The sequence below is a fragment of the Ovis aries genome, chromosome 3 (assembly GCF_016772045.2).
Source record: "Ovis aries strain OAR_USU_Benz2616 breed Rambouillet chromosome 3, ARS-UI_Ramb_v3.0, whole genome shotgun sequence".
Classification (NCBI taxonomy): Eukaryota; Metazoa; Chordata; class Mammalia; order Artiodactyla; family Bovidae; genus Ovis; species Ovis aries.
Window position 1 is genome coordinate 28,229,805 of NC_056056.1, and position 71,565 is coordinate 28,301,369.

Here is a 71,565-nt window from a genome sequence, read left to right on the forward strand (position 1 = left end):
ACTGTAAGATCTTTTACCTCTTCACAAGATAATGGTAAGAGAATAACTGAATATCGGTGATATGTCTCTAAGCATACTGCTATGTGAAATCTGAGAAGCAGCAGCATGTATCATGCACCTACCTATGTAATAATTCTATACAGCATTTCACTGGAAAAGTGTGAAAATATTATTTCTCTGTAAATTTACTTTTTCTACTACAAAAGCAACAACTTTAAAATAAAAATGTCTTCTATCTGTATTGCTAAATATAAAAATCACTATTTAAGTATTAGTTTCTAAATAATAGGGTTTGAAGAAACCTTTTTCCCGCCACATCAGAATTCAGGAGTGAGAGACATAGGAGTTAAGACTGATGGTAATCCAAATGGCTCCTTTATTTCTGAAAAGCAAAATCTAAACCTAGACCAAGACAGCGTCCTAACAACCACACTCCATAATTATCCTAACCCAGTCACAGGTAGCACTGGACAATCACAGTCCTCCTCCAGAAAGGAAGAGAGTCTATCACTGGTGGCCTCAGGAAGAAGCAAAGTGCTTTCTGTGAGGGGCAGGCTCCCAAAGAGAAAGAGGAAAGGGGCTGAGCCATACTTGATCAGTTCCTTCTTACAAACTCATCCAAAGGAAGAGTGAGAAGATGGAACAATAGGAGCAAGTCAGACTATTTTTATGCTTTCTTAAAAACAGCAAAAAATCTAGTGTGTAACAATCTAGTATGTAACATGTGTACCTGTTACAGGTACAATTATTATCTTAATCATACCTGTCAGTAAAATGGCCTCAAACTGTGAATGCAAGCTGAACAAAGCCATGAGGTACAACCATTCAGATATTTCAAGTATGTATCCACAAGTTTGAAAAACATGAAAAAATACAGAGTGTCTTCCTTGTCTTAGAAACCCAACAAATTCAAAGGTGGCTGAATTACAAAGTACAAAGAACTTGAGTCCAGGAAACAGAACCAACCTCCACTTAAAACTATGAAGACCCTATCAGTATCAATAAAAAGGAGGCAGTCTGGTCACAGAGAAGACTGGCTTTGGATGCCACACCTGGCCTTAATCTCTGAAAGTAATGACTTCTGTTAACTTGGATAGTACCTACACAGGAAGTAACTACATAGAAGATAAATTATCTTTCAACACCGGAAAGATTTATAAACAAGTATGGAAGGTTTGAGAGAAACAAAATCCTAATATTAGTATCTGTGTTAAGATTGCTTATTTGGCTTATTATATACTTGTAATGCCTAAAAAAATTGACCTATTAAAGTAACAACCTTGCATGACCAATTTAAATATGGCAGTATTTAGACTTTAAAAAGCTGAAATTTTATTAGTATCAAACATCTAAGAGAACTTTAGACTCAAAATAAGAAAATTATGTATTAAAATTAAAGTTTAAATTGTTTGAAGATATTTGTTAATTGCAAATGTAACTTGAAGAGTTACTGTGCAAATAACAAAAATGAACTTTAAAACCTGAAGAACCAGGATTCTGAAATATCACTTTAATTTGAAAAAAAAAAAAAAAAAAAGGCTTATTTCATACAAAACCCGCCCTCCGGTACACCAAAAGACGATTCTAAACAATTCAATGTCACCAGAAATTGGACTTTTGAAAGACATGCTTGAAATAAGGTAAATACCTGTAACGATATAAGGAGGACTGTGCAGATAAAGCAAACCATTTTTTTAAAAGCAGGGAATTAAAAAACTAAGAATAGACACTTAGCCAATTAAAACTATTTATGTTTGTGTTTTTAACCGGATTCCTAGCCAAAAATCCTTAAATCATCCTCCAGTGCTCGAGGTCACATGGTGAAAGAGTCACCTATTAAACACGAATCTAAGCAGTAAACAAGTCTTCTGAAATTCTTAGGTAACACCCTTTATTAAAATTTTCTTGATATACAATACCTTTCCAAGTGCTACATTTCTCTCAAACACTTAAAAGCTTTTTTCTAACACAGCTTCCCCCTCCCCACAAAAAAACCTCTGCCCCTAAGTCTGTCACCAATTTTTAAGCTAAAATCTCACAAAAGTACTAAGTCCAGATTTTAACACGGTTTTATTATACATGATTAACCCCGCAATTCCCATCCCATTTAAACGTTTAAATGTGTCAGAATGAAAAGCTAAGAAAAGTTGGCTTTCCCTAGCTGTGGTCTCAGAAGTTAACACTAACTTTTACACGTGTGTTTGGGCAAAAAAAATATTAACATGTTTCCCAAACTTGGCCCAGGTCAGATACAAAAGGATGACTACAATGTGTGAACTTATCATCTCTTCTTTGATTTTAATGTTTACACATTTTCCTGAGTCTCGAAATCGGTTACAGTTAACAAAAACACAACAATCCTCACCAATGGCACCTAACACAACGAACCCAAGCCGCCGTCTCTTTCGTCCCTACACCTGTCTACCGGAAGCTTTTCCTGGACACGCTCGGGACCTCAAGCATTCATCCCCACACTTGTTTTCATAAACCCGCTCCTTCCTCTTCGCCCACTTCCAACTCGCATGCTTCTCGGGATCCACCCGGCCTCTCTCCCCCCGCACGTTCCGAGCCTTTAAGGGCTGGGCAGGCGGACAGCTCGATCTCTAACCCCAAGCGCGCCAGGACCAAGAGCGAGCCGGGAGGGCCCCCCGCAAGCTCCGCGAGGCTCAGACGCCGGGAGGAAAGGAAGCGGGAAAGGCGTGAGCATCCCCCTACACACACACGCCGGGCGCACACCCCCTTCCGGCACCCCTCCTCCCCCTGCATTGTGCGAGCGGGCCGCAGGCCGCGGCCGTCCTGGGTTGCCCGCGGGCCCCGTCAGCCCTCCCGCCGGCGGGTTGCCCGCAACCGAGACCGCCACACAAAGCCCGGGGAACCGCCCTGCGGCGCCAGAGCACGGGGAGAGGGGTGCAAGCGCGACTGACTTACGGGGCTGCTGCGACCGCGCTGCCTCAGCCGGGGACACCGACCGTTGGGCACACGGCGGCGTCGCTCTTGGCCGTCCTCCCCCTCCTCCGCCTTCGGTGGCGGCAAGATCTTCTTTCTCCACCTACCTCCCTCCCCCCCACCCCACCTCCTCCTTCTCCTCCCCCTCCTCCTCCTCCGAACCACCGAAGTACCGAGGGTGAGACACAGAGACTCACAACAACATGGCTGCCACCGCCGCCTCCCCTCCCCTCCCCCCCGCCCACCGGGCGCGCGCAAAGCACTCCGGGAGAAAAGGGAAGGGAGGGCGGCGGTGGCCGGCGGGGGCGGGGGGGGAGTGCTCACCAAGGTGCCGCTCCTCTCAGTGGCTTCCGACGCTTCTCCCGCGCTCCAGGCGCCCGCCGACGGCAGCTCTGCGCTTGCGCACGCTCTCCGCGCTCGCGCGTTTCGGCTGTCCCTCCGGCGTCTGCGTCCCCGCCCTCACCTTGCGGGCTCGCGGCTGGTCCTGAGCTTGGCTGAGGCGCCGGGCGGGAGCGCGCGCCGGTCCTGGGCGCGCAGGCGTGGTGTTTTCGAACGCTGCTCTCGTGTCCGTCTTCCCGCGTGGGGCCTAGTCTTCCGAACTCGCTGGCCTTGCGCTTCCTGTCCCGTAGTTCATTGTTCTCCCCTCCACACCCCGGCTGCCTGTAAGGGTGTCAGCGCCCTCCCCACCACGCTGTAGTCCTCAGTTCGTCTTTCGGCGTGCCGGCACCCGCAAGACCCGGACCAGTAATCCAGGCCTTTAGGTTTCAGCCTTATCCTCACCCCGAAGGAAGACGGTGGGCGGGGACACAAGTGTGGAAAAGTGAGCCCCTTAAGTGGACTTATGTGGGGGGCTGCCCCCCACCACTGTAACCTCTGTGCTTCGCCCAGTAAACACAAAGGAAACTCGGATGTTCTGCTAGGCCAGGGATTCTCTCTCGCGGCTGCTTCCCACGTCTGGATTTCTGTAGCAGGCTCGTTTATTAGCTTTCCTGTGTTCAGCCTCAGCTGCTGTAAATATCAGGTGTGCTTGATATTTAAGTTGGTCATTGTACGTGTCACTGACAGTGATGCCTGACAGACATTTTAATCATCTGGAAGCTTATTAGAAATGCAGAGTCTTAGCCCCACTCCAGAAATTAGTGAATCAAAATCTGCGTTGTAACAAGATTCCCAGGCAATTCCTCTACACAATGAAGTTGAAGAAGCATTGGAGATCCAATCACAATTCCATCTCAATAGGAACTGTTTCTGCAATGGGTATGTCATCCATTTAAAGCCAGTGAGGCACAAACGTGCCAACCCAGAGCTTTGCGGGGAGGGCTCTGTAAGGAGCCATTCCCTCCTGAATGTAAAAAAGACAGCAAGAAAGCATGTTCCCTCAGTTCCTGCTGTCAGGCATCTTACGACCACAAAGGAACCCACACTGGGGTCAAGTAGCCTACTCAGAGTGTTCATTCTCCTCTTCTTGAGTAGCTAACAGATCCATCATTAATAGGACAGAGCAACTTTTTCAAACTACATGCTTCAATATTGGTCACTACTGAGTTCCCTACTATGAAAGATAGATCTGCACATTTTCAGTTCCTTCTACCCCTGTCCTGTACTTCCTAATTTTTTGCTTTTATGATTTTTCACTTTGTCGGGGTTTATAACATTGACATGCTATTTTAATCCGTGATTTCCATACTGATTTGTCTTAATTTCAGCATTTAAATATATTTTTCTTTAATTTTTTAAAGTATAGTTGATTTACAATATTGTGTTAGTTTCTGATGTATAGAAAATGACTCAGTTTTATATATATATATATGTTGTGGGGTTTTTTTTTCAGATTCATTTCCCTCATAGTATATTACAAGATACTGGGTATAGTTCCCTGTGCTATATAGTAGGATCCTGTTGTTATCTAGTTTATATAGTAGTATGTGTCTGCTAATCCCAAACTCATAATTTATTCTCCCCCCCCCCCCCGGCCCCCCCTTCCCTCTTTTGGTTACTGTAAGTTTGTTTCTATGTCTGTGAGTCTGTTTCTGCTTTGTAAATAAGTTCATTTGTATCTCTTTTTTTTTAGATTGTACATATGAGTGATAGCACATGATATTTGTCTTTCTCTGTCAGACTTACTTTAGTATGATAATCTGTAGGTCCATCCATGTTGCTGCAGATGGCATTATTTTGCCCTTTTTCACGGCTGAGTTATATTCCACTGTATGTATATACCACATCTTCTTTACCCATTCATTTGTCGATGGACACTTAGGCTGCTTCTATATCTTGGCTATTGTAAGTAGCGCTACTATGAGCATTGGGGTGCATGTATGTTTTTTAATTAGTGTTTTCTCTGGATATATATGCCCAGGAGCAGGATTGCTGGATCATATGCTAACTCTATTTTTAGTTTTTTGATGAATCTACATATTGTTCTCCTTAGTGGCCACACCAATTTACCTTCCCACCTACAGTCTAAGAGGGCTCCCTTGTTTCTACACCCTTTTCAGTTAAATGTATTTATTGTTTATTGCTTCTTCATTTCTGACTTCATTTTGATTTAGTAGTATGAATTTTGTCATGGATCAGCCTCTTGTTGCTGTTGTTGTTTAGTCTCCAAGTCATGTCTGACTCTTTTGCGACCCCATGGACTGTAGCCTGCCAGGCTCCTCTGTCCAAGGAATTTCCCAGGCAAGAATACTGGAGTGGGTTGCCATTTCCTTCTCCAGGGGATCTTCCAAACCCAGCGATCAAACCCATGTCTCCTGCATTGCAGGCAGGTTCTTTACCACTGAGCCACCTTGGAAGCCCTTATCAGCCTCTACTTGGGTTATAAACCACCCTCAAATATCTTTCCTATATCCCAGTTCTGTGGGTTAGTCGGATGGGCTGCATTCAACTGGGAGTTTCAGCTGATGTCTCCTGGACTCACTTATGTGATTGTGGTTGGCTAGTGACTGACCACAGAGAAGGCAATGGCACCCCACTCCAGTACTCCTTCCTGGAAAATCCCATGGACGGAGGAGCCTAGTAGGCTGCAGTCCATGGGGTCGCTAAGAGTCATATAAGACTGAGCAACTTCACTTTCACTTTTCACTTTCATGCACTGGAGAAGGAAATGGCAACCCACTCCAATGTTCTTGCCTGGAGAATCCCAGGGACGGGGAGCCTGGTGGGCTGCCGTCTATGGGGTCGCACAGAGTTGGACACAACTGAAGCAACTCAGCAGCAGCGGCTGACCAGGGAGCCTGGCCTCTGATCCGGCGGTCAGCCAAGGTCCTTTGTAGCCCCTCCCACAGGCTTGCTCAGACCTGTTCATCTCTCGGAGAGGGAGTTCGGAGGTGGCACTGTCCCCTGAGGCTTAGGCTTGGACCTTATATAGTGTCCCTTCCAAATCATTGGTCAAAGCAAATTATACGTCAGCATGGATTTAAAAGATAAAGAAACAGACTTTACCTTTTGATGAGAAAAGCTTCAAAGAATTTGTGTCCATTTGCAATCTTTCATGATAGTTTCCTATTCCCTAAGTTATTTCATGCTTGAAAATGTCTTCCTGTTTTATTTAAACTCAAGCAACAACTATTCTTGGGTCTTGCTGTTTTTCCCCTCAGGACTTTACAAACATGGCTTTTAGTGAAAAGTGGAAAACCTGAGGCCGATTTGATTTTAACCTACTTAAGAATTTTTTCTGTATTTTTGAACTTCAGTGTCTTAACAACAATGTGTCTCACTGTCAGTCAGTCTCTAACATATTTTCCTGATATTAAAACATAACCTTGATATTTGGAAGTTGCAGTTTTAAAATCATTTCAGGGAATTTTTTGTGTGTAGTAGCTCTGAATATTATTTCTGTGATCTTTGATGGATTCTCTGCTTCAGGGACAATGATTATTCATATTTGAAATATTTTGTACCACTACTATTGTAGAGCTAATGTAAAGATACTATTAAAAAAAATTTATGTGGTTGCAGGATCTTAGTTTCCCAACCAGAATTGAACATGGGCCCCCAGCAGTGAAAGCCCTGAATCTTAACCGCTGAACTGCCAGGGAATTCCCTAAAAAGAATTTTTGACAGACAAAAACTTTGTCCTCCACATGTGTCATCTCCTTACTAATTTCTTTAATATCTTTGTCTTTTTCTTGAGAATTCATTATATTTAAATCAAGTCTTTTCATCAAATTATTAATTCAGCTTTCAGTCAAATGGTACAATGGTGCAGTGTTGCAGTGTTGTTTTGGTTTCAGGGTTTCCTTAACCCTATGGTCTTCCTTTTCATCTCATTTTAGATTGTTATCCTCATCTATATTGAGTGTTCATCTATTGTATTTCAGCTCCAAACTTTGTGATGCTTAGGCTGGGATCCTGCAAACAGCACTTCTCTACCAGCTGGCTCCCGCAGGTAGACATTGCCAATTGTGGGCACTTGGAGAGAGATTAGAAGGTCAGTGAAAGAGGCTTCTTGCCCCTTCTAGTTCTCATGTTATTCCTGTCAGAATGATCTCAAAAGAGCACTTCAGCTCAACTATAGAAGTTGGTTCTAGTTTCTAACTCCTTTGCACACTCCTGGAACTGGCCAGTTTACCCTTCAAAGTTGTACACAGCAGCTGGTCAGGGCCCCGCTTCAGACAGAGGTCTAAGGCCCAGTTCCCGGGGCCTCTTTTATAAACTCCTGAGTAGGAGTAACTGGGGTGCACCCTCCAAGCAGGTCCAAGTCCCCTGGTATTTATAACTGTGTACTACCTCACTCACCCTTTCAGCTCTTGAATGCCAGTTTAACCAATTCCCTGTATTAAATTCTCTCTGTTAAAGTAATTAATGTGGTTTCTATTTTCCTGACTGGGCCTGAGTTGATACATCATCTGGAACTTATTTTCTTGAAGTCATGGTATTAAAATATAACATACACATTTACAGAAAATGTGGCTGTTTCTTTTCTAACACTCTTTTCTCATGCCTTCATTGTCAGTTTTTTTTCTGAATCTTATTTTTTGTTTTAATGGGTCTCTTCTTAGAAACTTTGCTGGCTCTTATTTTTAAAGCAGTTTTATTAAGCTACGACTCACAGGCCGTACAGTTTGCCTGTTTAACGTGTACAATTCAATAGGTCTACTTGCAATCATCAGCACAGTCAATTTTAGGATATTTACTTCACTTTAAAAATAAAACATACTCTTAGGCTACCACTCTACACACCCTCATACCTCCTAGCCCTAAGCAACCACTAACTCACTTTTTATCTGTGTATATAGTTTGCCTGTTCTGGACATTTTATATAAATGGATGTGGGGTGTTTTTGTGTGTGTGTGGCTGGCTTCTTTCACTGAGCATAATGTTTCAAGGTTCATCTATGCTGTGGCCTGTGTAAATACTTCATTCCTTTTTATGGCCAAATGATATTCCATTGTACAGATATACCACATTTATTTACCCATTCAGTTAATAGACATCTGGGTTGTTTCCACCTTTTATCAATACACCGCTGTGAACGTTCATGTACAAGTTTTTATTAAGTAATGCTTCTGTTCTTTGATTATGGTTACTCTCAGAAAAATTTGCTATCTTTTGTGTGATGTATTCCTCCCTGCCTTGCCCCCTTGTGGTACATTTGCTTAATAGAAAGACCACTTTTATTTTCTTGCTATTCACTCTCACCCTGGGCAGACCTGGCAGGCTCTCTGTTGCTTTGAGTGACTGCCAGTAAAATCTATGATACTGTTCTCACTCATCTGGGACTAATATGTCTTCCCTTCAAAACCGTAGTTTGAGTATTGGTACTTCCCTGGTGGCTCAGACAGTAAAAGCATCTGCCTACAGTTCAGGAGACCCAGGTTCAATCCCTGGATTGGGAAGAGCTCCTGGAGAAGGAAATGGCACCCCACTCCAGTATTCTTGCCTGGAAAATCCCATGGATGGAGGAGCCTGGTGGGCTGAAGTCCATGGGGTCGCTAAGAGTCAGACACAACTGAGTGACTTCCCTTTCCCTATAGTTTGAAGCCACTTTTCTATAGCCCCAGGAAACCATGATGGGCGAGGGAAAGAGCTTAGTCAGCACTAAAGTGATTTTTTTTTTTTTTTTTTTCTTGCTGCATGACCTAGATTCTGGTTACTCAGTAGAGAGTCTCTTGAATGTTCTCTGCCAAGGCCAGTGATACTGGGTGAAAGGTCTATTCCGCTCCCCTGGGCTTCAGCTTATTCTGTCAATTAAGAGTGTCCTGAAGATGGTGACCTATGGTGACAACCACTTTGCTTCCTGGCTTGCTCCATCATTGCAGCCTCATCTATTAGAGTCCTGTCTCACCACTAAAGTGGAGCAAGACCCTGACTAGCCTATGCACAGCTGAAATAAGCCACCTTCCCCTTCCAGGACAGAGCCCAATTTCTTAAGGAATTGTATAGTTGTAGAGGTGTGGGTTTGGGCTTCCCTGGTGGCTCAGTGGTAAAGAATCTGCGTGCCAATGTAGAAGACATATGTTGAATCCCTGTGTCGGGAAAATCCCCCAGAGAAGGAAATGGCAACCCACTCCAGTATCCGTGCCTGAAAAATTCCGTGGACAGAAGAGCCCAGCAGACTACAGTCCGTGGGGTCACAAAGAGTGGGACACAACTGAGTGACTAAGCATGAGCACACAAGCAAGAGGCGTAGTTTACAACGTTTTCTTATTTTTAAAATTATGAGGAGAAATTTTTCTTAGATGTTCTTTATGTGGTGAATTTCCATAGCATGGAATAATCCCTTGCTCTCAAAGGGAAGCCTCCAGTCTCAAGCATAGCATTTCTCCAAAGCTTTTATTTCCAATCTCAAAGTAGTTTCCGCAGTGGTATTCTAAGGGACGCATGGCTTGAATTCCACTCCTTGCTCTAAAGCCGGTACAAAATAAATAAAGACACTCCATGCTCCCCCCTCTCAACCCCCCAACTGCACCCCACCCCTCCCACTGCTGCTGTCGACTAAAACTTGACTGCCCATTGCTCTTCCATGACAGGCAATTAAACAGTGGAGATCTGGATTGTGGTATGTTTTGGGTTCTGTGAACACTTGTTCGAGCTTGGATAAGCTGTGGTGGCTATGGGTTTATTCGCTTGTGTTCTCTAAATGTTTATGCCTAAAGCCAAGGCTGTTGTGATCTCATGCATTCTGTTGCCCTTGAAGGAGAGGCCAACTGAATATTAGAAGGAGAGCCAGAGGCATATCCCTGAATATAAACATGCCTGGATAGGGTGGGGTTCTCCCAGCTTTTTATGGTTTTTCGGAGGGCAATCCTGGCCATTTGGGCATCGTGGAGAGCAACAGTCTTCTTGGCTTGAAATAAGAAGGGTAGATCCTAGAGACTGTGAAACCTATAACTTTATCCAGTGTCTCTGACCAAGACAAGGGCAGAACTGGAACAAGAAACCTTGTACTATCTCAGAGTTCCATAATTCCCAGAGTCTGACTTGCATTCCATTGGGGTGATTTCTGAGGCAGTGAGGTGAGTCAGGGAGTCAAACTATGCTCATAAATTCAAAAATAAATAACCATCTGTCCTTAGTGTCTATGAAAATCTACTAGAATCTTCTGCTTTGTAGACTGCCAGGGATGGAGATTTTGAAAGTAGATTGTATTTTCTCATTTTGTCATTAAACGAGAGATGCATTTCCATGAGAAAAAAAATATACAGAATATTACTGAGAACATTCTAGTAGTATACCAGGATCATTGTGAAATTGTGATTTATAATAAGAAATATATATTTGCTTGTAGGCTGCATTCCTGGCATAGAGCTCCTAAAACCCTTAGAATTTTCTACATGAAAAGAGAAATAAAGGTTTCTTTGGCTATTCATAACAAGTCTCTTTCAACCACACGTGAGTTTACATTTATGAAAGTGACTTTGGAAAACTTCTAAGGGTGGAGTTTGGCTGGTTGCCAGGGCAACTGACTGGGTAATCAAGATAAAAGATTGAAACTTTCAACCTCACCCCTTGATTTCCAGCAGAACTAGGAGAGACTGAAGATTGAATTCAATCACCAACTCCAATGATTTAAGCAATCTTGTCTACAAATGAAGCCTCCAAAAGCCCTAAACAACTGGAGTTTGGGGAAATTCCGGGTTGGTGAAGATGTTGGGGTGGCAGAGGATGGCACATGTGGAGAGGGTGTGGAAACTCTGCACCCCTTTCCCTGTGCCCCATCCTAGGCATCTCTGCCATCTGGCTTTCTGAGAAGTATTCCTTTACAAATAAACTGGTAATCTATTTATCAGTAATAACTAGTAAAACTAGTAAACTATTTTTCTGACTTTTGTGAGCCTCTCCAGCAAATTATCAAAGCCAAGGAGATCATTATGGAAACCTGGGAACCTCTGATTTGTAGCCAGTAGGTCAGAAGCCGGAGAAGGCAATGGCAACCCACTCCAGTACTCTTGCCTGGAAAATCCCATGGACGGAGGAGCCTGGAAGGCTGCAGTCCACGTGGACATGTTGGACACGACTGAGCGACTTCACTTTCACTTTTCACTTTCATGCATTGGAGAAGGAAATGGCAACCCACTCCAGTGTTCTTGCCTGGAGAATCCCAGGGACGGGGAGCCTGGTGGGCTGCTGTCTGTGGGTTCGCACAGAGTCGGACACGACTGAAGCGACTTAGGAGCAGCAGCAGCAGCAGGTCAGAAGCACACATGACAACCTGGACCTGCGATTGAAACCTGAAGTCGGGGAGGGTGGAGCAAGTCTTCTGGAACTGGCCCTTAACCTGCAAAGTCTGCCCTAACACTGGGTAGAGAGTGTCAGAATTGAATGAATTATGTTAATAGGACACCAGTTAACATCCAGAGAGAACTGGAGAATTGCTTGGTGTGAGAACTACACCCCTCGCCCCCTACACACATATTTGGTGACAAGAAGTGAAATATTAAGAGTAACAGAGGGAGAAAATAGTTTTTTTTCATTAGTTGGTACATAAAGGAAGGAAAGTTATGACCAACCTAGACAGCATATTAAAAAGCAGAGACATTACTTTGCCATTAAAGGTCCGTCTAGTCAAGGGTATGATTTTTCCAGTGGTCATGAATGGATGTGAGAGTTGGACTGTGAAGAAAGCTGAGCACCGAAGAATTGATGCTTTTGAACTGTGGTGCTGGAGGAGACTCTTGAGAGTCCCTTGGACTGCAAGGAGATCCAACCAGTCCATTCTAAAGGAGATCAGTCCTGAGTGTTCATTGGAAGGACTGATGCTAAAGCTGAAACTCCAGTACTTTGGCCACCTCATGGGAAGAGTTGACTCATTGGAAAAGACTCTGATGCTGGGAGGGATTGGGGGCAGGAGGAGAAGAGGACGACAGAGGATGAGATGGCTGGATGGCATCACCAACTCGATGGACATGAGTTTGAGTGAACTCCGGGAGTTGGTGATGGACAGGGAGGCCTGGTGTGCTGAGATTCACGGGGTCGCAAAGAGTCGGACATGACTGAGCAACTGAACCGAACTGAAAGGAAACAAAGGCTTCCCAGATGGCTCTAGTGATAAAGAACCTGCCTGTCAATGCAGGAGACATAAGAGATGCAGGTTCAATCCCTGGTTTGGGAAGATCCCCTGGCAGAGTGCATGGCAACCCACTTCAGTATTCTTGCCTGAAGAATCCCATGGACAGGAGCCTGGCAGGCTACGGTCCATAGGGTCATAAAGAGTTGGATATAACTGAAGTGAATTAGCACACACGCAGAGGAAACAAGAGTTTTTCCTATTCACTCACCTTCAGTGTTCATGGTCCCCTGTGTGCTGCCTGTGTCAAAGGGGCTTTAAGTTCCCCCTGCACCCACCCACATCGTTGATCCTCACAGAGAGGGCTGATCCTAGAGAGCTTATCCAATACCAAATTATCCTGTTGTATTGTCTTGCCTGGTCAATAAATACAGCCAACATTCAGCATTTCGTAGAACATATTAGAAAGAAACAAATTCTCCTTTGAAATACAGACATAAGCAAAAAGTAAGAATCCTTGGCCATGAATAATAACAAATGGTTTGAAGCAAGAAGTTAATGTCCCAGGGACTTTTCTGACAATCCAGAGGTTAAAGACTCCACCCTTCCATTGCACAGGGGGAGTGGAAGGTGGGGTGGGGAATGGGTTGGATCCCTGGTCCAGACACCAGACACTCCCTGGTCCAGGAACTAAGATCCCACATGCCATGCAGTGTGGGGGAAAAAAAAAAAAAAACACAGGCAAAACACTCTGGAGCAAACTACATCAGGGGGGACAATCTCAGTGTGGGCCCCAAAGTTGGACATGGAGGAATCCTGAGGGGAAGAAATTAATCTCTTGGCCACATTAGTTACACATTTTTACCAGCTTCCAAGCGAGGAGAAACTGAGGGCAAAGATCAGAACCTTCTGGCCAGTATTTATAATTCAATGTCCATGGGAATCTAGAGTAAATGGATTGTGGTTCTCATTCCGCAGGTTGTGCTCCTCATTTGCAACTAATCCTTTTAGTGTCTACACACAGTTCCACATAATCTCAAGATTTCTCTATGGATAATACAGAGCTGGGTGAATCTTATTGGACTGTTCAAGTCAAAGGCTAGTGCATACATTGGTTAAAATTAAGATGAGCAGATGCTCTTTCAGGCGCCCGCTTTAATGAGATTCTGAGTGTGCCTTGCGGTACATGCATGTCATGATACACACCCGTGTGCATGTGCTAGCCTGCGTCTGCGCCCGTATGCCCGCCAGCAGTGTCCTGTCTTCACTGTGCCGCTATTGCACTTACGTGCCCATCAACACCTTTGCAGGGTCACCACCTCCAGTGGGCTAAAATCGCTAAGTCGAGACCCTTGGCATGTCCTGATTTTCATTTCCTTCTCAGAGAAATACAAGATCCCAGGGTGCAAGGCAGTTCCTCGCGGCAGCTTCCCTCTTCCTCTTTGTTCAGATCAACAGTCTGAGTCATCCCTGGAGTCATCTTTATCTTTCTCTAATATCACACACGCAATCCATCAGAAAAATCCTGTTGGTTTGCCTTTGAAATATATTCAGTTCCACCCATTTTTTACTCTTTCCATCATGACCACTGACCATCATGGTCTGGGCTACCATCATCCCTCAGCTGGATTATTGCAAAACCTCATCTCCCTAACCTTACCCTTGCCCTACCCTAGTCTATTCTGCACCCAGCAGCAAATGTGTCCCTTTTATAACTCAAGCCGGATCATGTCTCTCCTCCACTCAGAACCCTTCAATAGCTGCCTGTGTCACTTGGAATAAATCCAAAATCTTTACCATGCCATTCGTAATCTGGCTCCCAGCTATGTCTCAGACCTACTCCTTTCACCCTCACTTAATCCACGCTGGATGCTGGGCTGGTCCTAAAACACACCAGACACTCTTGCTTCAGGGTCTTTGTGTTTTTAACTCCTCTGCCTGGACCATTTCTCCCCAGATACACTCATAGCTCACTTCCTCACTTTCTCCAGGTCTCTGTTCAAATTCACTTTTCTCTGGAAGATCTCTGAAGACACTTCCTTAGATCACACACACACACACACACACACACTTCCCACGCAGCCATTCTGTATCTCCTTACTGTGATTGATTTTTCTTCTTGGCATGCAGCACGGCACCGTCCCAAAAATTATTCATCATTGGTCTTCCCGCACGAGAATGTAAGCTCCATGAGGGTGGGGACTTTGTTGTCTTCAGAGCTGGACCCCAGATTCTGAGATAGTGCCTGACATGAAGGCTCATGAGCAAGGTGTGTGGAGTGAATGGATGAATTCATCGTAAGCAGTGTCTGCTCATGTTCACCTAAACGTCTCAGAGGAGAATGCTTTTATGGGGATTTCCTCCCAACCCTCTGAAGGGAAGCCATCAAGGAGGGTGCTGTCTGGCTCTACTTTTGACCTCACTGCAGCTGGCAGCTGTCCCATAAAGGGCATTTGAGATGAGGGAGGGCTTTGAGATGTTTATGCCACTCTTTAGGAGTGCAGGCGCTGTGAAACAGAGCCATCTAAACCTGTCTGACAGGAGTGACGCCAGGATTCTGCCCAGACTTGTCAAAATTCCGCCCACGCTAGAGAATCTTGGCGGCTTCCCAAGTCCCAATTCTGTCCATGCCAAGTGAGACTTGCAGAGAGGGCACTGTGATGGTCCCAGAGTTCTTGCAAAGGGCCAGGGACCGGGAACTGAGACAATGAGGGGACAAGACCTTGTCCCAACACACAAAGATAGAAGCTACAACCTAGTTTTGCCAGGAAATCAGCAGCAGCAGGCAAGTAGAGTCTAACTTTCAGAGTCACCCATTCACTGGGCAAATATTTCCTGAGTATGTGCTATGTGCCAAGCACGATTTTAGGCCTTAGAGCAGACGCCCCCAACCTCCAGGATCTAATGCCTGATGATCTGAGGTGGAGCTGATGTAATAATAGGGGCTTCCCTGGTGGCTCAGACAGTAAAAAATAAAATAAAATAAAATAAAATCTTCCTGCAATGCAGAAGACCAGGGTTCGATCTCTAGGTCAGGAAGATCCCCTGAGAAGGGATAGCCACTCACTCCAGTATTATTACTTGGAGAATTCCATGGACAAAGGAGCCTGGAGAGCTGTAGTCCATGCACTTGAATCATCCCCAAGCCATCCCTACCCCACCCCATCCGTGGAAAAGTTGTCTTCCATGAAACCGGTTCCTGGTGCCAACACGGTGGGGGACCATTGCCTTGGAGGATTGTTCTAGGAGCTGAAGATTCTGGGATATGGACCACAGGGAGGGACCCAAGTTGGCTCAAGAAAGTGCCCAGAACCCCTTCATGTTTCAGACCCCCTCAGTCTCCCTTTTCTCTGTGAGGGAAGCAGCTGAGGTATCATGGCTGCCTCCCCTCCTCCAGCAGGGATCGGCGCTGCCTGGGTCAACGAGGCTCTGCTGACCCAAGGAGGCACCACGCAGCCTCTGGAGATTCCTACCAGTGCTCCTCACCAGGAGGACCCCTCGGCCCCTCTCCCTAACTGCTGCTCACCCCCTGAATGCCGGAGGGTCGGCTCCATCACCTGCTGCCCTGTGTGTTGTACCCAGAGCTCCACCTGCTGACAGACTCTCCCCTCACTGCCCTGGAGCCTGGCCTGGGCATTGGCTTGTGGTTTGCTGGCTTCCCTCGTAGCTCAGTCGGTAAAGAGTCTGACTGCAATGCAGGAGACCTGGGTTTGATCCCTGGGTTGGAAAGATCCCTTGGAGAAGGAAATGGCAACCCACTCCAGTATCCTCGCCTGGGGGATTCTCATGGACAGAATCCCATGGCAGGCTACAGTCTATGGGGTCGCAAGAGTCGGGCATGACTGAGCGACTAAACACGCATGCATGTGCATGTGCATGGGGGGGGGGTGCAGACAATGGAACAAGATGTGTTTCTTCAGGGCAGGGGGTTTCAGGGTGCTGGTCATGGGTGAAGCCTTCTCCAGTCAATGGTGTCGGGAGTTTAGAACGGTGCCTAGCTGCTGACACCCAGAACTCAGGCCTGGAAGGCAGTGGGAGATCCGCAGAGTCTCCAGCAGGGTGTGACCACCTGAGGTATCACAGGCTGGCCTCACTCATTCACCCTCAGGCACGGGGCCTCAGAATCAGCCTGGACTTCTGTAGGACTTTGGGAGTGAGAGCACTTGTGTAATAACTGTCTTCTCCCTGGTAGCTGAGAGGAGGTGTAAACACTTGGGTGGATGTCTAAAACCGGATGGTGAGGCTAAGAACACGCCATGGCTGATGGGATCTGGTTTCCAGAATATGGCACTGCCTGCCGGGCCCATGCGACTCTTCCTGAGTTCTGGCAATGACTAGCCCAGTGAGTCTGAGGCTGTCCTCACAAGGAGAACTATGGCATTACTTTGGGTCATCTCTGGGGACGCTTCCAGCCCTGCTGTTCTCTGACTTCAGAGAGGAGAGAGGCATCTACTGGGCTTTTGGCCTTTTCCGTTTCTCTTTAAGAACACTCTGAGCTCTGGGCATAGCACTTTCCTTTTTTTAAAGCAATATTTATATATGATTCTTCAGCAAGAACCCAGATCCGTAGCAGGCCTGGCCAGAGGTTGGCATTTGCAGAATCTGGGCACTGGGGATGTGCCTGAACCTCAGTGCTCCAAGTGGGGGAAGCTAGTGAGTGATAGGAAGGGTAAACTACGGACAATAAGGCATTCCAGAGGGCCTCAAAATATCTGAAGGGAGGCTTACCCAAAGGGCTTCCACCTCAAAGAGAGGGAGGGAGGCAAGGGATAGAGGAAGATCTCATGATTGTTAAAAATTAGTTTGATTTTTTTTTTAATAACCTGTTATGGCAACCAGATGTTGCAGAAGTCTGAGCATTTGGGTGAAACAAGTAGGGTTGCTCCAGGGCTGGGGTGGTAAAGTATTTCTCAAAATCAAGAATGTTTGTACCTGGAACCTAGCTCCTCCAACACCTCAGGCAGCAGCTTTGGACATGGAGAACATTCTTGGGAGCTGTGGCCTTTGCATGAGGGGTGCTGGAACTGAGGCCAGGGAGTGGTACCCTCGCTGCATGTGTAGGTGGGGACAGGGTCCCTGGGGAATTCTACTCCACTGGGGAGTGTCTGTGGCACTTTACCTATTCACCAAGCTTCTTCGTTACACAAGACAGGGACTGTTCATCATTGCGCTCCAGTAATGCCCACTGGGGAGCACTTCCTCATTTCCTCCCCCCTCTCTGGACACCACTGTCTGGACCACAAGCAGCAGATGACTTCACTTAACTTGCCTACAGGTGACTCCAGAGCTCTGCAGACTCGACTTACACGAATTAAGGATTCTTTAACTAAAAATTGTATCTGAAATACTTTTTAAAATTATTATTATCTGAGACAATTGAAAATAACCATAATTCACCCAGTACACCAGCAGTCAATTATACAATAGTCACCAGTTCTGTAGAGCTGAGCTGTCTGCTGTGGTTGCCACTAGCCACATGGGCCTATTTAAATATTTTCATGAATGAAAGTTAAATAAAATTTAAAAATACAGATCCTCAGCTTCACCAGTCACATTTCAAGTGCTCATTAGCTACATGTTCCTAGTGTTGCTGTATTAGTGCGGACAGAGAACATTTCCACCATTGCAGAGAAAATTTATTACCACTCTGTTCTAGAATCCTCCAACCTCTGAAATGGCTGAAACCCTATCCAAGTGTGACTGATGAAAACATCCCTTTCCAGTCCTGTCCATTTCTTCCTCATCACTGATTCTGTAGCTTTCTCACCTGTGACCCTCATCCCATGCCGTCTGACCCGGAAGGAGTGCCTCCTAATATCTTTGCTGATTTGCCCTTACCAAGAACTCTGTCCTTCCATCTGCGATTGTTTGGAGTTTACATTTTAAGTTCAAAATCCTCTTCAATGAGCTCTTCACCAATGGCATTATAGAGAGTGAATCCTGGGAGCTTGTATGAAAACCTCTCCTTTCTGGAACTTGGCTGAGATGTCTTGGGAACCGGTGTGCTGAGTTTACACAAGTCTGAGTCAGTGAGGTGCCAGACACAGAGCCTAGAGCAGGAACCAGAGTCTTCAGAGTCACCTGCTTATCTCTGATTCAAATGCCCTTGGGCTGCTGTGGTCTGGTCATTCTCTTGCAGGTGGTTCAAATCATCTGCTTCTGATCAACCCAAGGCAGCTTCTACTGAAGTCCTGGGATGGGGAGGAGAAATCAAAGTGAGAGGGTGGCAGACAAGAGCCTGGGGGTGGGGCCCTGAGGCGGGATGGAAATTGGCCTGCAGTGCAGCGTTCCTGATCAGCTCTGGCAACTTCACGTCTCCGTGTTTGTGTTGGTCCCCACAGACAGCCATGGGGCCAGCCCCATGGTCTGAGCAGTCTGTGGTCTCCTGGTCATGCTGGGCGCTGTGTGCTGTGCTGAGCTAGGCACCCGGGTTCCCGAGTCCAGGGGCCAGAGGTGATGTCCATTTACACCTCCCCTATCCATGGCTCCACGTCTGCCTTTCTTGTCACCTACACGCTGGCACTGCCATGTGTGCACTTTGCTGAGCATGCACAGCCCTTTAACCCTGCCTGTGCCTCATAGCCCCAGGCCCCGGGCAGGACATACGATATTTGTCTGCCTCTTATCTGTGCTGAGGCCATTCTCATGCTGTTTGGGCTCAACACCCAGTGCTGAGCTGTCCCACCACAAGGAAGTCCTCCTCATCCACTTACGCTCCAACAAGGACCCTCACCTTACTCCACTCGGGCTGTGAGACCCTTTGCAAGCCAGCTGTTCCCCATGTGGCTCCTTCCTTAGGCTCCAGCCTCCTAGGACTAGTTACTTTTGGTCTTAGTTCAGGCTGCTATAACAAAGTGCTGAGAAATGCAATATTACCTGCCATATTGGTAAACAGGATATCACAGTCATCAGTGATTGTAACCCTCCAGTGTAAGCACCTATCAGGCGAAGAGCTGACTCAGTGGAAAAGACCCTGATACTGGGAAAGATTAAAGGCGGGAGGAGAAGGGGACAACAGAGGATGAGATGGTTGGATGGTATCACCCACTCAATGAACATGAGTTTGGGTAAACTCCAGGAGTTGGTGATGAACAGGGAGGCCTGGCGTGCTGCAGTCCATGGGGTCACAAAGAGTCGGACACGACTGAGTAACTGAACTGAACTGAATGTAAGCCAGTGAGCCCTGAGGACACTCAAGAAGGAACAGAATACTTGCTATCTAGCAGCCATCAACAAAGAAGGCAATGGCACGTCACTCTAGTACTCTTGCCTAGAAAATCCCATGGGAGGAGGAGCCTGGTAGGCTGCAGTCCATGGGGTCGCTGAGGGTCAGACATGACTGAGCGACTTCACTTTCACTTTTCACTTTCATGCATTGGAGAAGGAAATGGCAACCCACTCCAGTGTTCTTGCCTGGAGAATCCCAGGGATGGGGAGCCTGGTGGGCTGCGTCTATGGGGTCTCACAGAGTCGGACACGACTGAAGTGACTTAGCAGCAGCAGCAGCAGCAGCAGCCATAAGATTGCAGTCACTCTCTATGGTGAGCCCTGAGGAAGCTCAGGATGTGAAAACACAGGATAGAGGCCTCAGACAAGTGAAGTGCATATCAGAGGAATGATTTCAGTGAGCCCAGACTCTTGCATCTTTTTCCATACGTACAAAAGTGCTAATTTCCTTAACCTGGGATATCCCATTTTCTTTCATTAGCAATAATCTTTTGATGTTCAGACTACCTGCCCTTTGTTGCAAACCTTCTAAATAACCTAGGTCCCCCCTTCACCTCCTCAGAACAGTTTTCTCAGGGTTGCTTGAGATGCTACTTCCTGGGCTAAAGTCCTAAAAATTTCCACTGAATGCAATATAACTCTCAACTTCTAGGCTGTGAATTTTTTTTTTTTTTTTTGAAATCCACAGTGCCTTGGACTGGGTGGCATGTAAACAACAGACACGAGTTTCTCATAGTTCTGGAAACTGGATGTCTGAGATCAGAGTACCAGCAGAGTTGGTTCTGGTGCAGACTTTCTGCCAGATTGCAGACTGCCTGCTTCTCACTGTGTCATGGAAACACAGGGAGGGAGCTCTCTGGAGTCCCTTTTGTTTTCAAGGGCACTAACCCCATGCATGAAGGCATCACCCTCATGACCTAATCACCTCCCAAAGCTCCAACTCCTAATACCATCACATTGCGAGTGGGATTTCCACATATGAATTTGGGAGGACACATTCTGTCCACTGCACTCTTCCACTCACATGTCCTCCTTACTCAGCTGATGTTCCAATGCTGCTGCTACAGTAGCCTAGCCCACCACCCCCAACCACCTGTGCATGCCTGTTTTGCTCGGTGCCACCAAATGACTTCTGGGCTGAATTGATGGGAAGGGAAAGGGAAAAGAAAGAGGAAGAGGGATTGTTACTTTATTTTTAATATGTAATATGTCCCAGCACTTACTGACCACTTTGTGTCTACTTCCCCTGGTGCACAGTGTGTCAAGTTGCCTTTTATTTCAGGAACTTCTTGCACAATTTGTCCAGCTCTATGATATTGTTTTCCTTCTTTGGGGACTGTGCTTGTTGCATCTCCACTGTCTTCTCTGTGTATCAATGTCTTTAGGATTTATCTAGAAATTATTTCTTTGCATTTTCTATGCTTGTTTGATCTCTATTCTCAAGCACTTTTTCTGTATTTTTACCCCCACTCCCCTACTACTTCTTTACTTTTGTTTTGATTTCTGTGATTTTTTTTCTTGTACCTCTTTTCTGAGTTCTGCAAATGTGCAAGATTGTTTTCTCTTCTGACCATTTCTTCTCTGGGACTACATATTTATTTTATTCATTCTTCCTTATTGAGTCTATTTCTTTGTTAAGTCTTTGAAAGTAATGGCCACATGTTCAGTCAAAATTTTCACCTGTTTCTTGGCAAACAGGTGATTCCTTGTAGCTGGTAAGTTTAGCAGCAATTTCCTGTCTTTTTTTTTTTTTTTTTTGGTCCTTTGAATTAATACTGGCTGCCTTTGAACTTCCCTTGTTGACCTATTTGTTGGAGTTTGTTTCAAGGGACAAAGTTTATGTTTTTCTTATGTTAGTTGTTACCAGGTTGTTTAACTTTTCTCAAAGAAGTTTCTCTCCCGTCCTCATTTACTACCATGCATGCGTGCATGCTCAGTTGTTCCGACTCTATTCGACCTCATGGACTATAACCCGCCAGGCTCCTCTGTCCATGGAATTTTCCAGTCAGGAATACTGGAGTGGGTTGCCATTTCCTTCTCTAGGGGGTCTTTCCAACTCAGATTTTGAATCCATGTCTCCTGCTTTGGCAGACAGATTCCTTATCACTAGCACCACCTGGGAAGCCTGTAAGTATCACAGCTCTTGTATGTGAGGGATACCAGTTCATCACCTCAGGTTGAGCCTTTTACCTAAAGGAAGTCTTCATGCTGGGGTTTCTGGGATCTGTTACCCTGGGGCTGGTTTGCATTTCACTTCCATACTCTAGAGGCTTTCACAGTGTATTACCTTCATAGAGATTATGAAGTAAATTTAGCAGCTTTTGGTAGCATTTATGCATTTTTGAGTTGTGGATTTTATGTCTCTTAGTTTGGCTGAATATGAAATTTCATAATGGAAATAAACTTTTTTATGCTAAAAAATATTCCTGTTTCCCTTACTACTGCTCACACTACCTCTGACACCAAAGGTGAGGGATTTTCCACACCAAGCAATTCTCCAGTTTTTGGTGGACACCAACTGGGTGTCCTTTGATTTAATTCTGATGCTAACAGACTCCACAGGCTAAGGGCTCAGTTCCATAAGACTGCCTCCCATTCCAGCTATCATTTGGAAGTCCCAGATGGTCTGTCACAGTCTAATCAGGTGACAGAAAACACACAGCAATTTTATTAACAGTAACTAGAGATAAATAGAAAGACATAATTCATAATAAATAACTATAATTCATAATAAAATAAATAAAGTAAAAATAATTAGAAAGTAAATATGGAGGATTGTCAACTACATAAAATCACTGAAAGGACGAAAGGAGAATGGTATATGTGAAATACTAAGAAAAACATGTGTTGGTCTCAGCCTTTGGTCTTTGATCCCAGTTCCACAAAGTTCCTAAAACCCTTGTCATTCCCTGAGTGATAAAGATGTGAAGACCATCTTTTATGCTGTTATTTGCTCTCTGACCCCATTCTTGACACAGAGCTCTTAAAATCCTTGCAATTTCCTAAGTGATGGGGGTTGATAAGAGCCTCTTAGCAGAGTCCAGCCTTCCAAATCCCTTGGAATTTCCTGGGTGATGGGAGCATCTTTTGTTTTAATGCAGTGAACTCTGGGTGAGCTTCTGGGTGGGAACTGGTCACTAGAAAGACTAAGCATGATCAGAAGCTTGAAACTCAGCCCCAAACCTTATTCTCCAGGGAGGGGATAGGGACTAGAGACTGAGTGAACTATCCATCATGCCTAGGTGATAAAGCCTCCAAAACAATCCCTAAGGTACTGGCTTCAGGGAGCTCATGGGTTGGGACAGGGAGGTGTACCCCAACTCCATGGAGACAGAAGCTCTAGTACTGGGAACCCTTCCAGACCTTGCCTATGTACCTCTTCATCTGACTGTTCATCCACATCCTTTGTTATGTTCATAATTATAAACCGGTAAACTAGTGCTTCCCTGCTTTCTGTGACCTATAAAAGCAAATTGTCAGACTCGAGGAGGGGTTGTGAGAAGCCCCGGTTCACAGTATTAAACTCTAGCAAATGTTGGTTTAGTATGTTGAGACAGTATTTTTTTCTCACTTAATGAGTTAATATAGTAAATTAATTATAATAAGTTTTCTGAAATTTAGACATCTTTGTGTTGGTGAGATAAACCATTTTTTATCATGATAAACCAAAAAAAAAAAAAAGGCACATGTTGGATTCAATTCTCTAACGTTACTTTCAGAAAATTTCCGTCTGTGTTCACAGATGGGATTAACTTTAAAATTTTTCTTTCTTGACCTGTTCTCATCTGGTAGTGGTAAGATAAGATAATCTTACATCTCATCACATAATTTGGGCAATGTTTCCAGTTTTCCCTTTTCTCTGATACTTTGTATTAGAATGCTCTATGCTTTGAAATTTGACAGAATGTTCCTATAAAGTCACCTAGACCTTTTTTTTCTTATAATTTTTTAAACTTCCACTTTAATTTATTTAATGGTTTAGCATATAAGTCATCTATTTTCCCTAAATTTAAAATCTGTTGAAAAAGTAGTATGTAATGTCCTCTTAGTCTCTTTTTTAAAATTAACTTTAGTTTTTAAATGAAAAAAAATTTTTTGGCTCTGCTGTGCAGCTTGCGGGATCTTAGTTCCCTGACCAGGGATCAAACCTGTGCCCCTTGCACTGAAACCCTAGAGTTACCACTGGATCACCAGGGAAGTCCATGAATTAACTTTATTTTTATTTAATTGTTTAAAAAAGTCAAAATATTACAGATCTTGGTTCCACTCCTTCCCACTCCTCTCACTTCTGTCCCAGAGAGAATCACTTTTGACTCTGATAGCTATATCTTCTTTTTTCTATTTAGACTTCAGACATCTTTTTCCCATATATTTCTGTCTTTTAATTCTTCCAAATTTTCTTCACATTCTTTTATAGCATTTTTGCATTATCTTTAATCCATCTGGATTTTTTAAAAGTTACATATAGTAAAGTAAGTGTGAAGTCGCTCAGTCATGTCCAACTCTAGAATTCTTTAGGCCAGAATACTGGAGTAGGCACTTTTTCCCTTCTCCAGGGAATCTTCCCAACCCAGGGATCAAACCCAGGTCTCTCACATTGCAGGCGGATTCTTTACCAGCTGAGCCACAAGGGAAGCCCGGGAATACTAGAGTGGGTAGCCTATCCCTTTTCCAGGGGATCTTCCCGACCCAGGACTCAAACTGGGGTCTCCTGAAATTGCAGGCAGATTCTTTACCACCTGAGTTACCAGGAAAGCCCCACATATAGTAAAGGAACTAGCTTTTTTTCTCATTATGTCTAGCAAATTATAGCTGCTGCTGCTGCTAAGCCGCTTCAGTCGTGTCTGACTCTGTGAGACCCCATAGATGGCAGCCCACCAGGCTCCGCCATCCCTGGGATTCTCCAGGCAAGAGCACTAGAGTGGGTTGCCATTTCCTTCTCCAATGCATGAAAGTGAAAAGTCAAAGTGAAGTCTGTAGCCTACCATGTTTCTCCGCCCATGGGATTTTCCAGGCAAGAGTACTGGAAATTGTAGCAGGATGTTATATTGAAAAGTTCTCCCTTCCTCTAATATCCATTTCTGCAGGTCCGTGGAGCTGTGCTTCTCACAGCTTCTCCCAGCCAATTACTGAGTAAGCTGGGGTACTCAGGCCCATTCCTGGGAGAGAGAGGACTCTTGAAAGAGTGACTGTGGCCTGAGAAATACCCACTCAACTTTCTTTCTAACTGAACAGCAAGCTTCCTCCCAACTTTTCTTCCTTCCTTGACTTTCTCCTTCACTGCAGGTCAGACATATACCATGGATTGACATCTCTTCCCACCTTTTCTGACTTCCTCCTCATTTTCTTTCACTGAAATTTCTTCTGATGAGTTTTCTGTACATTTCATCTTGGTATCTGTTCCTTGGAGGACCTGCAGTAACACATTCATGCACATATTGGGACCAGAGTCATGTGGAGACAGGAGAACTCCAGGTATGTTTGGGGATCTGAGGGTGGAGGAACTTGTGTTTACTTCCATGGGGAAGGCTCATGAAAGCACATCAAGTCATAGAATCCTCCCATCGTGCAGACAGCACTTGATTCAGTGTAGAAATGTAGAAATGCCAGCATGACACATTTAGGCAAAATGCCTCAAGACATCTTCTCTGGTGCCCTGTGGCTCCAGAGTAGTGCTGGAGTATCAAAGCCTTCCCCATGCTTCTTACACTTGCAGCAATAGCAAGTGAGCTGTTAAGACAGAGCAGATCCCAACAAGGGCTGCGGAGGACCTGGACAAAGTGAATCCCCCCTGTCAATAGAGCATTTAGCAGCCAAGTGGCTCACTTGAAACTTAATAAGTAGCTGCATCTTACAACTCTTGTTTAGCAAGGTATGCTATAAACTCTCTATTGGTGACATTGTTTTTGGCAGCATTCTTAGTTGTAAGCAACAGAAACTGATTTATGCATAAAAAGACTTATTACTATGACATTAAGTAATAAAACAGTACTAACATTTATTCGTGGCAACTTTTATTAATTTTATTAACATTTATTAATAGCAACTCCAGTATTCTTGCCTGGAAAATCCTATGAACAGAGGAGCCTGGTGGGCTACAGTCCATGGGGTTGCAAAGAGTTGGACACCACTGAGTGACTTGAGCACATACACAGCATTTGTTAAGCATTTAAACTTTGCCAACTATCATTTGAAATTCTTTGCTTGTATGAAACCAATGTAATCCTTACCACAACCTTTATGACAACAACAATAGCTGTTGTCATAGTATCTATTACTATGTATTTTATGGTAATATATCCATTACCATAGTATTACCATTCTATGGTTAACCCCACATTGATAGTATGTGATTGATACTATGGTTGATACTGTGATACTACGGTTGATACCATGATACTACAGTTGATACTATGATACTACGGTTGATACTATTATACTAAAGTTAACTGCACATTATGATGGAAAAATTGCATAGAGAGGTTAGGGAACTTTCTTAAGGTCACACAGCCAATTAGTGATAAAGTTAGGGTTTAAACCCAGACAGTTGGACCACAGAGCTTCTCTGTTTCCCATCAAACTCTATAGAACGTGGTAGGAGTATTGTGTGTTAGGAAGGAAAGAAGACTGAAAAACTAGGCTTGGAGGCTATGAAGACAGGGACAATATTCCAAATCATTACACAGAAATTATGTGATGAAGATCCTGGGAGAAACCCTGAAGTTTGCATTGCCCACACCAGTGATACTGACACTGTCCCTAGAAATGTCACCACTAATAAACCAAATGGGTTTCCTACTTCTTTACGTCACAGTTCTCCGATTCAAAAGGTAAATGCATCTGTTTGGCAGAACCAAGATCATATGCCCACACCCAAGCTGGAAGGGAGTTTGGGGAATATTTTTTAGCTTCTATAGCAGGATATATGGACTTCCCAGGTGGCTCAGTGGTAAAGAATCTGCCTGCCAGTGTAGGAGAGAGGGGTTTGATCCCTGGGTCAGGGACGATCCCTTGAAAAAAGGAAATGGCAACCCACTCTAGTACTGTTGCCTGGGAAATCCCATTGACAGAGGAGTCTGGCAAGTTACAGTACATGGGGTCACAAAAGAGTCGGACATGACTTAGAGACGAATCAACAACAGTTCAGTTCAGTTCAGTCGCTCAGTCGTGTCCAACTCTTTGCGACCCCATGAATCGCAGCACACCAGGCCTCCCTGTCCATCACCATCTCCTGGAGTTCACTCAGGCTCATGTCCATCGAGTCCGTGATGCCATCCAGCCATCTCATCCTCGGTCGTCCCCCACCCCTCCTGCCCCCAATCCCTCCCAGCATCAGAGTCTTTTCCAATGAGTCAGCTCTTCGCATGAGGTGGCCAAAGTACTGGAGTTTCAGCTTTAGCATCATTCCTTCCAAAAGAAATCCCAGGGCTGATCTCCTTCAGAATGGACTGGTTGGATCTCCTTGCAGTCCAAGGGACTCTCAAGAGTCTTCTCCAACACCACAGTTCAAAAGCATCAATTCTTCGGTGCTCAGCCTTTTTCACAGTCCACCTCTCACATCCATCCATACATGACCACTGAAAAACCATAGCCTTGACTAGACGGACCTCAGTCGGCAAAGTAATGTCTCTGCTTTTGAATATACTATCTAGGTTGGTCATAACTTTTCTTCCAAGGAGTAAGTGTCTTTTAATTTCATGGCTGCAGTCACCATCTGCAGTGATTCTGGAGCCAAAAAAAATAAAGTCTGACACTGTTTCCACTGTTTCCCCATGTATTTCCCATGAAGTGATGGGACCAGATGCTATGATCTTCGTTTTCTGAATGTTGAGCTTTAAGCCAACTTTTTCACTCTCCTCTTTCACTTTCATCAAGAGGCTTTTTTGCTCCTCTTCACTTTCTGCCATAAGGGTGGTGTCATCTGCATATCTGAGGTGATTGATATTTCTCCCTGCAATCTTGATTCCAGCTTGTGTTTCTTCCAGTCCAGCATTTCTCATGATGTACTCTGCATATAAGTTAAATAAGCAGGGTGACAATATACAGCCTTGATGTACTCCTTTTCCTATTTGGAACCAGTCTGTTGTTCCATGTCCAGTTCTAACTGTTGCTTCCTGACCTGCATACAGATTCCTCAAGAGGCAGGTCAGGTGGTCTGGTATTCCCATCTCTTTCAGAATTTTCCACAGTTTATTGTGATCCACACAGTCAAAGGCTTTGGAATAGTCAATAAAGCAGAAATAGATGCTTTTCAACAGTGATTAATCAATGATTCTGTGGGTCAGCAATTTAGGCTGGGTTCAGTGGATAGTTCCATGAGCCTTCGCTGGGCTCACATAAGCTTCTATGGCTTTCCCTCCAGTTCTGGAGGCCAATAACTCCTTCTCACATTTCTAGCTGTTGGTTAGGAGAATAAGATGATTAGTTTTGTGTCTCTCACTGCCCCTCTCAATCACCTACTTCATTCGTGTGGTTGATGTCAGGGTTCCCAGGGGAGTGAGAGAGGGTGAGCTTCAACATGCAAGCACTTATTAAGCCCCTGCTGGTTTCAAGTTTGCTGTTATCACCCAAAGTGACATACAGCCAAACCCTAAGTTATTATGGGAGGGGATGGAGCGATGTGAGTTTGAGAACTGATTGTTAAATTTCCAGGAGTTTTTCACACTAGTTGTTAAACAGCTTGTAGCTTGAAATCGCCCACAGTAGGAACATTTATACCACAGAAATTGGCAAATGCTACCAACCAGGGCTTTTTTTTTTTTTTTCCAGAGAACCAATTTACCAGCATGTCACTAGGACTGTCTGAAGACATGGGCACATGGAAAGAAATTATTGCAGCTGTTTTTGAAACAATCTATCGTACTGAATGTATTTCTAAGCATCACCATTGTTAGAATTGCATATATATATATATATAAAGATAGGATTTATATATATATATAAATTTATATATATGTGTGTGTGAAGTCACTCAGTCATGTCTGACTCTTTATGACACTGTGGACTGTAGCCTACCAGGCTCCTCCCTCCATGGAATTCTCCAGGCAAGAGTACTCGAGTGGGTTGCCATTTCCTTCTCCAGGGGATCTTCCCGACCCAGGGATCGAACCCGGGTCTCCTGCATTCCAGGCAGATGCTTTAACCTCTGAGCCACCAGGGAAGCCCTTATATATATATATATCTTTATATATATATAAAGATAGGATTGTTTGAGTGTTGAGCGGCCAGTAGTTCACGTTATTGTGGTCATTTGCATAGTTTCATGTTTTCCAGTTACAGACCCTGCTTGAACCAGGCTAGGCCACTCTCATGATATAGTGACTTATCCAAAGGACAAGCATGTGAACCAAATTAATTCAGTCAGAATTATTCCCTGGCGCTTTTTCAAACTGAAGTCGAGGGAGGAAGGTCCCTCTCCTTTCTCTTACAAATTATGCTGCTATGAGCCAAGAGCTGCCAGCAGTCATAATGACATTTTTGTAGGTGACAGCCAGCCTGGGAGAGAAAAAGCTAACATATACAGATTTACGTGACAGAGAGACAGGAAAACAGTGGGAGAAAGAAAGTTAAGGGGAAGAGGAAAAGATGGGTCTATCCTGACCCTTCTTGCTGTTTGGTTGTGTCTAACGTTATATATATATATTTTGTTGTTGTTGTTTTGTTTTGGTTTTTGGCCTGTAGTATACTGAATTAACAGTTTCTGTCATTCACAACTAAACAGTCCTGACTAATACATGAGCAGCGATAGCTTGTTGAAGTGGCTGAGAAACTAAGAAAAGGAAGGGACCAGTATTGCTGTGCAAAGACAGAATCTGGGTCAGGGCATCTTGTCCATTCTTGGGGGGTAAATCATGCAAACATATCCATTGGTATTGACACTGGTAATATCATCTGAAGGGCGCCTCTGACACCTGTAACTCTCCTCTCTACCCACTATGTCAGTTTAAGGAATGGATGCAGATAATGAAAATGACTCCAAACAACTGAAATAGAAAGAGACTTATTACAGGGGAGTTAGGTGATTACAAAATTATTGGAAGGGCAGGAGGGGCAGACTGGGGGCTGAGCTTCTGGGTATGGCTCCCCTCACACCACAGAACTGGCCTGCTAAGGAAGTCATTGTTCCAGCTCCTGGCTTAAGGATATATCATCTTCACTGCAATTCACATAAAAAATTGAATGCGCTGTACTCTGTCTCTTTGCAACTACAAAGTTATACCAGCCAAGGAGATTTCTGCTTTAGTAACCACATGAAAAACAAATACCGGGGCTTCCTTGGTGGCTCAGTGGTAAAGTATCCACCTTTCAGTGCTGGAGACACAGGACTCGATCCCTGGTCTGGGAAGATTCCACGTGCCATGGAGCAGCTAAGCCCATGTACTACAACTATTGAGCCTGTGCTCTAGAACCCAGGAGCTGCAACTACTGAGCCCACGTGCCGCAACTGCTGAAGCCCGAGCGCCCTAGGACACTTGCTCTGCAACCAGGAAAGCCAGCCTGATGAGAAACCTGCACGTTGCAGCTGGAGAGTACCCCCCACTTGCCACAACTAGAAAAAAGCCCAAGCAGCAACAAAGACCCAGCATGGCCAAAAATAAATGAATGGATAAATAAAGTTATAAATAAGGTGGATATAAAAAAATATCCCCTTGACCATCCTTGCCAGCAGAAATGCCAGCAACCACAGAACCGTATATTCACTCCTCAATCTCACTCCTTAGAGGCAACAATAGTTAACATTTTCTTCTGTATCCCTCCATAAATTTTTCCAACGTACATAAACATACATGTAAACATATATGTTAGAATTGATTTAAAGGACCTTTGTTTGGATGTCTTTTCTAAGTAAAGAATATAACTGAGTTTTTTAAGCAGGTCACTCTGAGCCCTAATTTTAACGTGGAACCAGAAACTTTGGAAATAAAGATAAAATATTTAGGAAGAACATTAAGAATCAATTAAATAATGGAAGAGACACAAAACTCTTTGAAAATCACATCAAAATGAAGTGTTGTTTTAAAAGTTTGGATTGGTATATACACATCTTTTTCATTTAAAAGCAAAATGCTTCTATAATTTATGAAGGTGAAAATGTACATTAATTTTTAAAAGAGCAGAATTTTATAGTTTTGTCTAAATTCCACTTCAAAATGTACAGAGCAAAGAACAAATACATTATTCTTTCAAAAACACAGTGATGCTAAAGCTGAAACTCCAATACTTTGGCCACCTCATGCGAAGAGTTGACTCATTGGAAAAGACCCTGATGCTGGGAGGGATTGGAGGCAGGAGGAGAAGGGGATGACAGAGGATGAGATGGCTAGATGGCATCTCCGACCTGATGGACATGAGTTTGAGTAAACTCCAAGAATTGGTGATGGACAGGGAGGCCTGGCGTGCTGTGATTCACGGGATCACAAAGAGTTGGACATGACTGAGCGACTGAACTGAATTGAAATGAACTGAAAGAGCAAAAATTAAAACAATTTTTATATACCCGCCAAAGTTAGAAACGAAAACCCGCAAAAATATAGAAAGAAAAAGAATTCTGAATCTCAGAGTGAGTGACTTTTAAGGGCTTGATTTTACATATGAGATAGTAAGAGCAATCAGTGCCACAGGATCTGACTCTATAAAGTTCAGTGCTGTAAGAGAAAGAAAAGTCTAGATGATGAGAAAAGAAAAAATGGAGTCGTTTGTCAGAGAAGGGCACCGGCCTCATCCTCACTTCTCACTGGGCACAGGCATGTCCCGGGTCCTCACAGGGGCCTGGGGACTGTGTGAGGGGCAGACTGTGTGAGCCTGGGGGAACATGAGTTACTGCCTTTGTGCCCTGACCCTGCTCCAGGCGTCCATCTCTGTCTGTGATTCATGGATCCTGGTGCCGCTCACAACTGTTAATCATCGCAGCCCAGAGAGGGGCCTCTTGAGTGGGAGCCTCAGACACAGAGAGATTCCATCCCGTTACTACGGGCAACCAGGCAGGGCTAAAGTCTGTACCACCCGGCCTCCTCCTCCAACATGGGACCATGCTCCTGGCTGGCCTGCTCTGGGAGTGTGGTGGGGCCTATCTAGTCTAGAGAGGGAAAGGCTGTGAGACAGTTTGGCTCAGACAATGGGGACCCCTGAGTGAGGTACGTGGGCTGGAGTTAAAATGCATCTCTAGGGAGGAGGGTGGTGCTTTGGAAGATGAATCTGGCTCCCTGTGCTGGAAGGAACTGAGGGTGAGCGCTGTCTGTGGAGGGGACCTGGGCTGGTGGCAGAGGGTGTGAGGGATGTGGTGATACCTGGGGCATATGGCAAGGAAGACTGGCCTGCTTTTTTTGATTGTGGGTGGGGAGGAGGAGACATCAGCCAGGACTCAGGTTTGTGCCCAGAATGCATTTCCTGGAAAGGGGGTTCTGAGACAGATTCCAGTTCCACAGGTTGATTAGGTAGCTCTCTTGCCATCAGCACCCGGAGGAGGGAAGGAAAGGAAGCATGATGGGAAGATGGACAAGTGAGCCACAATGCAGCCTCAACAGCAAGCCCAGCTGACCATATGTGGATGACCCTGCAGAACTGCGCCAACCCCAGCAATGGGGCGGGGCTTTCGATTCCCACAGTGATGGTTCTTTGGATGTAGACCTCACTGGGAAAGGAGTGGGCATAGCTAAGATGGGTCCCTGCTGCTGACGATATCCCTGAGGCAGATGGACAGCTGAGGGCTTTCTGCCAGCGGCACTCCTAGCATTTGGGGATTAAACCTGTCCTTCCTGAGGGAGAGCTTGGTGGCCACGAGATGGGTACACCTCTTAGAAAAAATGGAGAATGATCAAGGAATCCTGGCAGGGCTGCTAGGAAAAGAGGGCCTGGGGAAGGTGATGAGTTCGGTTTCAGATGTGTTGAGTTTTGAGGTGTTTAAGGGACAGGTAGATGGAGAATCCAGTAGACAGCTGGGTGTATAGATCTGAAGTTCTGGAGGAATCTCAAGGACAGAAATACAGATTTAGCAGAAACATAAATGTGGAGTGGGAATCAGAGGGATCAATGGGGCAGTTGGAGGCATGGAGAGATGAAACCCAAGCTGATCCATCTGGCTGCTGCCCTTCAGAGGGGGCCTCTCAAGAGGAAACACCTGGACCAACCCAGCAGAAACCCCAGTGGGTTCAGGAATTCCCATCTTGGTTGGAGCTCTTGGAGCTGAGTGAGAGCCCTGGTTGCACTCAACCAGATAAGAGCTCTTGGTGGCTGGTGTACAAGTCAGGTGGGAACATGGACCATGTGGTGGGAAAGAGCGCTGCCCAGGGGCGGAGATGCCCACATGGAGACCTCTCCTCTTCAGCTTGCTCCATCTCCTGTGTCCTCCCCCACCCCAACCTCCTCTACCCTCCTTTGCTTGAGGGCTTTCTGTCTCCCTTTCCCTGTCCCTTCCCTCTCACAACTCTCTCCTTTCTATCTAGTTCTCTCTCCCTCCCTCCCTCTGGGCCCACTAGAGGGCAGCAACTCACAGTCCAGACCCAGTGTCCACCCTCCCAGCCTCTGCCAGTGCTCTGCCTCTGTCTAGGGGTGAGGTTGAGGGTAGGATAGATGGGGTGAGGTAGGAACGCCATGCTCAGTAGAGGGGGCAGGGACTACTCCTCCTTCACTGCTTTACTAAAGCAGAGAGACAGAGCAGCCCACTGAACGACCTTGGACAGATGGGCTGTTTCAGGCTCAGAGAAGAGCCAGGGCCTCCTCAAGATCTCTGAGTTGACAGTCCCTTTCCCATGCTCTCTCAAGGGCTCCAGAGCCTTAGAAATTGGAACTGGGCCTTATCCCCAGTGCTCATGTCCCAGGGCGTTTTTGAAAGGATTCTTCCAGGAAATACAGGCTCTCAGATTGTCCAGGGTGTCAAAAGCCCAGGCTGGACCCCAGGCTGCTCCATCCCACCCCACCTGGAAGCCTCACCTGGGCCTGATTGCCTGGGTGTGTGAGACCCCATGTTTGAGACCCTCAAAGTCTCCTTGTGGCCACAGATCAGAGGGGCTGCGTCTGAGCATGGTCTGGCCAAGAGAAACTAAGTTTTTCCAGATGAAGGGGAAAATATGGAATGCTATGGGGGGAGAGGGGGCGTCCTGGGAGGAAACCCCTGCAACAGAGCACTTACTTGGGGTCAGGCCCCAACTGCAACCCATGCCCCTCCCTCAACTCGCCTATACCATACTTATATTCATGCACACATCCATACATGCAGACATACATGCACACACACACGTACACATGCATGCATACACACATGTACACACACGTGCACACATAGGCCAGCTTCAAAGCTGTGACCACCCAGGGGCACCTCAGCTCCTCTGGGCTCTGAGAACAGCCCTCGTCAAGAGGAGTTTGAGGACCCGGGTCTGGGAGGCCAGGGCCTTTGGTAGCAAGTCACGGCCCCTGACCAGCATCCTGCAGATCCCTGGATCCTGGGGTCACTTTTTTCTGGGCTCAGCCACACCAATCTGCAGAACTAGTCCATTCCTCCTGCTTTAGCTGAGCTGACATGGCTGGCTCTGTAGCTCCTATTCCTTCCAAAAGAAGGTGGAAGCTCAGCAAGAGGCAAGGTCTAAGAAACACCACTTACAGAAGACATACCACTTCCCTGGCTGGAGCGTGAGAAGGCCAGCAATAGAGCTTCCGGTGGCTGGCCTTGGCATAACTGCGCACGTGGGCCAATGCAAGGCCAGCCCCTCTCATCCACGATTCCACAAGCCCGACTGCTTTCATTTCAGCAACAGCCATGATGTCCCTGATGGAGAGTTGGGCCCTGAGGTTTTGTGGGCATCTGGTTTCACCAAATTTCTCTCTCTCTTCATTTTTCAAAAATTTGTCTCATTTTGGTTTTTCTTTTTTCTTTAAATTTGCCAAAACAGAATAAGTGTTTGTTTCTCTAGTAGCTGGCCCACCCTTCATCAGACTCTGCCATCTTCCCCTTAAAGTAGCACAGAATAGGGGCCCCCTGGCCTGCTGAGATCCTGCTTGTTTGTCAGCGGTGAGGGTAGCACTTGCAGATCTTAAAGCAATGTCTTTGGTAACCTCGAACTTTCTGGATTTCCCAGGTGGCGCTAGTGGTAAACAATCCGCCTGCCAATGTAGAAGAAGCAAGAGATGTGGGTTTAACCCCTGGGTCGGGAAGATCCTCTGGAGTAGGGCATGGCAGCTCACTGCAATATTTTTGCCTGGAAAATCCCATGGAGGAGCCTGGTAGGAGCCTGGTAGGCTACGGTCCGTGGGGTTGCAAAGAGTCTAACACGACTGAACGACTGAGCACAAACGCACAAGCTTTCTGAATGTTCTCTAGCTCTCATTTCAAGAATAAGCTTGATATACTCACCACAGAGCTTCTCGCTCAAAGAAGAAAAGCTTCCATTCAGTCCATGGCTGCTGCTTCCACAAGGCTTCTAGCCAGAGGGACGAAGAAGGACAGGATGTTCCACCCAGACTGAAGGTGGAGAGCTGAGCTCTCTGGCCCAGAAGTATATAGGGAGGATAACAGAGAGATAAAAGAAACAAGAGGTTGGGTGTGTGTGTCTGGACTTCCTCTTCCTATCTCCATATCAGATGCGGGAGCTATATCAGTTCAGTTCAGTTCAGTCACTCAGTCGTGTCCAACTCTTTGCGACACCATGAATTGCAGCATGCCAGGCCTCCCTGTCCATCACCAACTCCCAGAGTTCACTCAGACCCATGTCCATCCAGTCAGCGATGCCATCCAGCCATCTCATCCTCTGTCGTCCCCTTCTCTCCTGCCCCCAATCCCTCCCAGCATCAGAGTCTTTTCCAATGAGTGAGCTCTTCCCATGAGGTGGCCAAAGTACTGGAGCTTCAGCTTTAGCATCATTCTTTCCAAAGAAATCCTAGGGCTGATCTCCTTCAGAATGGACTGGTTGGATCTCCTTGCAGTCCAAGGGACTCTCAAGAGTCTTCTCCAACACCACAGTTCAAAAGCATCAATTCTTCGGCACTCAGCTTTCTTCACAGTCCAACTCTCACATCCATACATGACCACTGAAAACCATAGCCTTGACTAGACGAACCTCAGTCAGCAAAGTAATGTCTCTGGTTTTGAATATACTATCTAGGTTGGTCATAACTTTTCTTCCAAGGAGTAAGCGTCTTTTGATTTCATGGTTGCAGTCACCATCTGCAGTGATTTTGGAGCACAAAAAAATAAAGTCTGACACTGTTTTTACTGTTTCCCCATTGATTTCCCATGAAGTGATGGGACCAGATGCCATGATCTTCGTTTTCTGAATGTTGAGCTTTAAGCCAACTTTTTCACTCTCCTCTTTCACTTTCATCAAGAGGCTCTTTAGTTTCTCTTCACTTTCTGCCATAAGAGTGGTGTCATGTGCATGTCTGAGGTTATTGACATTTCTCCCAGCAATCTTGAGTCCAGCTTGTGTTTCTTCCAGCCCAACATTTCTCATGATGAACTCTGCATGTAAGTTAAATAAGCAGGGTGACAATATATAGCCTTGACGTACTCCTTTTCCTATTTGGAACCAGTCTGTTGTTCCATGTCCAGTTCTAACTGTTGCTTCCTGACCTGCATACAGATTTCTCAAGAGGCAGGTCAGGTGGTCTGGTATTGCCATCTCTTTCAGAATTTTCCACAGTTTATTGTGATCCACACAGTCAAAGGCTTTGGCATAGCAATAAAGCAGAAATAGATATTTTTCTGGAACTCTCTTGCTTTTTCGATGATCCAGGAGATGTTGTCAATTTGATCTCTGGTTCCTCTGCCTTTTCTAAACCCAGCTTGAACATCTGGAAGTTCACGGTTCACATATTGCTGAAGCCTGGCTTGGAGAATTTTGAGCATTACTTTACCAGTGTGTGAGATGAGTGCAATTGTGCGGTAGTTTGAGCATTCTTTGGCATTGCCTTTCTTTGAGATTGGAATGAAAACTGACCTTTTCCAGTCCTGTGGCCACTGCTGAGTTTTCCAAATTTGCTGGCATATTGAGTGCAGCACTTTCACAGCATCATCTTTCAGGATTTGAAACAGCTCCACTGGAATTCCATCACCTCCACTAGCTTTGTTTGTAGTGATGCTTTCTAAGGCCCACTTGACTGCACATTCCAGGATGTCTGGCTCTAGGTGAGTGATCACACCATCATGATTATCTTGGTCGTGAAGATCTTTTTTGTACAGTTCTTCCGTGTATTCTTGCCACCTCTTCTTAATATCTTCTGCTTCTGTTAGGTCCATACCATTTCTGTCCTTTATCGAGCCCATCTTTGCATGAAATGTTCCCTTGGTATCTCTAATTTTCTTGAAGAGATCTCTAGTCTTTCCCATTCTGTTGTTTTCCTCTATTTCTTTGCATTGATCGCTGAAGAAGGCTTTCTTATCTCTTCTTGCTCTTCTTTGGAACTCTGCAATCAGATGCTTATATCTTTGCTTTTCTTCTTTGCCTTTTGCGTCTCTTCTTTTCACAGCTATTTGTAAGGCCTCCCCAGACAGCCATTTTGCTTTTTTGCATTTCTTTTCCGTGGGGATGATCTTGATCCCTGTCTCCTGTACAATGTCACGAACCTCATTCCATAGCTCATCAGGCACTCTATCTATCACATCTAGGCCCTTAAATCTATTTCTCACTTCCACTGTATAATCATAAGGGATTTGATTTAGGTCATACCTGAATGGTCTAGTGGTTTTCCCTACTTTCTTCAATTTAAGTCTGAATTTGGCAATAAGGAGTTCATGATCTGAGCCACAGTCAGCTCCTGGTCTTGTTTTTGTTGACTGTATAGAGCTTCTCCATCTTTGGCTGCAAAGAATATAATCAATCTGATTTCGGTGTTGACCATCTGGTGATGTCCATGTGTAGAGTCTTCTCTTGTGTTGTTGGAAGAGGGTGTTTGCTATGACCAGTGCATTTTCTTGGCAAAACTCTATTAGTCTTTGTCCTGCTTCATTCTGCATTCCAAGGCCAAATTTGCCTGTTACTCCAGGTGTTTTTGACTTCCTACTTTTGCATTCCAGTCCCCTATAATGAAAAGGACATCTTTTTTGGGTGTTAGTTCTAAAAGGTTTTGTAGGGCTTCATAAAACTGTTCAACTTCAGCTCCTTCAGCGTTACTGGTTGGGGCATAGACTTGGATAACTGTGATATTGAATGGTTTGTCTTAGAAACAGAGATCATTCTGTTCACATAGCACATAAAGCGAGGGCAGCTGCGATGGTGCACATAGCATGGCCGAGAGGAGCTACCCCACGTCCGAGGTCGGGGCAGTGGCCGGGAGGAGATACCGCACGTCCAAGGAGCGGTGGCTGCTCGGGCGCAGGAGGGCCTAACGGAGCTATTCCACGTTCAAGGTCAGGAGGGGCGGTGGTGAGGAGATACCCCTCGTCCAGGGTAAAGATCAGTGGCTGCGCTTTGCTGGAGCAAACGTGAAGAGATACCCCACGCCCAAGGTAAGAGAAACCCAAGTAAGATGGTAGGTGTTGCAAGAGGGCATCAGAGGGCAGATACACTGAAACCATACTCACAGAAAACTAGTCATTGTAACCACACTAGGATCACAGTCTTGTCTAACTCCATGAAACTAAGCCATGCCTGTGAGGCCACCCAAGACAGGTGGGTCATGGTGGAGAGGTCTGACAGAATGTGGTCCACTGGAGAAGGGAATGGCAAACCACTTCAGTGTTCTTGCCTTGAGAACGCCATGAACAGTATGAAAAGGCAAAATGATAGAATACTGAAAAAGGAACTCCCCAGGTCAGTAGGTACCCTATATGCTACTGGAGATCAGTGGAGAAATAACTCCAGAAAGAATGAAGGGATGGAGCCAAAGCGAAAATAATACCCAGCTGTGCATGTGACTGGTGATAGAAGCAAGGTCCGATGCTGTAAAGAGAAATATTACATAGGAACCTGGAATGTCAGGTCCATGAATCAAGGCAAATTGGAAGTGGTCAAACAAGAGATGGCAAGAGTGAACGTCAACATTCTAGGAATCAGTGAACTAAAATGGACTGGAATGGGTGAATTTAACTCAGATGACCATTATATCTATTACTGTGGGCAGGAATCCCTTAGAAGAAATGGAGTAGCCATCGTGGTCAACAAAAGAGTCTGGGAGCTATATAGGTACACAGATTAAAAGGAAAACTGAAAACAGAAGGGTTTTCTACCCTCCTCCTTGTTTGGAACTCTGGGAGGAGAAAGGTGTGCACAGTGACCTTGGCAAATGGGGACAGACTCTGCAAATGTCCACATGTATAGTTGTTAGGGGCAGAACCCGAGCTAGTGCTCTCCCAAATCCCCATATAGAATGGAAAAGATCTGGACGTTCTTGCATGCTCTGCAGCAGGATGCCCTTGGTCCTTGTGTGGGAAATCAGTAGGTTGCCACTGAGGGGAGGCAATGTGGTGTCACCAAAGTGGTGAGGGATGGCCAGGCTAAGCTTCAGGCCAGATGGAAGATGTGTTTGATAGATATGCTCCCGGAAGACTCCGTTGATTAAAATTTTAGTTTCCCTTAACGCTGGCTGGTTAACTCGTGCTGACATCTTCTACCAAGATGGCACCATGGCTGATCCAACCTGTCACACGGGCTGAGACCCAGAGAAAGAAAGTTCTGGTTTGTTTTTGAGAATAGTCATGGGAAAGCCACTGAAGACAATTCTTAAGGTATTTTTAAGTGAAAACAAAACAAAAGGTTAAACAACAGTGTGCAGAGGCAGGGAAGGGGGAGTTAGTGTTTAAGGGACAGAGATTTGGTCTGGGAAGATAAAAACATTCTGGAGATGGGTGATGGTAAGGGTTTCACAACAGTTTGAATGGACTTAACTAACACCACTGAGGGGCTTCCCAGGTGGAACTAGGGGTAAAGAGTACACCTGTCAAGGCAGGAGATATAAGAGATGTGGGTTTGATCCCTGGGTCAGGGAAGAACCTCTGGAGGAAGGCATGGCAACCCAATCCAGGATTCTTGCCTGGAGAATCCCATGAACAGAGGAGCCTGGCAGGCTATAGTCCATACGTCGCAAAAAGTTGGACAAAACTGAAGCAATTTAGCACATACACAGTGCCACTGAATTGTACACTTAAAATGCTTGAAACGGTAAATTTTATGTGAAGTATATTTGCCACAGTAAAAAAATAGTACATCCAGTATAATCTGGTATTTATAAATTAACAGAACATATATGCAGGGGATAAAGACTTCAGGAACGCATGTCCACACGTGACAGCATGCTGGGTACTGGAATTACAGGTGCTTTTTCTTTTCGTCCTTCCTTCCCTCTGAGCCCAAGGTGTTGTCTGTCCCAGGTTCTCAGACCCTCTTATCTTTATATAGGTTCTTCTCCGCCCTCCCTCCACCCACTGTGGAGTTTCTTGGTAAGTGAAGAACCAGCTCCCTCCATAAACACCCACCCTGGTCTTCCTTTTCTCTGATCAAGTAGAAGAGATAGAACGTCTTTAACATCTCACTTATCTGCTCCTTATGTTCCTTCTGGGAAGGCCCAAAGCACAAGCCATAGCTGGGCAAAGGAGTCAAGTTGAAGGTAGAATTGATGGACAAAGGGCTGAGCAGGCAGAGGGCTGAGGACTGGTTCCATAAGCCATGTCAGCCCAGGGTTTCTATATAGCCAGGGTCAGGTTTGGAAGAAAAAAGGGCATGGGGCTGACCATCTGGAGACTCAGGGACACAGGGGTCAGGATCCTTGATGTCAGGGAGCGAGAGAGGCATGTACTTATGCACAAGGACCTAGCAGGAGCCTTGTTTAAACTTCTCATCAGGTGTGGGCACTTCCAAGCTCACGGGAGGGGAGGAGGTTGAATCACCCTGCATAGATCAGGGACCACACAGATAAGCCTGTGCTGAGAGCCTGGGGTCTGTCCGGTCAGCAATGAGAAGGACCAGCCAAACCTCTTCTGGTCTGTTCCAGGTAGCATCTTTGGGGGCTCTGCCCAGGGGTACGTTCTACTGTCTCCTTACACTGAGCTTCTCAGGGCCGCTTCCCCAAGGCTGTGTAGTGCTGATAGCTCTTTCCAAGCTCCTTCCCACCTCATGCAGGCAACCCAAGTAGTATTAGTAAAATCCCAGAGAGCCCATGGACACCATCACTTGGTTCTCAGACTGATCCCTGAATTCAGAGCTTAGTGGGGAGGTTGTGCATTCACACAAGCTCTTATTCATACTTTGACTCATTCGCTTAGCTCTAGTCTATTTCTTTACTTGCTCACTCATTCATTCATTCTCTCATCAGCTCATTCATTCTCTCACCCCTCTAGGAAATGTTTCATGATCCCTCTTGCTGGGCTCAACTGTAAGAGATAGAGAAACAAATGAGACCTATTTCCATCTTCAAGAGCTCATCTGGTGAGTTCAGTTCAGTTCAGTCGCTCAGTTGTGTTTGACTGTTTGCAACCCTGTGGACTGCAGCATTCGAGGCCTCCCTGTCCATCACCAACTCCTGGAGTGTACTCAAACTCATGTCCATTGAGTCGGTGATGCCATCCAACCATCTCATCCTCTGTCGTCCCCTTCTCCTCCCACCTTCAATCTTTCCCAGCATCCGGGTCTGAAAGGAGAAGCTAAAAGAGGAGGCAAATACTTAGAAAATGAAACAGAAAGTGGTAAGTGCCGTAGGAGGTATACAGAAGCTACTGAAGTTCGAAAAGTGAAAGAAAGTGAAAGTGAAGTCTCTCAGTCATGTCTGACTCTTTGCGACCCCATGGACTCTAGCCTACCAGCCTCCTCCATCCATGGGATTTTCTAGGCAAGAATACTGGAATTCAGAAGAGGGAGAAATCTCTGGAAGGGCCATCTGACATGGCCACTTTGGTCTTGATCTGTTCTGTTGAGACCAGAGTTCACTAATGTGCATGGAGTCTGCAGTCACTCCACGCAGCACGGCTGGAGGCTCTGGATGGCTCCGGACCTGGACTCTGTATTGCCCTACTTGGCACTGTAGTGTCAGCACCAGTAAACAGGATGTTATTGGGTCAGCTCACCTCCAGGGCCCTGCCAAAATTGTACTTCCCATAGCTCATGAGGGGGTTAGGATAGTGCCTCCTAGAGGACAGGTTAATATTTAGTTCGTTTTAGATACAAAGTTTGCATTTATAAACACTCATGTATCCACAGCACTGCATTTTCTGGGTACTTGTGGGTACGTTATGCAGACAGGGCTGTCTGTAGTAATTGTGAGGTCTGACCGCAGGGGTTAATAGTCAGCTGCCTGTTGCTCTGGCTAAATGATGAGAAAATCACCACGGGAAAAGAATAAAAGCAAAATATACCAATACAGCATAACCCAAATAAAAGTACATCGGGTTGATCAGTTGGCATTGTCATGCCCTCCTAAGCTAAGGAAAAACACAGGGTGAACCTTGGAACACCGGGTCAGCGCAAGTTCAGAATGCTTCTTGTGTACACACCAAGGTGTTTTCCTAAGGCATATGCAGGTCTATGACCTCCAGCTCGGTGATACCCCTTGTACAAGAAAAGAACAAAGATAGTTTGAAGTAATCAATAGAATGGGAGACATGACTGGGGACACGGGAGGCTGACTTCATCGTAGCACGTACTTTCTGCTTGCCAAGACACTAAATAAAAGTGATGTGGCTCTGAGGAACAGGGCGCTAGATCCAAGAGGTCTTGAGTCCCCCAGGCCCATCTTTAAAACTTTCATTCTGTCCCTAGTCTCTTTTTCCCAAACTGTGCGTCAATTCCTACCTGCTGCGCTGGCTGCAGCATCTGACCACAGGGGGCAGGTCTGCTTTTCCACTCTCCCAGCAGAGTGGCTGATGGACAAGGAGGCTGACAGCAGCAAACAGCCGGGGTCGTAGTGGGTAACTGACGAGGAGAGCCACAGGAGAAGACTGGACCTCCGGCTACCTTGGCGTTGGAGAGACAGGGTAGATTTTCCTTAAAGCTAACAGAACTCAGGCTTTGGGACCCTGAACTTGCATATTCCCCTTCCAAAGCTCAGCAGCTAATTTTGTTTTTAATTAAAAAAAAATTTGAGATAAAATTCATAAATAAAATTTACCATTTTAACAGTTTAGTATAGTCATAATATTGTACAGTCATCAGTGCTATCTAACTCTAAAATATCCTCATTGTACCTCAAAGAAGCCCCATTCATATTAAAGCAGTTATTTCTCAGCCCCTGGCAACTAGTAATCCACTTCCTATATATTTACCTATTCTGGATGATTTATACAAATGCAGTTGCTGTGGCGTTTATGTCTGGCTCCTTTTGTGGCCCTTTGTGTCTGGCTTCTTTCACTAAGCATAATACTCTCAGGGTTTATCGATATACTAACATGTATTAGTATTTCATTCTTTCTTTGGCTGAATCATATTCTACTACATGGATATACCACACTTCATTTATCCATTCATCAGTTAATAGACATTTGAGTTGGTTTTTCTGTTTGGCTAAAAGGATAATCTGCTATAAAAATTCATATATAAGTTTTTGTGTGAATATAATTTTTTAATTCTATTGGTTATGTATCCAGAAATGGACTTTGTGGGTCATGTGGTAACTTAATCTTTAAATTTTTGAGGAACTTCAAACTGGTTTCCACAGAGGCTGTACCATTTTATATTCCTATGTGAGGAACGTGTGACGATTCAGTCGTATTGAGTGTGTGAATTTCTTGCATCCTCCTCAATATTTCTTATTTTTGTTTTTTTTAATTGCAGCCGTCCTAGTAGATGTGAGCAGGTGTCTCCTTGTGGCTTTGATTTGCATTTCTAATGACTAGTGATGATGGACATCTTTTATGTACTTGATGGCCATTTGAATGTCCTCTTTGAAGAAATGTATATTCACATCCTTCATCCATTTTTACAATGGGTTGTCTTTTGTTGTTGGATTGTAAGAGTTCTTTATGTATTTTGGATCTGGACTCTTATTGGATATACTGTTTGCAAATATTTTCTCTCTTTCTGTGGGTTGTCTTTTCACTTTCAAGATAGTGTCCTTTGATGCACAAATTTTGATCAAATCCTATTTATTTTTTTTTTTCTTTTGTAGCTTGTACTTTTGGTGGCATATTTAAGAAACCATTGCTTAATCCAAGTTCATGAAGATTTACAAGTATGTTCCCGTCTAAGAGTTTTATATTTTTAGCTCCTACATTTAGGTGTTTGATCCATTTTGGGTTATGTTTTTGATATGGTATGAAATGCAAGTCCAAATTTATTCTTTTTCATGTAGCTATCCAGTGCCCCAGCACCACTTGTGATTGTCTTTTGTGTGTGTGTGTGATTGTCTTTTAAATTAGGTAGGAAAAAGGAAGATGTAAAGACAAAAAAAATACATTAATTTTTTAAATATTTATCTGTGTTATTACTTTTACCAGTGTTCTTTATTTCTTCATGGGTATTTGCATTACTAGCTAGTGACCTTTCACTTTGGCCTGAAGGTCTACTTTTTTATGATTTCTCTCTCTTTATTGATATTCCGTTTCATGAGACATTAACTTGTAATTTCTTTTAATTATTTAGGCATGGTTTCCTTTAGCTCTTGACATGTACTCAAAATGTAACATCTGATGTACGTCTTTGTCTAGTAAGTCCAATATCTGAGCTTCCTCAGGGATAATTTTCATTGATGACTTGCCTTTGCTGCCTTCATCCATGGGCTGTATTTTCTTGTTTTTTTTTTTTTTTTTATGCCCCATTATTTGCTGTTGTTGAAAACTGGACATTTTAAATGCTATAATATGGCAAATCTGGAGATAAGATTGCCTTCCAAGGGTTTTTTGGTGCTGCTTGTAGAAGTTGCTCTTTGTTTAGTGACTTTTATGAACTATTTTGGAGAAGACAATGGCAACCCACTCCAGTACTCTTGCCTGGAAAATCGCATGGACAGAGGAGCCTGGTAGGCTACAGTCCATGGTGTCGCTAAGGGTCGGACACAACTGAGCGACTTCCCTTTGACTTTTCACTTTCATGCATTGGAGAAGGAAATGGCAACCCACTCCAGTGTTCTTGCCTGGAGAATCCCAGGGACGGGGGAGCCTGATGGGCTGCCGTCTATGGGGTCGCACAGAGTCGGACACATCTGAAGTGACATAGCAGCAGCATAGCAGCATGAACTATTTTATAATATCTATATGGTTGTGTGTGGCCCCTAAGTTCTCTGTTCTATTAGCTTAGTAGGCAGCCAGTGATCAGAAGGAGAGTTTCTTCAACGGCTGATACCAACAATATCTCTTAGTCTTTGCAGATGGACTCTGTGTATGTACTAGGGGCACACTAGTGGTTAGCCAGTTAGCTCACAAAGCTTCCTGTTCTGACCAGGATTCAGCTTTTTTTTTTTTTTTTCTTGTTTAAGCCCCAAATGCCTTACTATCTGGTCCTTTACAGAAAGAGCTGCTGATCCCTGATATCAGGCACTGACAGGCAAGATTAGAGCAGGACGGGGAGCGGAGTGGATGCCATGTATGGATGGAGGCTAGCAGGCTGGTTTTGAGCACAGGTGAGATTTCTAGTGATGTCTCAGATATACTTGAGGAGACATGGCAGGGGCCTTGAGATCAGGCATGATTGGGGGCAAGAGCAGGAAATGTGAGGTTCTTTTTTTTAAAGTATTTTTATGTATTTATTTGACTGTGCTGTGTCTTAGTTGGGCTTCCTTGGTAGCTCAGTGGGTAAAGAATCCACCTGGAATGCAGGACACCCCGGTTTGATTCCTGGGTCAGGAAGACCCGCTGGAGAAGGGATGGGCTACCCACTCCAGTACTCTTTGGCTTCTCTTGTGGCTCAGCTGGTAAAGAATCCACCTGCAATGTGGGAAACCTGGGTTCAATCCCTGGGTTGGGAAGATTCCCCTGGAGAAGGGAAAGGCTGCCCACTCCAGTATTCTGGCCTAGAGAATATGCAGCCCATGGGAACTTTGATCTTCATTACAGCATGTGGCATCTTTAGTTGTGGCATAGGGGATCCAGTTCCTTGAGCAGGGATCAAACCTGGGCCCCCTGCACTGGGAGCGTGGTATCTTAGCCACTGGACCATCAGGGAAGTCCCGAAATTGAGTTTTTGATAATATAACTCCATTCATCTCCCCTGGATGGTGGGATACAAGGGATTCTGGCTTATTCTCATGAGCACTTTTGTGGGAGGATCATCCTCATTTTAGTGATGGAAAGTTGAGTTAATGAAGATCTTGTTGAGAACACAGTGATGGAGAAGACAGCGCTCTGGTTCTCAGATGCTGAATTTCTTCTCGCTGCGTCTGTTCTGCTGAGCCTCAAATTGGGTCACATCAGCCACCACTTCCACCTGTGGTGGCAGCACAGGGATGCCGTCTGAGCTTGGCTCTGCTTCAGGGGCGGGGGTGGTCCCTGCTCATAGGCAGACCCTGACCTGGAGCTGAAGACCACGCTGTGTCAGATTCTGGAAAGACTGCAGAAATTGCTAACTGAAGCCCACAGAGCCCTGGAGTCTCCAGTTCTCCCATCTCAGAAAGACCCTGCAGTGGGCCCTTCCCCACTCTCCCTTCCACTTGTCTCCTTCCCATTCCTGGCTAGTCCCAGCCTCTTAGTCTGGCATTCAGGGCCTCCTCTCTTGACACATGAGGTGAGTCATTAAAAACAATATTTAGGGACTTCCCTCGTGGTCCCGTGGTTCAGAATCCATCTTCCAACGCAAAGGATGTGAGTTCAATTCCTCGTTGGGGGACTAAGATTCTGCATGCCTTGGGGCAACTAAGTCCTGGTGCAGCGACTAGAGAAACCTGTGGGCTGCAAAAAAGACGCAGTGCAGCCAAACACACACACACACATACACATACACACACACGCACACACACAACCCGATATTTATGTGCTCATAATGTTCTTCAGCTCACAAGTACCATATCGGTGTGGCAAAGAATTTAACCTTGCTCCAACAGAGGTCTGAACCTTACTTTCAGCTTCTGGCAAGGTAATCTCTAAGCCCTTGAATGTCATGCTTGATCAGAATTGCCTGGCAGTCTTGGGCCAACCAGATAGTATTAACGGTGTGATTTTGGATGGGATCTTTGGGTCATGAAATGTCACCTTGACCTCCTGAGGGGCTAGAAACTGAGGTCAGCCACAGGAGCAGCCAGCCATGTCTAAGTGATGGGACCCCAGTAAAGAGTGGACATGGAGAGCCTCCCTGGTTGGCAGTGTGATGTGTGTGTTGTCAACACTGATGGCAGGAGAATACCAATGTCCTGTTCCACTGGGTGAGGAGGGCTGGCAGCTCTGTGTTTGGACCCTCGGTTTCTGGGCTTTGTCCTCCTCTCCATGGCTGACTTTAATCTGTTACTTTTAGGTGTAATAAAATATAACTTGCATAAAAAAGTTTTTGGTGAATTCTGTGAGTCCTTCTAGCAAATTATTGAGTCCAAGGGTGTTCTTGGAAACCCTGAGAGCTGCCAGTGGTGTGAGAGGTGACCCTGACCTTGAGGACTATTCTCACCCTCTGCACTTGGCTGACCTTTACAATACCCACCAGCAGCAGTGCCTGGAGAAAGGCAAGTCTGAGTGTCTTGGTTACTCTTTAGCTATGACCAGAAAGGCAGCTGGTTTCCTTTCCCAAGCCTCCAGTACTCTCTTCTTTCCTAACTTCTCTCCATCAATTCTTCTATCTACTTTCTTTCTTATCTGCTTCTTTTTCCTCTTCTTTCTCTTCCTACTGAGTAAGGATGTTGGAGGACCTCCTTTTGAATCTTGGAGGGCCCCTTCTCCAGAGTTAATTCTGAAGAAGATGGCCCTATAGTTTTTGAAGACTGCTGCCCTTTGGGCTTCGGTATAGCTAGGGGAGGAAGCAGGATGGATACCCCAGGAATCGGTGACAGCAACGCCCTTTGCATCCGTCCTGAGTTTTATTGATTACACATGCACATGAGATCCAAGCAGTCCATATGGCTGGCTTGAGCCAGGCCAGTCTGTTCAGGTGACTGCAAGTACCCCTCTGCCCACTTTGGATGCCAGCAACTTGACCCCAAATACCACTGAGTTCCATTGACTCTGCATAACAATATCAGTGACATTCATAAGTCAAGATTTGAAAAATATAAGGGAAGATCAATTAAAAAGTTATATACCATATCTTGAAATGATCGTCCATATGTCAATAAAATTATGTTAAATTAAATATCAATCCATCTATCTATCTTTAGGAAACTAATGAAACTCTTAGCTGATGTGATGGCTAATACATAAGGAAATCTTACTACATGTCATTTGCTATTCTAGCTACTTTCAATGGGTTTTAAGTTATTTGGTACTTAGAGTAACCCTATATAGTGGGTATTGTAATCAGCTTACTGATGAATAGGGTGAGGTTCAGAGGCCTTGTCGCAGGTCACACAGCCGTGAGGAACTAGAGCTGGGATTTGAACGAAGGTGGTTCCACTCTAGACCCTGTATGCTTAACCACCTACTCCCTTCCTGCAGGGGGAACAAGTTCTCTCTCAAACTATTTGGATCCTCTTCTTTAAACATTTTCATTCTGCTTTAGAACACGACTCATATCATTTTTCTTGGAATCTGAATAAAGCTGGGATTATACTGAATCTGAATAAAGCTGATAAAAGTATTCCAGAAGTTTCTTAGGGTCCTAATGTGCAGTAACTCAGCAGTCATACTGTTGGCACGGAGCATTCAGCCAACTGTGATTCCACAGACATGCTGCTGTGGAATTGGGCACCAGGGATTCCTCCTAAAACTTGTCTTTCCTTAACTTTTCCTGAGCTGCATCACTGAACAGCTCCTGCAGTCTCCCTGTCCTGGCTGGCTGGACAAGGACTGGGAGATCAGGAGAGGCGTGGTCCCCTCTGAATGCTGTGTTCTGGCTCTCTGGCCCCTGGCTCAGATTCCTCCAGGCTCTGTAATCATTAACTCCTGCCGGAAGCCCATGAGCCTGATAGATATCAGAGCATCTGCTTCTGCTCAGTTAGCTGCAATGACTGTTGAAGCTCTGGGATGAAGAGAAGTCAGCAAGGAGATGGCGATGAGAGGATGGCTGAGCAGGAGGCAGGGGATGAGGGGCTGAGGCTGAGGAGGGACATGGGCCTGTGGCTCAGGCATCTTCATGTCACCTCAGGGCTTCTTGGTCTACATGGGCAGCCCCGGGGCCAGCCTCTTGGTCTGGGCAGTCTGTGGCCTTCTGGCCACACTGGGTGCCCGGTGCTATGCTGAACTGGGGGCTCTGGTTCCCGAATCTGGAGGGGAATATACCTGCATCCTACGAACTTTTGGCTGCTTACCCACCTTCCTGGTCACCTACATGTTTGTGCTGGTGGGCAGACCGGTCACCATTGCAGCCATCTCGCTGAGCTTTGCCGAGTATGTCCTAGTCCCCTTTTACCCAGGCTGCTCCTCGCTGCACCAGGCCATGCTCAAGGTGGTGGCTGCCACCTGCATCCTGCTGCTGATGTTGTTCAACTGCTGGAGCTCGCAGATGGCTGCCCTGCTGATGAACGTGTGCACGACAACCCAAGTGTTCTCCTTGCTGGTCATTGTGGGGGGTGGCACTGTGGTGCTGGGCGAGGGCCGAGGCTGCATGGAAGCCCTCCTGTCCGCCTTCCACAACACGTCCCAGCAGGCCGGGCACATCAGCATGGCCTTCTACCAGTGCTTGTGGTCCTTTGATGGCTGGAATAGCCTCAGCCAGGTGATGGAGGAACTCAACAATTCAAAGGTGAGTCCACGACACTGCTTTAGGGGCTGAAATCTCCAAACGGTAGTAGTTCCGATAATTGTTATTTGTGCAAAGACTCTGAGAAATCAGCTGAAAAGAGGGGCTCTCTTTCTGTACTCATGGGACTAAAGTGCCAGCCCAACGTATTTTCTGATTAGTTTATGTAATTATATGAATTCTAGCTTCTCAAGTAAGGGGGGAGCTTTATTGTTTCCTATCCATGGGCCCATTTTGCTTTCCTGGAAGGTAGATATTATCATCCCATTTTTCATGTGGGATAACTGAGGTTTAGAAAGGGGGAGTGACTTGGATGTCAGACCCCTTGTAAGAAGCTGTGCTTGATGACTCAGGTTTCTCTCTCCTGGATTGTTCTCTCTGGAACATTGCAGTAGATACATAAGTCATATTTGCTGAAGCATGGGAGGCCACTACAGGACATAGCTTCAGGCTGGGACAGAAGAACGAGCCAGTCCTGCCTGTCTCACTCCACCTGTGAACCTGGGGCTGGCTAGTCATTGCTTTGGGAGGGGCTTGGTCTGCAGGGCTCTTGGGAGGGAGTGGGAAGCTTTGGAGTTTACAAGGGGTCTGGGGTGATATCTGAGGACCGGCTCAGCACCCAGGCTGACCTCAAGGACCAGAAGTGGGCTCCAAGATTATTTCTTCATCTTCCATGCCCCCTGCCCTTCCTCCCAAACCCACTTCCAAACTTTTCTGCAGGCAGATCACAGCTCTGGCAGAAAGCTCTAGAAACTGCTTTTTAAAGTCTTAAATATTTCTTTTATTTATTTTTAATTGATGATTGCTTTACAGTATTGGTTTGATTTCTGTCATACATCAATCTGAATTAACCATAAATGTACATATGTCCCCTCCCCCTTGAGTCTCCCTCCCACGTCTCATCCTTTCCTCTAGGTTATTACAGAGCCCCATAGAAACTGCCTTTTATGTCATATTGGAGAACAGAAGATACGTGCATCAGGGGTAGATGCTTACATGAGAGAGTGTCCTTTCTAGGGGTGGGGAGGAGGTCTGCCTGGAACACTGGTGCAGCCCACACAGGGACAGCGCCATCCCAAGCCTGAAAGAGAGCTCCTTGTGTCTTAGTGAGGAAGGGTGGCTTCTCTGTATTGTTTCACATGTCAGGAATAGCAATGTCATGTTCTGTTGTACCGTTTGATACTGAAGGGAGGGGTTGTACATTCATCAGTGCTTGCCTGCTCTTCCCAAGGTCAACCAAAAGACCTCTAGAGAAAGCCCTCCAGGAGACCTGGGAGTGCCCTGGACATGCTTCTCCCACTCTGAAGTGTGTTCTTACTGTGGAGTCTAAATATGTTTATGCAGGGCTAGTCTGAGCCTAGGGAAATGCTGGGTCAAGTTTGAGGGAGGCCCTTTCCCTCCATTTGCTCCTGGCTCCAGAATGATGTCCAGAACTAGGGGTATGGAGTGGGAGGGAGCAGTCCACACTCTGATTTCACCTACTTTTCATGCATTCCTCAATTTTTATTGCATGCTTGCTGAATATATTTTTTGGGGTGGCCCGGGTCAGCTAGGTGCTGAGGCTCTTACAATGCAAACCAGTCTCAGTGCCCACAGTCCCTGTGTCCAGGCCCTTCCTTTCCCTTCTGCTTTGCTGATCCTCACACCCTGCAGAGAGGTGGGACAGTGGGGAATCACAGTTCACAGATCCCCAGTGATTCCCAATTTCTTCTCTAGGAGACTGAGGGTCAGAAGAGAACCCCTGGATGGAATGGCCCTCAGTCTGGGCCTGTGTCCTGGGGACCCAGACACTAGGCAGAGTTGGCACTGTGGGTCCTGGAATACAGGCTGGAGGGACCATATGACCATGGAGATCTCTAACTTTCTTGCCTCTTCTCTGCACCCCTGCTCTACAGGTGCCCCTGCTGGGAACGCTCCTCCCTGCTTCCCACCTGCCGGAATCTCCTCCACTCTGCAAGGAGAACCCAGCATAAGGCCCTGCTTGTTCCGGAAACTCTGATGATGGCTCCCCGCCTCCGCCGGGTCCCCACCCTCCACTGTACCTCCACTGCTCTGACTGTGAGTCTTCCTCATGGCCTCCTAGCACACTTGTTGGTTGGCCTGTCCATGCCATGGGACTCCAAGTTCAAGGAGGAGGTACACACAGACAGTGCCCCCTGGCCTGGTGTGGACCCTGGGGATAGGATCAGCTCTGTGCTGCACTCCTGAGCTTGCTTGGAGATCCTGGGAAGGACCTCATGGGCTAACACGTGGCCTCTTCTTCCCAACTCTGCAGCAGAACCTGGTGTGGGCAATGATGATCTCCGTCTCCCAGTCACTGGCCTGTACATCCTGGCCAACATCAGTTACCTGCTAGTGCTCTTGCCCAGTGAAATCCTTTCCACCGATGTGATGGCTGTGAGCTGGGGGTGAGTGAGTCATGTGACCTGTTCACAGCCCCGCCCTGGGGAAGTAAAGTCCCCCATAAGTATTCCAAATTGCCCCTGGGTTTGCTCCGGTCCCATCACTTCATGGGAAATAGATGGGGAAACAGTAGAAACAGTGTCAGACTTTATTTTTTGGGCTCCAAAATCACTGCAGATGGTGACTGCAGCCATGAAATTAAAAGATGCTTACTCCTTGGAAGAAAAGTTATGACCAACCTAGATAGTATATTCAAAAGCAGAGACATTACTTTGCCAGCTAAGGTCCGTCTAGTCAAGGCTATGGTTTTTCCTCTGGTCATGTATGGATGTGAGAGGTGGACTGTGAAGAAGGCTGAGAGCCGAAGAATTGATGCTTTTGAACTGTGGTGTTGGAGAAGACTCTTGAGAGTCCCTTGGACTGCGAAGAGATCCAACCAGTCCATTCTGAAGGAGATCAATCCTGGGATTTCTTTGGAAGGAATGATGCTAAAGCTGAAACTCCAGTACTTTGGCCACCTCATGCGAAGAGTTGACTCATTGGAAAAGAGTCTGATGCTGGGAGGGATTGGGGCAGGAGGAGAGGGGGACGACCGAGGATGAGATGGCTCAATGGCATCACGGACTCAATGGACATGAGTCTGAGTGAACTCCGGGAGTTGGTGATGGACAGGGAGGCCTGGCGTGCTGCAATTCATGGAGTCGCAAAGAGTCGGACACGACTGAGCGACTGAACTGAACTGAACTTGCTGGCTCTGTTTCTGATGTGGCCTTGAGGCTGTCTTCCAGGTTGCTGCTGGAGATCTTTCCCTCGATTCCTCTGTTGTCCTAGGAGCCAGGTTCTGGGGGCCTGGGCCTGGCTGGTGCCCTTGGCTGTCGCCCTCTCATCATTCGGCTCTGTCAATGGGTTGTTCTTCAGCAGAAGCCGTGTGTCCTACGTGGCTGCCAGAGAGGGCCACCTGGTGAGACATGGGGTGCACGCTGGGCAAGGTGATGGGGGCAGCAGGAGAATACAGAGTACAGAGTTTAAAACATTAGCCTTTTAAAAACTGTTGATCTCATATGGACAACAGTGAGGCAGGAACTAAGGAACTGTTGGGGGACATACCTCTCAGGACAGCCAGCTAAGCTTTCTCCTCCCAGAGCTCAGCATTTAGCCCCAACCAGGGCTTCCTCGACTGGAGAAGCCAATGGCAACCCACTCCAGTACTCTTGCCTGGAAAATCCCCTGGACAGAGGAGTCTGGTAGGCTGCAGTCCATGGGGTCTCCAAGAGTCGGACACGACTGAGCGACTTCACTTTCACTTTTCACTTTCATGCACTGGAGAAGGAAATGGCAACCCAGTCCAGTGTTCTTGCCTGGAGAATCCCAGGGATGGCGGAGCCTGGTGGGCCGCTGTCTGTGGGGTCTCACAGAGTCGGACACGACTGAAGTGACTTAGCAGCAGGGCTTCCTTGAAAGACATAGCCCTCTTTTCTGCTGAGAGTAGCGCTCACGTATTCCCTACCTCTCCGCTTATACTCCAATCCTTTTACCTCCAGGTTCTGGGAGATTGCCATGCTGGGTCACGCTGTAGAGGTTTGTGGGTGACAGGGACATCTTTGTGCAACAGTGGTGCTGGGGCAGTGGGGAGGAGCCCCAGGAGCCAGTGTGTACCTTCTGGGCCCCCCGTGCCTGGGGGACTCTCTGTCACTCTGTCAGTTTTTGCTGCAGTAATGCTGTGTGGGAGACAGCCCCTAATTCCAGAGGCTTAGGACAACAGACATTCCATGTTGCTCATGAGTTAAAGGGTCAGAGCGGCTCGGCTGCAGGCCAGGACTTGTGTTCACATCTTCTCACTCTAACTGCAGGTCTGTTCTAATCCTGGGACCCAAGCCATAGGGGCTCCTGGGGCATGTTTTTGCCATGGCAGGTGGCAGGGGTTCAAGAGACCAAGCCAAACCACACACACATATTTAGAACTTCTGGTGGGTCTCTCCTGCTCACAGTTCATTGGCAAGCTCAAATCAGTGGATGGAAACTATTAATATATTTCTTCCACAGAGGTGGAGAGCAGGGGACTAAGTATTTGCTGAAGGATAACACAGTCTACACTGTAACCCAGTATCCCTCTCCACGCTCCACCCATACCCGGCCCTTCCTCTCCCCTCTCCTCCTCAGTCTTCCCTTCCTGGGCCCTCTTTCTGTCTTCAGGGGGAGCAATAGAAAGTCAAAAGATTTGGTTGGCCAGGCACCTGCTACAGCTCTCCACATTGCAACCCCACATCCTAAGCTACAGGGTCTTGGATGGTCTGAAAGGATGGGCCCCCCTCCAACCTGCCCCCTGAGTCTGATCACTCCCCAGTGACATACATCTGGAAGGAAGCCAAGGGAACTGGGGACTATCTGGTTGGGTACCCTGGTGTCCTGAGGGAGTTTGGCAGGAGAAGAGGATGGGAATTTCTGGGGACAGACCCCCAGTGCAGCTCCACTGGAGGTTACCTGACACCTGACTTTGCTCCCCAGCCCCAACTTCTGTTCATGGTTCACGTGCATTGCCTCACTCTAGCTCCAGCTCTGATGTTCACCACAGCAATGGTTTTGATCCTGGTCATCTCTGGAAACTTCAACACCACCATGAACTTCTTGAGGCAAGTGAGACTGCCCCCTTAGGCTGAGTATCTCATGGCCCCTATGTGTACCCCTTCATGTCTATGCACACGTATATACTCCTATGTGCATGCACATTTCCAGAAGCCCCTATGATACACACACACACACACACACACACACACACACACAGAAACACATGCACACACTTCTGGAAGCTCAGGCTCAGAGCGCCTGCGCGCGCGCGCGCGCGCACACACACACACACACACACACACACACACACACACACACACTGTTTTAACCATTCTCTCCCAATTAAGTTTCCAAAATTAAACATAGCGCCCTCCTCTCTTGCACTGCTTCCATAAATTCAATGAGACCAATTTTCACCAAGAAATAAAGTCTTGTGTTGTCTTTGTTATTTTCTTTCTTTTTTCTTGTCCCTTTACTCTGTCTCCAGGACAATGTGAAAAGATACTCAGGCTTCAGTCACATGACTCACAGCCTTTGGCTTGGTGTCATTTTTCCTTTGTAGTCTGGTCTTTGTTCTGGATCTGACCCAACAGAGCTCTGCTGAACTCAGGGCAGACCCACAGCCAAGCTGTGTGGGCACACTCCGGAATCGCATCAAAGTGGGGAGATGTTCTGACCGCCTTTATTGCCTGCTCTGGGGCAGAAATGATGGGCTGTTGTGATATCCAGTTGTCATTTTTAAACTTCTCTCAACAAGCAGACTCTTAACCCACCAGGCAGGCATGATGTCTGGGGCAGAGGACTTCTCAGAGTAATTTTGCAAGCCTCACATGTTCTCTTCCTCTGTTGTCCTAAGAGTAACTAATCTTTTGGAACAGGATATATAGTACTCGATGTCCCTTTCTTCAGAACATTAAGTAACAGACATTGTTTTTCTTTTCATCTTTTTCCCGTGAGAAAGAAAAAACTCATTGTAGGGTGAAGATAAAATCAAATCCGTGGTGTCTCTTAAGGGTGTTCAGCCTGAGATAGGGGAAGAGTGACAGAGAAATGTCCTGGCCCAGATGAGAACTCAAGGATGATTCATGTCAGCCAGGGCCCCATATCTCCCCATCTGGACAACCTCAAGAGATGGCCTCCCAAGTTATGTGGAGTTTACATCAGACCTACATCAGACACAGGGGCCAGAGGTTTTTCTGGTGCCCATCACCAACTCCAGGGTGGCGCAGTCTGCTATGAGTGTGCAGCCTTTGAGGGGAACACAGCCTTCCTTGAGGTTCCACCAGATTCTTTCTTTGGGAAACACGGATAGTCCTCCTTGCTTTGAAATTGTCCTCTTCCAGCCAGCCAGGGGCAGTCAAAGGAGGCCTGATCTGGAGCCTCGTGGATGGGTGGGCTTGTGCGTGTGCCCCTTTGTGCCTGAAGACAAAGCTCCAGCTGGGCCCTCCAGCACACCCTGTCCTCAGTGCCCCAGCCTTGAATTCTTCTTTCCTTCGGCCGCATGGATCAGGGGAGCTGGGGGTGGCTGAGAGGTCCCGATGTGCTTGCAGCTCTACTCTAGGTTTGCACTTAGTAGGCCGGCCCCTCTTGCCAGCCCCACCGTGGTGGAGGCTGTTAACAAGTGGCTCACGTTTGCCTTTCAGCTTCCTTGGCTGGCCCACCTATAGAATCACCTTCAGCTGTCTCCTGTACTTGCGGATAAAGAAGAATCTTCCCCGACCTTACAAGGTAGATTTCAGGACCTACATGGGCTTGTTTTTCAACTATCAGCTGTTGCATGATGCAGATGGTTGTACCATGGCCTCACTTGGGGCCCAGAGGAAGAAAGAAAGTGGTCAACACTGTTGTATTTGGGAGGGAATTTCTGTGTGTCCTGGGGGGTAAGGGACAGTTGGAGCACAAGGCATTGACTCTCCTTGCTGGGGATGCCTTTCTTCTCTAGAGGACACAGAGGGAGAACAGTGGGAGTTGAACAGAGAGAGGATGCACGCACCCAGCGAGACTCACGTAACAGGATCAGGCTGGGCACCAAGTCTCTGCTCCCTGGAGGGGCCTCTGTAACCCAACAGGTGTCTCCTTTGGCCTGACAAGTTGTTATGGCAGGTTCTGGAAGAGAGGAGTTGGTGGCAGGTGGAAGCAGCAGGAAGGCAGGCAGGCAGAAGGGACAGAGCCCAGGCGCCCTGTGCCACCTCCCAGGCACGTCTTCATCATCCAGGTCTCTCTGTCCCTGCAGGTCCCCATCATCATCCCTGCCACCATGGTCTTTGCATCTGTCTACCTGGTGCTGGTGCCCATCGTGGCCCATCCCCAGCCAGAGTTCCTGTATGTCTTCCTGTTCCTGCTCAGTGGCTTCCTGGTCTATTTCCTGTTTGTCTACTTCCGGTACCAGCCCGAGTGTTTGCAGGTGGTCACCCTGCATCTCCAGCTGCTCATGGAAGTTGCTCCAACCACGAAGAATGCTGACTAAAGGATTGGATAGGTTGGCACTGCCCTCATTGCTGTAGACATCCCTATCTGCACACAAGAGGCCTGGCCAGCTTCTCTGTAGGTTAACTATGCATAATCCTAATAAGTCCCTAAAGTGCCATGATGCAGGTGATGTGGACTTTGGGGTTATCTGCCCAGGACAGTGTTCTTCTCTTCTGTAAGAGCTGCTCCATCTTCACAGGTGGATCTCACAGTCGTGCTGGAATTACATGACTGTCTCTCTAGGTCACAGTTATTTGATATTTCAGGTGGACAACTTGAAACACGTGCCCTTCTTTTGAAATTTTGAGACTAGAATTCTGATGGTTGCTTGAGCTGAGGAATTGTAAATCTTGGGATCTTCCATGATGTGGGTAGAGAAGTAGAGAAAGCCACCATGGAGAGAAGAATGAAGAATATGGGACTTCCCTGGCATTCCAATGGTTAAGACTAACAACGCAGAAGGCATGAGTTCGATCCCTGATATTGGAGAACTAAGATCCCACATGATATGTGTGTGGCCAGGTCAACAAGGAAGGATGAAGGAGATACATAGTGAGATGGTGTTGAGAAATTATGTGGTCCCCAAGAACTAGGAAAACCTGCTTTTTGATTGTCTGGAACAACTTGATACTTATAATAAATCAATTTTGGCTCAGGTGGGTTTGAATGGATTCTTATTTATTACAACTAGAAAAACTCTGGTTCTGACAAACCTTGTTCCAGAAGTCCTGATTCTTCAGCTAATGTTTAAAGCTGATAACCTGCTTGAACAGAGAAAGAAGCAAGAGGCATATCCTTGGGAAAGAGGGGTTTTATTTGATTTGGGTACAAGGGAGGCCAGTCAAATTCCTCAAAGAAAGGAAGAAAAGTTAGAACAGGTCCCAGGGGACTTCCCTGGTGGTCCAGCGGCTAAGACTCCACACTCCCAATGCAGGGGGCCCAGGTTCCGATCCCTGCTCAGGGAACTAGATCCCACATACTACAATGAAGACTGAAGATCCTGCATGTTACAACTAAGATATGGTACAGTCAAATAAACAAACAAATAAATGTTAAAAAAAAAAAAATGAAGAGATACCAGAAGACTAATATGATTTAGGACTAAAGTGGAGAGGTATCTGGCTGCCCAGGTAGGAATGAGGGACAGGAAGGAATGACTTCAATACCTGGAAATGCTGAAGATGCAGCTCCTGAAAATGTCAGGAGAGGTGACTCCTCTTGTGTGTGACTCTGTCAGCCTCATTGGAGCCTGCACCCCAATGTCTGGTTTTGGGTCATACTCCCCTCTGGGTGGTGGGTTTGGTGAGGATGGGGATTAGTTCTTAGACATGTTTGCATGTCTTTTAGTTCCCATCTTGGTCCTGGGCTCCTTGCTAATCAAAAATGCCTGGTGAATCAAAATACCGAACTATTTATTGAATGATAAAGGAACATATCACATCTTTATTTTTAATGACTTGCACTCTCTACCCATTTGCCCCTGCTCTGCCCTGGGCTCTGAGGCCCTGTTCTGAGAAGGTTGTCTGAGGACGAGGGACATCTTCTGAGTCTTGAGCAGTCCCCTCTAGCTGGCAGTGGATGCATGCTTGGATGTGGAAAGCAGAGTAGGGTTTGGACCACCGCTGGCCCTGGGTCATGCAGCCCAGGTAGGCTGTTTCTCACTTTGTGACCCCATCTTCCCATCCTTCCCATGACCAATTGCATTTTGACTCCCAGTCCTACAGTGATGACACAAAGGGTCCCCAGGGCCAGGCTCTGGGAGGACAGCTTCCTGCTGCCTGCAGTTGATCAGCACACCTTACCTGAATTCCTGTCCTGCCCAGGACCCCTTCTTGGGCTCCAAGATGGTAGTAGGAAGCAATCCAAGATGAAAATCTGAGAATTATTAAGAAACTAGTACATTGGACTTGCTTGCTCTGAGCCATGGTCATGGTGTCCACTGTTCTTTTCTTCTCTAAGTCCAGAGATGGTATAATGTGTCCTTTGGACTGAGAAGAAATGTTCTGAGTCTTGAGGACAAAGGCTGGAGTCCTTACTGTTTCCTCCAGAGAAGCATCAAATACCAGGAAATAGCTGGGGCTGGAGCTGGCTGGGTTCCTGGGGGGAGGGCAGTGTTCTTTCACCCGAGGTCAGTCTCATCAGCACATGGATGATCTATTTTGGGCAAAGCTTGGTTATTCCAAATCATAAGCACTCAGTCTTTGGCCATTTGCACTCTCTTCTGCTGAGTAGGGAAGATGAGTCTCATAGATTATTGTTGTTGTTTAGTTACTAAGTCTTGTCCAACTCTTTATGACCCCATGGACTGTGGCTGTCCAGGCTCCTCTGTCCATGGGGTTCTCCAGGCAAGAGTACTGGAGTGGGTTGCCATTTCTTTCTCCAGGGGATCTTCCCAACCCAGGGATTAAACTTGCATCTCCTGCATTGGCAGGCGGATTCTTTACCACCGAGCCACCAAGGAAACCCATCCTATAGATAAATCTGCACAAATGAATGTCATGGTTAGAATTTCAAACATCGCAAAGGATATAAAGTGAAAGGCAAAATTTCTTGCTCCACACCCACCATTTCCAGAGCAATCAGGTTCCTTGTTTATTTCTGGAAAGTGTCTATACATACTTGTAAACCATGGAAGGGAGTCCACTGCTGTTTTGCTCATTGGGGAAATCACAACCCATGTAGTTGGTTCCAACAGGTGGGACCAACAGGTAGTTCCACCTGTTGAGGGGAAGCAGTTGTCCCTTCATACCTCCATCCACAGGCCAGGGATGTGAGCCCTCCACTGCTGGTCATTTGTGCAGTTTGCTATTTTTAGTCCTCCTTCTAAGTCCATGGTAGAATTGCATTTCCCTACCTACTTGAAGTGAGATGAGAACATGTGACTTGTTTCGATCACTAAAACATGAGCTGAGGGAATTCCCTGCCAGTCCAGTGGTTAGGACTCGGCACTTAGGCCTGGATTCAGTCTCTGATTGGGGAACACAGCCCCCTTCCCCAAAAATGAGTTGAACTGTTACATGTCATTTCAAGGCTAAACTTTCAAGCTCCAGGGTGCAATTTCCTACACTTTCCACTTCCCTTTGCTTTGGTGATTAGCAGTCTTCCAGTGGCTGCCCAGTTAGCTGGGGTCCTGGGATAAAATGATACACCATTAAAACAGCTAAATAAAAAGGAAGAAAAAATATAGCATTTTGCTAACCATCTCTGAGCATATGCCCCTAGGAAACAGCTTTTATTATGGGAATAAAGCTTAGATTTAGAAAATCCCGTGGACGGAAGAGCCTGGTAAGCTGCAGTCCATGGGGTCACAAAGAGAAGGACACGACTGAGCGACTTCCCTTTCACTTTTCACTTTCATGCATTGGAGAAGGAAATGGCAACCCACTCCAGTGTTCTTGCCTGGAGAATCCCAGGGACAGGAGAGCCTGGTGGGCTGCCGTCTATGGGGTCACACAGAGTTGGACACGACTGAAGTGACTTAGCAGTAGCAGCAGCAGCTTTTCATTTTAGAATTAGGTATACTTACAGTTTTTAAGGTGGAAAATTGATATTATATATTTTAAAGAGGCCATCTTTAGAGTTAGTGTCCCATTAGAGGTGATCTGATCAATGCGTCACCAATGCCACGTGATCTGGACAGAGACGAAAAGGCAGAGAAATAGATAGTGAGACAAGAACTGGAAACAAGATAGCCCCTTGGCAGAGAAGAGCACCGGCCTCATCCTCACTTCTCACTGGGCACAGGCATGTCCTGGGTCCTCACAGGGGCCTGGGGACTGTGTGAGGGGCAGACTGTGTGAGCCTGGGGGAACATGAGTTACTGCCTTTGTGCCCTGACCCTGCTCCAGGCATCCATCTCTGTCTGTGATTCATGGATCCTGGCGCCACTCACAACTGTTAATCATCGCAGCCCAGAGAGGGGCCTCTTGAGTGGGAGCCTCAGACACAGAGAGATTCCATCCCGTTACTACGGGCAACCAGGCAGGGCTAAAGTCTGTACCACCCGGCCTCCTCCTCCAACATGGGACCATGCCCCTGGCTGGCCTGCTCTGGGAGTGTGGTGGGGCCTGTCTGGTCTAGAGAGGGAAAGGCTGTGAGACAGTTTGGCTCAGACAATGGGGACCCCTGAGTGAGGTATGCGGGCTGGAGTTAGAGTGCATCTCTGGGGAGGAGGGTGGTGCTTTGGAAGATGAATCTGGCTCCCTGTGCTGGAAGGAACTGAGGGTGAGCGCTGTCTGTGGAGGGGACCTGGGCTGGTGGCAGAGGGTGTGAGGGATGCGGCGGGACCTGGGGCATATGGCAAGGAAGACTGCCTGGTCTTTTGGTTGTGGGTGAGGAGGTGGAGATGTCAGCCAGGACTCAGGGTTTGCCTCTGGGTGACTTGGTGAGCGTGCTATGTTTCCTGGAAATTGGGAAGAGGGGAGGAGGGGAAGGACTGAAGGAAGGTCAGGTGTTTTGCTTTGTTCAGTTTGAAATACTGTGAGTGGTTCCTGTGAAGATGGTTAGGGCCTTTGTGTATCTGGAGCTCAAAAACCAAGTCAAGGCTGGAAATGCATATTTAGAAATAAAGGGGGAAATGGAAGCCATAGGAGTGAATAAGAGTGCTGAAGACAGAAGTTATTGATGCCACAAACAAGATGTTTTAGTGAATGATCAACCTCATAGCAATCTATTAGGTCTATTCTAAAAGTAGCCCCCACACTCCATTGTAGAAACACATGTACACGCTTTCTGCATATGGGTCACCACACTCATGCCCCCCCCTGGAGTTCGTCCCACAGAGGAGCTCTTAGAGATCTTTCCTCTTAATATGGGAGAGGGGGAGGGGGTTTGGTCCATGCAGGCAACAAGGCACTTAGGATGGTCAGCTCCCTTGTGGTCTGGGGGTGCAGTCTCGCCCCCTGTCTTTAGGGCAGTCCCTCCCAGACCTGCCACTCTTAGAGTCCTGGCCCCAAGTCTGGCCTTGGGGATGTCTGAACAAACCACCAGTGCTTGGAAGGCAGTTTGGGCTCCTTGGCACCATAGCTACCCTGACCCAGAGCCTATCTCTCAACCTCACTTCCCAAGGCCTGGGGTTTGTTTCTGACCTGCTCAGGGGCTGGTTCTGGTCCCCAGCTGCCCCTTTCTGGTATCAAGTGCTGTGTATGAGGGCCATCTGCACACTTGATCTTGCTCTGGGATCCCTTCTGATGCTACACACCAGTTGCTTTACCCCGGTGCTCTCTGCACAGCCTCTTGTCTCCTGCCTTTTGTCAACTGCTCAGCTACTGAGACTGGAGAGACCTGGAGGCTTCTGCTTCTGCTCTCAGGCTGAAGAACTCATGGAGGGGAGAAGCTGGCAGGACATTGAGCAGACAAGAGGGAGCAAGTCCTTTCTCTTCACCTACTTGCCAGTCTGCTTCTGGTCCCACAGACTGGCAGTACCTACCAGGGACCACTGATAAGGGACAGGCAGGATCCCAGGGCTCCAACGCTAGCGGCACAAAGCAGAGAATCCATGTGGGTCTGGAGCGGAGACACCACAGCTTGAGGACTGACTAGCACATTGTCCTGCCCACCTGCCCTTGCTCCACAAACTCTTGCCCATCCTCTGGGTCTCAGCTCAGCTGTGGTTTCCTCCCAGAAGCTTCCTCGGGACCCAGTGTCCTCCCAGTTTCCTACAGAAACTTGCATCCACTTCTGAAGAGCATAAGCAAGCTTGCAGGAAAGCCCCTTCTTTGTATGTCAGTCCCCTTACCTCTGAATGAGAGGGATTTTGTCAACTTGTAAAATCCTCAGGGTGATCACACAGCTCAGGAGGTCCTTGGTGAACTCTAGTTTCTGAAGTTGTAAGCGCTCTCTGGAAGAAAGCTAGGGACTAAGTGAGCAGCGATGGTTTTGTTTACCTCCCAAACTGGGATTCTCAGACATTGCCACTTTTTTCCTCTGACAATAGTAATGAATAGCATTGATTGAATACCTGGCAGGTACCATTCACTTTTCTTCACATTCTACACCTATTAACTAATTTAATCTTCACAAACTTATGAACGAAGGCAGAGAGAGGTTTAGCAACTTGCCTCATGTCACACAGGTAGAAAGTGGTAGGACTAAAATTTGAATTCAGGAAGTCTGAATGCCAGGGACTGTGGCTTTAGCTGCTATTTTGCCCAGGGATAATGGGAATTAGAAACATGTGGCCAGCTTATGTAGTTGATGCCAATGATGATAATAAGACTGCTGATAAGATATGACCTTCATAGTGGATACCTTTCCATCATATTTTCTGTTCTGAACAGATCTGACAAGCTGTCGGAGGATACCCATGGAGGAGGAGGAGGAACAGGAGGCATTTAAGATGGCGGAGTAGAAGGGCACGTGCTCATCTTCTCCCATGAGAACTCCAAAATTATAGCTCCCTGCTGAACAACCGTCGACAGGGAAATGTTGCATCCCACCAAAAAAGTATACCCCACATCCAGGGGCAAAGAAGAAGCCCCAGCAAGATGGTAGGAGAGGTGAAATCACAGTTAGAATCAAAACCTATACCTGCCAGAGATGCTTGGAGGGCTCAAACAAAACCTTGTATGCACGAGGAAACTCCATAGAGGCTGAGCCAGACCTGCCTTTGAGTGTTTGAGTGTCTCCTGTGGAGGTACAAGTCAGCAGGGGATTGCCGCAAGGGCAGGGCATCTGAGTGCAGCAGACCTGGATATGGCATAAGCCCTTCTGGAGGAGGTCACCATTAAGCCCACCATAGAGCCACCAGAGCTTACACAGGACTGGGGAGACAGACTCTTGGAGCGCACAAACAAAACCTTGTGTGCACCAGCACCCATGAGAAAGGAGCAGTGACGCCATAAGAGACTGACCCAGGCTTGCCCAGGAGTCCAGGAGTGTCCAGGAGTCTCCGGTGGAGGCGTGGGTCCGTGGTGGCCTGCTGCAGGGTCGGGGGCACTGAGTGCAGCAGTGCACACATGGGACCTTTTGAAGGAGGTCACCATATCTTCACTACCTCCACCATATTGGCCTCAGGTTAAACAACAGGGAGGGAACACAGCCCCACCCATCAATAGAAAATTGTAGGAAAGATTAACTGAGCATGGCCCTGCCCATCAGAACAAGACCCAGTTTCCCCCTCAGTCTCTCCCATCAGGAAGTTTCCATAAGACTCTTATCCTTATCCATCAGAGGGCAGATAGAATGAAAACTACAGTCACAGAAAACTAATTAAACTGATCACATGGACCACAGCCTTGTCTAATTCAATGAAACCCTGAGCTATGCCATGTAGGGCCACCCAAGATGGACGGATCATGGTGGATGTTCTGACAAAATGTGGTCCACTGGAGAAGGGAATGGCAAACCACTTCAGTATTCTTGCCTTGAGAACCCCATGAACAGTATGAAAAGGCAAAAAGATAGGACACTGAAAGATGAACTCCCCGGGTCGATAGGTGCCAAATATACTACTGGAGATCAGTGGAGAAATAACTCCAGAAAGAATGAAGAGACAGAGCCAAAGCAAAACCAACACCCAGTTGTGGATGTGACTGGTGATAGAAGCAAGGTCCGATGCTGTAAAGAGCAATATTGTATAGGAACCTGGAATGTTAGGTCCATAATCAAGGTAAATTGGAAATGGTCAAAAAGGAGATGGCAAGAGTAAATATCGACATTTTAGGAATCAGTGAACTAAGACGGACTGGAATGGGTGAATTTAACCCAGATGACCATTATATCTACTACTGTGGGCAAGAATCCCTTAAAAGAAATGGAGTAGCCCTCATAGTCAATAAAAGAGTCCAAAATGCAGTACTTGGGTACAATCTCAAAAACGACAGAATGATCTCTGTTTGTTCTAAGCCAACCCATTCAGTATTACAGTAATCCAGGTCTATGCCCCAACAAGTAATGCTGAAGAAGCTGAAGTTGAATGGTTCTATGAAGACCTACAAGACATTCTAGAACTAACACCCAAAAAAGATGTCCTTTTCATTATAGGGGACTGGAATGCAAAAGTAGGAAGTCAAGAGATACCTGGAGGAACAGGAAAATTTGACCTTGGAGTACAAAATGAAATAGGGCAAAGGCTAACAGAGTTTTTCCAAGAGAATGTACTGGTCATAGCAAACACCCTCTTCCAACAACACAAGAGAAGACTCTACACATGGACATCACCAGATGGTCAACACCAAAATCAGATTGATTATATTCTTTGCAGCCAAAGATGGAGAAGCTCTATACAGTCAGCAAAAACAAGACCGGGAGCTGACTATGGCTCAGATCATGAACTCCATATTGCCAAATTCAGACTTAAATTGAAGAAAGTAGGGAAAACCATCAGACCATTCAGGTATGACTTAAATCAAATCCCTTACAATTATACAGTGGAAGTGACAAATAGATTCAAGGGATTAAATCTGATAGACAGAGGGCCTGAAGAACTATGGACAGAGGTTCATGACATTGTACAGGAGGCAGGGATCAAGACCATCCCCAAGAAAAAGAAATGCAAAAAGGCAAAATGGTTGTCTGAGGAGACCTTCCAAATAAATGAGAAAAGAAGAGAAGCTAAAGGCAAAGGAGAAAAGGAAAGATATAAGCATCTGAATGCAGTTCCAAAGACTAGCAAGGAAGATAAGAAAGCCTTCCTCAGTGATTAGTGCAAAGAAATAGAGGAATACAATAGAATGGGAAAGACTAGAGATCTCCTCAAGAAAATTAGAGATACCAAGGGAACATTTCATGCCAAGATGGGCACAATAAAGGACAGAAATGGTATGGACCTAACAGAAGCAGAAGATATTAAGAAGAGGTGGCAAGAATACACAGAAGAACTGTACAAAAAAAGATCTTCATGACCCAGATAACCACAATGGTATGATCACTCACTTAGAACCAGATATCCTGGAATGCTAAGTCAAGTGGGCCTTAGGAGACGTTACTACAAACAAAGCTAGTGGAGGTGATGAGCTATTTCAAATCCTAAAAGATGATGCTGTGATAGTGCTGTACTCAATATGCCAGCAAATTTGGAAAACTTGCTGTGGCCACACAGCAATGGCCACAGGACTAGAAAATGTCAGTTTTTTTTTTTTTTCATTCCAATCTCAAAGAAAGGCAATGTTAAGAATGTTCAAACTACCGCACAATTGCACTCATTTCACATGCTAGCAAAGTAATGCTCAAAATCCTCCAACAACAGTACATGAATCGTGAACTTCCAGATGTTCAAGCTGGGTTTAGAAAAGGCAGAGGAACCAGAGATCAAATTGCCAACATCAGCTGGATCATCGAAAAAGCAAGAGAGTTCCAGAAAAATATCTACTTCTGCTTTACTGACTATGCCAGAGCCTTTGACTGAGTGGATCACAATAAACTGTGGAAAATTCTGAAAGAGATGGCAATACCAGACCACCTGACCTGCCACCTGAGAAATCGGTATGCAGGTCAAGAAGCAACAGTTAGAACTGGACATGAAACAATAGACTGGTTCCAAATAGGAAAAGGAGTACATCAAGGCTATATATTGTCACCCTGCTTATTTAACTTATATACAGAGTACATCATGTGAAATGCCGGGCTTGATGAAGTACAAGCTGGAATCGAGATTGCCAGGAGAAATATCAATCACCTCAGATATGCAGATGACACCACCCTTATGGAAGAAAGCAAAGAAGAACTAAAGAGCCTCTTGATGAAAGTGAAAGAGTAGAGTGAAAAAGTTAGCTTAAAACTCAACATTCAGAAAACGAAGATCATGGCATCTGGTCCCATCACTTCATGGCAAATAGATGGGGAAACAGTAGAAACAGTGTCAGACTTTATTTTGGGGGGCTCCAAAATCACTGCAGATGGTGACTGCAGCCATGCAATTAAAAGACACTTGCTCCTTGGAAGGAAAGTTATGACCAACCTAGACAGCATATTAAAAAGCAGAGACACTACTTTGCCAACAAAGGTCCATCTAGTCAAAGCTATGGTTTTCAGTAGTCACGTATGGATGTGAGAGTTGGACTGTGAAGAAAGCTGAGTGCCAAGGAATTGATGCTTTTGAACTGTGGTGTTGGAGAAGGCTCTTGAGAGTCCCTTGGACTGCAGGGAGATCAAACCAGTCAATACTAAAGGAAGTCAGTCCTGAATATTCATTGGAAGGACTGATGTTGAAGCTGAAGCTCCAATACTTTGGCCACCTGATGCAAAGAACTGACTAATTTGAAAAGACCCTGATGCAGGGAAAGATTGAAGGCAGGAGGAGAAGGGGACAACAGAGGATGAGATGGTTGGATGTTGCCACCAACTCAATGAACATGAGTTTGAGTAAGCTCTGGGAGTTGATGATGGACAGGGAGGCCTGGAGTGCTGCAGTCCATGAGGTCACAGAGAGTCAGACACAACTGAGTGACTGAACCGAATGGAAGGAATAATATTTCCTTTTTTTTATGGAACCAAGGTGCCCAGATTGCTAAACATACAGATCTAGAAAAGGTGCTGAACATAAAACACCCTGCTTTCACGGGTGGACACATGACCCGTGTGGGACTAATGAGAACCCTCTTTGGCATTTTCACTAATAGATGAGGGAACACCTCATGGCAGGTGAAGAACTGGGAGATGCTCCAGGTTTATAGGAGAAGACAGAGAAAAAGAAGCTGCTTTGCAGAGAGAAGCAGGGGTGAGAGGAGGAGAGCATTACCTTGATTCTGCTCTTGATTCTCTGAACCAGTAGAGTCCTCTTTTGCCTCATCTGGTTTATGCTGGTCTTCTCATACTTGTGACTTTAAGAGCCCTTCTGTGTGTGCGTGCTAAGTTGTTCCATCATGTTTGACTCTTTGCAACCGTATGGACTGTAGCCTGCCAGGCTCCTCTGACCATAGGATTCTCCAAGCAGGAATACTGGAGTGGGTTGCCACGCCCTTCTCCAGGGGATCTTCCCGACCCAGGGATCAAACTTGCACCTCTTACGTTCTCAGCATTTTATGGTTTATGAAGGCCTTTCCCTAATAGTTGGTTCTTACACTAGCCTGAGGAGGAGGTAGGGTCAGTATCACCTCTTTACTTCTCACAAGGGAAGCTGAGATCAGGAGCAGCTAAGTGATTTGCCAAGCAGTGAGTGAGGAACCAAGCGGGCAGAGTGGCCAGTGGTCTGCCCCTGGAGCCAAATTTCTGTCTTGTTTTCCCCCTGGGCTCCTGGGTGCCCAGTGGAGGGGGTGCCTTGATCCCATACCTCCTTCAGTGCTGCTGCTGCTGCTGCTAAGTTGCTTCAGTCATGTCCAGCTCTCTGCGACCCCATAGACAGAAGCCCACCAGTCTCCCCCTCAGTGCTAGTGGCCCCCAGATTTTTTTTCTGGCTGTGCGGTATGTGGGATCTTATTTTCCTGACCCAAGATCAAACCATTACCCCTTGTGGTAGAAGTATGAAGTCTTAACCACTGGACTGCCAGGGAAGTCCCAGTGGCCCCTAGACTTTGACCATGCCTTTGCCTCCATTCATTCCTCCAGTTGCTTGACATGGGGTCTAGAGGGAGTGGGGCTGCAGAGTAGGAGACTGTTGACAGACCCCATGCTTCCCATGACCTTGGGGCTCACCAGGCCCTATGGGACAGAGAGATGCTGACACACAGCACAGCAGCTGTGAGACCTGCCAGCAAGCTGACCACCCAGGGCTGGGACACCAGTCACCCTGACCCCGTCCTCCTGGGCACCTCAACAGCCTGCGGGAACCCTTCCTCTTGCCAGACCAGGCTTGGAGTTTTCTCTTCAGTCTGGGCCCCAGCACAGGGAGGGAACTGGGTGCAAGGGTCTCCTCTGGCTGGGAGCTGGAAAACTGGATGTACCTCTGGGTTGAAAGTAAAAGATGCTTGCTCCTTGAAAGAAAAGTTATGACCGTCCTAGACAGCATATTAAAAAGCAGAGACATTATTTTGCCAACAAAGATCCGTCTAGTCAAAACTATGGTTTTTCCAGTAGTCATGTATGGATGTGAGAGTTGAACTGTAGAGAAAGCTGAGCACTGAAGAATTGATGCTTTTGAACTGTGGTGTTGGAGAAGACTCTTGAGAGTCTCTTGGACAGCAAGGAGATCCAACCAGTCTATCCTTAAGGAAATTAGTCCTGAATATTCATTGGAAGGACTGATGTTGAAGCTGAAACTCCAATATTTTGGCCACCTGATGTGAAGAAGTGACTCATCTGAAAAGACCCTGATGCTGGGAAAGATTGAAGGCAGGAGGAGAAGGGGACGACAGAGGATGCTTTGGAGTTGGTGATGGACAAAGAGGCCTGGTGTGCTACAGTCCATGGGGTAGCAAAGAGTTGGACATGACTGAAAGACTGAACTGAACTGGGTTGGGAGGCTGGGGTTGCATAGCGCTAGCACCAGCGACTATTCTGAATCCTGTTTTAGAATCTTCTCAACCCTGACCAGAAGAAGGGGTGGAAGGAACTTCATGTTATTGCCAGTGTTAGGACTGGTCTGAAGAGACCTCCTTCTGTGGTGAATGTGACCTGTGACCTCTCCCACCCTCCTCTTAGGCTGACTCATACCCCGCATCCTCCCCATCCACCCCGGCAGCCCTGATCCAGGGTTGAAGGCTGGGCTCCCTCCAGCCCAGAGGAACAGGTCTGCTCCCCTCTGGTGGCCTGGACCAGAAGCTGTCTCCGTGCCACCAGCAGGCACAGTGGCCCATCCTGTCTGTGCACCCATCTGATGGCTTCTCACACCCCCTTTGGCAGCATCCCACTTCCCAAAGAAACTGAGATTGCCAAATTTAGCAAAAAATAAAGTGCAACAAAAAGAAGATGCCTAGTAAAATTTGAATTTCATAAAAACAAAATACTTTTAAGTGTAATGATGTGTGATACTTTATCTGTGACCCCTAAGAAGAGCTCAAGGTCAAGCAGGTGAAGTGGGTTGGATGGGCCCTGTGCCTGGCAATGCAGGGTTCCTGCCACTCAGCCAAGCACTCTCTATATCCCATGGCCTGCCAGCAGGTCAAGCTTGGTCTTTGCTGTAACTCCTGCCCTAGAGTCATGGGTGCTCCCCTTTAGGTTGTGAAGGTAGGACTGGAAGGAGGGATAATGGTCTAATTCCACCCCCAAAGGAAGCAGACACTCTGCAGCAGTGGTTTCAAAACCTTGTCAGCCTTGTCAAAGACCAGCAGCAGCAGCATCTGTGATGGTTAGTTTTCTGTGTCAGCATTTCATGGGATGTGCTCAGACATTTGGTCAAATATTATTCTGGGTGTGTCTGTAAGGCCATTTCTAGGTGGGATTAAGATTTGAATCCTTAGGCTGAGTAAAGCAGATTCAGTTCAGTCACTCAGTTGTGTTGACTCTTTGCAACCCTATGGACTGCAGCATGCCAGGCTTCCCTGTCCATCACCAACTCACGGAGATTGCTCAGACTCATGTCCATCGAGTCAGTGATGCCATCCAAACATCTCATCCTCTGTCATCCCCTTCTCCTGCCTTCAATCTTGCCCAGCATCAATGGGTCAGTTCTTCGCATCAGGTGGCCAAAGTATTGGAGCTTCACCTTCAGCTTCGGCCCTTCCAATGAACATTCAGGGCTAATTTCCTTTAGAATGGACTGGTTGAATCTCCTTTCAGCCCAAGGGACTCTTAAGAGTCTTCTCCAACACCACAGTTCAAAAACATAAATTCTTCAGCACTCAGCTTTCTTTATAGTCCAACTCTCACATCCATACATGACAACTGGAAAAACCATAGCTTTGACTACATAGACCTCTGTTGGCAAAGTAATGTCTCAGAGTAATGTCGGCAAAGCAGACTGCCCTCACCAATGTGTGAGGGCCTCACATGGTCAGGAGAAGGCCTGAGCAGAGTGAAAAGGTCGAAAGTGAAAGTGAAAGTTGCTCAGTCGTGTCCATCTCTTTGCGACCCCATGGACTATACAATCCATGGAATTCTGTAGGCCAGAATACTGGCATGGGTAGCCTTTCCTTTCTCCTGGGGAATCTTCCCAACCCAGGAATCAAACCCAGGTCTCCCACATTGCAGGCAGATTCTTTACCAGCTGAAACACAAGGGAAGCTCAAGAATAATGGAGTGGGTAGCCTATACCTTCTCCAGGGGATCTTCCCGACCCAGGAATCAAACCGGGGTTTCCTGCATTGTAGGCCAATTCTTTACCAACTGAGCTATCATGGACCCTCCTGCAAATAAGAAGGAACTCCTACTGCTTGGTTATTTTCGAGCTGGGACGTTCATTTTTTTTTGCCTTGGGAATCAAACTGCAATATTGGCTCTTCCTGGGTATCAAACCTGCAAGCCTTCAGACTGGAGTTACATCTTGCTTTCCGGGGTCTCCAGCTTGCCAGCTGCAGATTTTAGGATTGAACTGAAAGTGTTAGTGGCTCAGTCGTGTCTGACTCTTTGTAACCCCAAGGACTGTAGCCCTCCAGTCTCCCCTGTCCACGGAATCTCCAGGCAAGAATACTGGAGTGGGTAGCCATTCCCTTCTCCAGGGGATCTTTCTGACCCAGGGATCAAACTTTGGTCTCCCTCATTGCAGGCCAACTCTTCACCAGCTGAGTCACCCGGGAAGCCCTTTCTTAGGGTTCAGTTCAGTTCATTCGCTCAGTCGTGTTCGACTCTTTGCGACCCCATGAATTGCAGCACATCAGGCCTCCTTGTCCATCATCAATTCCCGGAGTTCACTCAAACTCACATCCATCGAGTCGGTGATGCCATCCAGCCATCTCATCCTCTGTTGTCCCCTTCTCCTCCTGCCCCCAATCCCTCCCAGCATCAGAGTCTTTTCCAAAAGAGCTCAACATTCAGAAAACGAAGATCATGGCATCTGGTCCCATCACTTCATGGGAAATAGATGGGAAA

The 71,565-nt window shown here is 46.4% G+C and overlaps 2 protein-coding genes, 1 long non-coding RNA gene and 1 other non-coding gene across 39 annotated transcripts in view; 1 reads left to right on the plus strand and 3 right to left on the minus strand.

Moving 5' to 3' along the window:
* The window catches only part of PUM2 (pumilio RNA binding family member 2), a 121,929-nt gene extending 118,589 nt beyond the window's left edge, over nucleotides 1-3,340 (minus strand). For 19 of the 36 annotated variants that reach the window (XM_027966539.3, XM_060411868.1, XM_027966538.3 and 16 more), the window contains exon 1: nucleotides 2,929-2,996. The gene's annotated coding sequence lies outside the window, so the exon portion shown is untranslated. Of the gene's footprint in view, nucleotides 1-2,928 lie in introns of all 36 variants that reach the window. The other 17 variants (XM_060411879.1, XM_060411873.1, XM_060411877.1 and 14 more) reach the window with 4 other exon arrangements.
* A 25,372-nt stretch (nucleotides 3,341-28,712) lies between these two features.
* On the minus strand, nucleotides 28,713-28,784 carry TRNAS-GGA (transfer RNA serine (anticodon GGA)). The gene has a single exon. It is a non-coding gene; the product is annotated as a tRNA-Ser (tRNA).
* A 13,406-nt stretch (nucleotides 28,785-42,190) lies between these two features.
* Nucleotides 42,191-57,379, plus strand: LOC101107086 (b(0,+)-type amino acid transporter 1-like). Its single transcript, XM_042245836.2, is given in 8 exon segments — nucleotides 42,191-48,667; nucleotides 48,669-49,290; nucleotides 51,563-51,596; nucleotides 51,599-51,695; nucleotides 52,522-52,651; nucleotides 54,196-54,320; nucleotides 55,899-55,983; nucleotides 56,489-57,379. Coding segments are annotated over 8 exon segments (1,422 nt in total). The 5' UTR covers nucleotides 42,191-48,572; the 3' UTR covers nucleotides 56,723-57,379.
* Nucleotides 57,380-57,517: 138 nt separating this feature from the next.
* LOC132659574 (uncharacterized) lies at nucleotides 57,518-59,668 on the minus strand. The gene is made up of 2 exons (XR_009600132.1): nucleotides 58,527-59,668; nucleotides 57,518-58,111 (listed from the first exon to the last, which is right to left on the minus strand). It is a non-coding gene; the product is annotated as an uncharacterized LOC132659574 (long non-coding RNA).
* Nucleotides 59,669-71,565: the final 11,897 nt, after the last annotated feature.